We start from the raw sequence: 72,089 nt of genomic DNA on the forward strand, positions 1-72,089 counted from the left end.
TAATATAATTTGTTATCCGAACTTAACAGTACCCATTATTTATGTTGATAAAAAAAAAGTAAAGAAACAAAAAAATAATAACAATACTTGAGATAGGATCTTAAACATATAAGTTTTTAACTTCGACAAAAGATCTAAATCCCATCGACTTTCAAAGATTCAAACAAAAAGACAGGTTTTTTCTTAACACGATAATTAAAATATAACTCGATCGTATTGGATGAAACTTAGGAGAAAACGACTAAAATCAAATTCAACATCGACTATGTGCTTGTGTGTGTGTGTGAACAGGGAGATGTAGGCACCATAGCGAGCCAGAAGCTGATTAAATACAGTACAATGGCTTTCTGAGGTGCCTCTGTTTTACAATTCATGTAACTTCCTCCAAAATCCCGAAGGAAGAGGGCGTTCCGAGATGGTTGGTGTCATAAGCAGAGCCACCACGGAGATCGCCTTCTGGAGGAAGATGTAGTTAGGGTTTGAGTGTTGCGATCCTCTTTATACTATAGCATGAACTGCGAAGATTATTAGATCCTCGTTATATCTATTGGGCCCGATAGAGACTTTGTATTAAGTATAGGCCCAATTACAAAAATCATTACATAATTTTGTTAAGGTAATTTAGTAAAAAAATTAAGTTAACCTTTGGAAAAAACTTTAATGTTAAAATAGGGATAATGGTTTGAGACCGTAACATATTTTAGCTTTTGGTTATATTTGGTTATTATATTATTTTTTGTGATTTAATAACCCTTAAACTTATTGAAACGTGTACATTATACCGGTATGACCGGTAATAGTGAGTTTTGTCGGTTTCCGAAGTTGTTTCCGGCGAAACATGAGTTTGTCGGTCATCTTCTCTGATCAAATTGATTTTCTAGCTATTTTCCGACAAGGACCAATAATTTTTTGGTCACTCATAAAAAACCACCAAAAATGGAGTTCAAACCCAAAAAAATCCACAAAAACGTAAATATGTGAGTTTTTTTAAGAACTGGATCTGCAGAAGAAAAAAAAAGAAGAAAAAAAAAATAGGAACGATTTTTCAGTTCATCTTCGTATTCATCAGCTTCGAGTTCATCTTCATCTGCCAAACCATATTGGCCGAATACCAACCATATTAGTCGAATGTAGAACCATATTTGTCCGTACCTAAAATATGGTTGGTATTCCACAACTGTCTTTTACTGTTTTACACGGACTTCGAAATGGATTGATATTGTTACTGTTTATCATTTTTATTAGTAATTTATTAGTGCAATTTCATATTGCACCTCACATTAAGAAAGAGAATTATAATGACTTTGTTGTACCTAACCCGTAATTTAATCAAGACTAGTTGTGAGACCCGTATGTTATACGGGTTGGATAAAACAAAAAAAAAATTAAATATGAAAGTTTAAAAAAAATAATATATTTAAATTTCAAATTTAAAATTTGAATTTAAAAGGAAATATATTAAATACTATATGAGTTGTAATATTGTAATTTATTGGTTATTTTCAATTAAGGCAATTATTAATTAAAGTGTAAATATGATGTGTTAATTAAGAAAGATAAAAAAAATGAGAAAATGACAAATGGAAAAATATTTATTCAAAAATACAACAAAATGACAAGTGTCAAAACTCATAAGAGATTGACATGTGGCAAAAAAAAACCTTCATTTATTAAGGAGGATTTCGTTAAATTTAGATATCTTTTTGGCATTAATAGTATCTATTATAAGTTCAATCTAACCATGAGTCTATGATCTTGAAGAATCATATATTAGTTCGCACCGTTGCTAAACGGATCGCTGCTTCCCAAGAAGAAAATGACCAAGGCCGGCCCAATATTTTGTGGGCCTTGTACATTTTTTAAATTTTACGACATAATAATTCTAGTAAATTATGTAAAAACCATAAGAATATGTTTATTTTTTTTCATAACAGAATATAATATTATAAAAAGTTTTTATTTCTATATAAAATACAGAAAAACATACTTCTACTACCATAATTATAAACACCCTACACGAGATATTCTACGACTCGTCATCTCAGTTAGACTTGATAGCAAATGATGCAAAAAAAGAGCCACAAGAACAATTTGTTTTTTTAGGAATTTTCACAGATTATTTCATAAACTTTATTAAATTTCAAAAACATTGGAAAAAATAATTATAAACATCCTATTTATAATAGACTATAGTAATCCTATAAGGAAATAATTATCTCTAATTTAGGAGATGATTCCTACTAGTAAAGATAATAATGGAATGGATTTTAACCTAAATAGTTAGCATAAATATAAAAATCAACTTTAAAATAATATTTGTTTCTTAAAATAAAACTCATTAATACGATCCCTACGTTAGATAACACAATAATTCATTTGATAACTAGGTGTGAGAACCATGTATTACATGAGTTTATTTTAAAAAAATTAAATATGAAATTTTAACAATTTGAAAAGTTTGAATTTTTAAGAAAAATAAGAAAAAATTTGAATTATTAAAATTAATGAGGCTTTAATGTATTGAATACATTACCTATATAAACACTTTCTAATAAATATCTTACATATATATTACCTTACATATTAAATGTGGAATTTTAATTTAATAAAATGTAAAATATAATAAAATGACAAGTGGAAAATAGAAAATTCAAAAATTCTAGAAAATGCCATGTGTCCAAATGAAGGAGAAGAGGACATGTGACAAAAAGTTCTTTATTTATTAGGGAGGATGATTCATCCATACCGACGCATCAATTGTCGTTGGATTTTTAGTGATGAATTTGTCCGTCGTTATTGTTCTCAAAACAAATTTCCTTTCTATCTTCACTTTTATACGAAAAATGCTTTATGAATAATATATATGCATTCAAGTCAAATTTAACGGGCATTTGATCTTTAACTCTCTACTGCTAACCACTGGTTATTTGGAAAGTATATATATGTAACCAAAGTTTTTTTAGTTGTATATACATTGAGGTTTGATTTGCATATATACCACAATCTGAAATGCTAATGGATGTGGATTTTTTTTTTTTTTTTTTTTTTTTTGTAGCATAAATCATTCAGCCAGATTTCGTGAATATCCACCACACCAACATGTAACAACTACCAACTTGTTACAATAGGCGCATTTATGGTGATTACTGAACCTGCATATTTCATGCAAATCTATGTACGACTACATGTAATGTAATTCTTGAAAAAAAAATAAAAATTACTTTTTTGAGAATTATAAAAAAATATGTCTGTAAAATTATAGTAAAAATCTTCTTAAAAAGCTTTTCACGAGCATGATCAATTGGATGGGTGGTTATCTTGTGTCCACTGACAAGAAGCATGGGGGCCCATGGATAAGATCATATTTGGTTTTATTTCTAGGAGGGTTTGGTTCACGGGTGCCATCTGGTGCTACTCCATTAATGGACATTTATCTTGTTATGGACCAAATTTGAACATTATAAGATGAAAAAGTCCAAGTAAAGAAACCCGTGCAGGATATGTAGTGATCATGTTTATTTGAGTCGAGTAATGAAGTTGACTCATCGAAGACATGGAACCAAAATTGATGGGTCATTGGGTATGTTCAGACGCTACACTGAGTGTGGTGTCGGTAGTACCTGGCTCCATTTATGGTTATGGACACGAGTGCTATAAGAAAATAAGCATGCTAGGTTGCAACTTACAAGAAAGTGACAAATTCAACATTATTTCTCCCCACTCTATCGGATAACTTATCCCTTTCATAGATGATTATTTCGTGAATTACTTTGGAAAATTTTGTTTAGATTTTACCAAGCTTGTAAAAGTCGCGAGGAGGCATCGAGTAGGTGACTAGCGACCAGAGATTCGTCGGCCTATACTGAGATGAGTTGATGATTAATCAAAGACTCTAAATTGTAAATTTGTTAAATTTTTTAAAACTTAAATATTACTAATATCATAACAAAGTTGATAAATACCACTAATATCATGTGAAAATATGTTAATATGATTAATACAACACTAAGCATTCCTCAAACAATTTCCATTTAGATAAAACTTCCTTAAAATGTTAAAATTCAACCGCTTCTACATTTTCATTTATTGTTTAAGCAACGATTAATTGATAAACGTCTTCTAATCGGCAAAGTAACGCCTATGAATTAATCAGAGACTGGTTTGAATTTTTACAACAATGAGTTTTCTTCACTTGGAATGTCTAATAAGAGGGGCAAACCTCAATGGTTGATTCGGTTTATGTTATTTTATCATCTATGTTGTTCTTCATGTTCAACAATTTTATAAAATCCTAGAATTCACACAGATGGTAGAATTATTTACATTGATAGTAATCTTATGTGTGTGTGTGCATATATATATATATATATATATATATATATATATATATATATATATATATATATATATATATATATATATATTGTAACACTCGACTTATCAGGTAAAACTCTTAACCACTTATCACATTTACTTCTTGACTTGGACACGAGTACGCTGGGCGTACTCCTATGCATGCATGAGGCGGGGAGTCCCCCTAGTACGTTGGGCGTACCCATATGTACGCAGGGCGTACGTGAGTCATGGGCAAACCCTAATTTTTAGGGTTTGCACCCGCACATTAAGCTCTCCGAACCTTTCACCTTACTAGCCTCCATTGTCTCTTGAGCCATATCTCGAAACCCTAATCCATTTTCCAAAGAGATTGAGCTTGTGTGTGTGTTTTGTGTGTGTGTGTGTGTGCTATGCTTAGTGAAGAAGAAGAAGACTTGTGGAGAAGCATTGGACAAGAAGGAGCTTGGAGATCTGTCACACCCCTAAACCAGACGGCGAAAACGTCTAGGTGGAGGACTTCATTTGTAGTATCACAACACATGCATCATAGTAATCAAAGTACAAACAACCATTGCATTTAAAAGTAAAAGTATTTACAATGTGTTCGATCACTGTATATTGACACCAAAATAGTTATAGCAAGATATATAAGATATGACTCAAAATGGCTTCATCTTCTCGAAAAGCTCGGGGAGTATCTGTTTATTATTTCCCTGAGAATACAAGTAATTTGAAAAGAGAGTATCAACATAAGGTTGAGTGAGTGCATAAATATTTATGTTTAAAAGTCTGTTTTCTGTTATTTGAATACGTAAACTGTTCCAGAAAATCCTATATTTTCTGCTATCTATGAAAAGCAGTTTTAATCTCATAAAACTGTTCTATTTGTAAACCATTGTTCTGTATTTGTATCATGTAAAAGTGAGTGTGCCTGGCTTCACCAGTTGTTATTGTAAACTGTATTGTAAACTGTATTTATGTAAACTAGTACTTTGAAAATGTATTCATGTTTAGTTAATTATACACTACCATATTGTTATTATCTTTTTTAATGAGTTATTATAACCATGCTATGACTAGATGGCCTGAAAAAACGCTTTGAAGGCGTTTAAACTGTTGATACCAATTGTCACTCTTGGGCATGTATGCCCGACTATAGCTAGCAGCCTAAGTGCGAGGTTGTCAATTCCCAATATAGATCTATACACACTTGTTTCGATCCCTGACTGGAGATTCTGGTTATAATATCAGGACTTTAACTATGTTTTTTAAATGAATAAACAACCTGAAAATGTTGTGTCATAAAAAAACATATAAACATTACGTGTATAATAATAACCCAATCATTCTGAAATAAATGATTGATAATATTTTTCTTGTTTAGTATACTCTAATTGTACTTGAAAGTTGTATACCCTTGCTTATTTTAGAATCAAACTCTTGTTCTTGTATAATAGTATAAACGACCCATGTTCATGTAAAATAGTGTACTCTAATATATTTGACTCGTAAGTTAGTATTCTTGAATCATAAATTATACCTATTATAATTTATATGTAGTTTATGTATTAACTGTTCATGAATGCAATCCCTTGCTCGACATGTTACAAAAGGTATTTGAAACTAAATGAAATAATCTTTATATTTATACAAGATATATAACTAAAATTGAAACGACAATCAGACAAATAACTAATACCCTAAATCCATATCCAAACAAGGAAAAGTAAATAAAATGAGTTATCAGTCCTAAGCCTTTTAAATCTTATATATATATATATATATATATATATATATATATATATATATATATATATATATATATATATATATATATATGATTTTTGGGGAACAATATTAGTTTATAAAAGTGTTTAATATTTTTCAAATACTTTTGATGACTTGATGTCATTTTATCACAATTTGAAATCATTTGTTTGTAACACAAAATCCTTGTGTTAGACTTGTATTTCCCCCTTAAAACTGTAAAACCTATGAAAATACGGGGGTATGGACTCACTCAATATGTTGTGAATTGGGTAGCACTTTGTTGCTAGAAAAGAAGGATTTATTGTTGGAATTATACTCCGTTTTCGACGTTCTTTATATCCACGCGCAGGTGAAATTATACTCAATGACTTTCGTTTAGACTTCGTCGGCTAATTTTGACTTTATTTTTAATAGTATTATTTTTAACATACCGGAACAGAAAAATCCGTTAAAAATTCATAACTTCTTTATCCCAAGTCCATTTTCATCTGTCTTTTTACCGTTGTACTACTATTGAGGAGACCTTCGATTCTCATTTAGGTTATATCGGCTAAAAATCATTCGATCTTTATTTCGAGTTTTTAGCTGTATATTGTTATACTGAATTTTAGAAATATCATAACTTCCTCATACGAAGTCAGATTTTTATGCTCTTTTTATGAAAGTTATCGGTTTAACGTATTCTACAACTTTCATTTAGACTGAAAACTCACTTTTTACACTGAACAGTGTTTTGCCGGTTTTGTCGTGGATCTTCGATTGGTCATAACTTCTTCGTTATTTATCGGATTTTAGCGTTCTTTATATTTTTGGAAACCTTGTTACAATCTCTACCACTTTGTTTATTCCAGTCAAGATTATTTAATACTTCAGTTTTGAGGGTCAATTATGTAGATGTACATAGTATACAAAAATATCTCTTTATTATTTTAAAAAGAATTACAAATTGATCTATACTATTACATAGATTTGAAATAATGGTTTGTTATAAGATCTAAAGGTTATCCACCATTTCTAGCTTATTGGAGGTATGAAGCTCCTACCTTGATGATTCCATGTGTTAGATTTAGTTTAAGACTTATTTTTATCGTATAATGGTCCTTTAGGTGGTTCTTGAGAGTATAAGCTACTCCAGAAGGTTATAATGATATATCTTAGTGCCTTTCATGTCCCTTGAGCATAAAAATGGTGTTTTGATGATTTAAGCCCAACTATGCAAGGGTTGAGGGTTGTTAAATGAAGATGGGGTTTTAAAACCCAAGATTTGACATTTCTAAGCCATATAAAAGCATAAAGTTTACATCCTTATGGTATAATACGTTTCAATACATTTAGATCTAAAATTAGACGTTAGGTCTTAACTGATTAAGACCTTAAAAAGAGGAATTGACTAACTAGGACGTACGCTGAGCGTATGCAAATGTACGCTGAGTGTATGCATCTGGGGTCCCGATCTGGTGAAGCGTCCGAGTACGTCGGGCGTACTGATGGTATATTGAGCGTACTCACGAAGGGGGTTTTTGGGCTTTTAGTTTCGGGCCATCTTCGGCTTTGGGGTTTTGGACCCTTGTTGGACCACAAGTTTTCTGAGTTTGGACTTTATGAATCAGGGCCCATATTGGACTTGGAATACCTTTTGGACTTTTGGGCTAGTTTGGATTTGGGTCTTGGTATGTTAGGCCCAATAAGGGAAAGGTAAAACAACCTTTATCCCTTAAAGCTGGGATTTAGGGTTTGGACTCTCGGGTTGGGTAATTGACATAATTTCTAATTATGGTTTTATTACTTGTGATTTAGTGAGGATTTCGCGAGTCAGCAACTCGAGTATGATTTGATATCTTCCGAGTTTCCATCACTATATCCATGGGGCGAAGGCTCCAATCCCAATCCACTTGACTATGTTTGTATTATGATGATTCTCTTCGTGACAATTACCTGTTATGTCTGTATATGTTTGATGTCTTTGTGACTCTTATTATTATGATTATATGTGTTAGCTGTAGGGGTGAAATAGACCCGATACCGGTTGAAAGAGACCGAAGGGGTTAAAATATACCCAATACCGGTTGAAAGAGACCGAAGGGTTTGAAATATACCCAATACCGGTTTAAAGAGATTGAAGGGGTTGAAACATACCCGGTACCGGTTGAAAGAGACCGAAGGGATTGAAAAAGACCCAATATTGCTTTGACTATTATGTATGTATGGTATGGGGTCTTTTAGGGGAGCTAATTAAGCTTCTTGCTTTAGTTTTCAGTTTATGTTTCAGGTACTCTCAGCTCAAAAGGGAAGGGCATGACTTGATCACACCACATCTACCCATGTTTTCCGCATTTACTTGATTTTGGGATTTATACTCTGATATTATTTTCGTTATGATACACTTTTGGTTGTTTTGGTCATGACTATTGAATGTTTGAAATGAAAGAAATTTTGGGATGTTATAAGTTGGTATCAAAGCCTTGGTTTGAGGGATTGGGGCATACTCTTGGTTGTGCCTGAACTCAAATTGAGAATTTGGTAGATTTTCCATACAAAGAAACATTTTTTAAATAAGGGATTTTAATAAAATAAAGGGGTGTGATGCGTGCAACCATCCGAGCTCAAGTAAGTCTTCCTAAAATACTCATACATGTTATATGTTTTACACTATGATTTGAGAATTGCATGCTAGATTAAGGCTAAGGATCTGCTCTGGATTGCATGATAGAATGATAGGATAGATGCCTTTATGTGTCTATTATATGAGTTTACAGATTCACATGCTAGTATGAGATCATTTTTCTGATAGGATGGTCTGTTTAGGTTATGTTCAGATTTGAACTGCTTGATGCTTGAATTTTGCATGCTTTGTGCTTTTAGGAATTTTTATTAGTACCAGCCAAGTAGTGGATGAATGCGTTTGGTTACATATTATTGAGCTTAGATAATTTTAGATGGATAGTTTAACTCTATTATGCAGATCTTGTTTGAGTCCAACCGTTGTAGTGTGGGACCTTTCATTCAAAGAATTATTTAGTGCCGATAGTATGTAATTGTATTCGTTTGGTAGTTAGATGGTATTGGTGGGAGTTCCTTTTGCAACTGATAGCATAAAGTAGTGAGGAAAGGAACTTTAGGAAGTTCCTGGAATATGTATTGGCATGTAGTACGCCTTTTATTATGAGAGGAGTATTAGATAGAAGACAATGACTTGGAAGATTCGAGTTAGTCGTTGGGGAGGGTATATATAGGTGTGGAAGGTAGTATTGGGCCCATACTACTAGAAGTACAAGATTTATACCCAAGACAAGGAAGACCATGATGAATCCAGGAAACTTGAGAATGTGAACCTTATCATGTGTATACTGATTGTTTATGTGTTATGTTTTTGTATGGTGATGACACGCAATGGAGCAGGGGGTTCACGATATGGATCTAGTTCGGGCATGAACACCAAACAAATTGATGAGGGATTACATGAGCTCATTGTGTTAGAGGTTACTAGAGGCATCCTTGATGCGACCTGGTGATGTTTGGGCTGATCAAGGAGGGTATCATCGAGCTAATGGAGGATCGACTTCGGATCTTAAGGGCCAATTTGGCTACTAGCTAGTCTGGGGACCACACTCTCTCCTTCAAGGATTTTAGGGGATGTGGGGCACTAGAATTCCTTGGGTTGAAGGACCATATTGCCGCCAGGCATTGGCTAGCACATATTGATTGTGCCCAGATGACGATCTTCTGCCCCGAGGGGTCGAGGGTGAGGTTCACTATAGGACATCTGAGGGAGTGAGCTCGGGATTAGTGGGAGAAGGTTGAATACAATCTGGGAGCCCCAGCCATTGAGGCCATGTCATGTTTAGATTTTGTGACCCGTTTTCAAGTAGAGTTTGCACCAGCTATTAAGTTGCAACAGTTAGCGAAGGAGTTTCTAGATATGCGACACATGACTGAGACCATGTTAGAGATCCATGCCAAGTTTATAGAGAGAGACCTTTTGGTACCTCAGTACGCCGTAGATGAGGAGATGCGGAAGAATCAATACCATGACATGTTGAGCTCAGATATTCGGGAGTTTGTCAGTTTTTCCGCCTGCCTGACACTGGATGACATGATATCCAAGGATCGGGAACGAGATATTGATTTAGAGCACAAAGGGAAGAGGAAGGCAGAGCATGGGCAGACAACTGGTGTTTCGGTGAAGAAACCCAAGGGTTTCTATTCTAGATCAAGGGACTGAAAGGGTTGGGGCCACTGTTGCAAGTGTGGCAAAACACATGACGGGTGGTTCGGGCTGGTATAAGTGCGGAAAGATGGGGCATTTTGATAGGGATTGTATTGCTACTACTACCACCACCCAAACATCAGATTTTATTTTCTTCTATTGCAATTAGAGGTGCCACAAGAAGGCCAATTGCCCGAGTTATGTATCCGGAGGACCATTAGCATCACCTTCCCCGGTGAATCTGAGGATCACTGATGGCTGCCAGGGAAAGATGGAGGCGCCAGTTGTTCAGAGCAGGGCATTTTAGCTAACAGTCGAGGAGGCTCGTGCAACACTCGATGTGTTCACTGGTATCTATTTTCTCCTTATCTTCTTATTTATGGTATTTGTCCTGCTTATATGTTTGTGTTATTGCTTAGGGTCGTTCCTTGTGAACGGTATTCCTATGTTGGTCTTGTTCGATTTGGGGGCTACCTGTTCTTTGGTATCCCTTGCGCTTAGCAGGAGGTTCGACGATGTCCCTAGAGAGTTGGATTATCCACTAGAGATTGGGATTACGAATGACCATCTGATGCGAGTGTTGAGGGTTCACCGGGGATGCACTTTGGAGTTATTCAGTGAGCGGTACCCAATTAATTTTGTTCCAATTTCCCTACACGAGAGCTAAGTCATTGTAGGGATGGATTGGTTGAGCCCCAATGGGGCGATGATTGATTGCGGGCTTCAGTTGGTACATGTTCGGAACCCAAGTGGCAGAGAAATGGTGATCCACGTTGAGGGTGCTCAGCATATGCCAACTCTATGTTCGGAAACCAGAGTTAGAAGTTGTCGTCAACATGGATGTTTCAGGTTTGTGACCTATATTACAGATACTTGGGTGAAGGGTGAGATGACCATAGATGATGTACCGATTGTTCGGGAGTACCTAGATGTGTTCCCGGAGAACTTGTCTGGGGTGCCTCCAGAGAGATAAGCGGAGTTTCGGATTAACTTGATTCCAGGTGCGGCCCTGATAGCCCAGGCACCTTATCGATTAGCACCTCTAGAGATGAAGGAGTTGTCTACGCTGTTGCAGTAGCGGCTAGACAAGGGATTTAATCGGTAGAGTAGTTCACCATAGGGAGCGCCGATTTTATTTCTGAAGAAAAAGGAGGGGACATATCGGATGTGCATTGACTACCGGGAGTTGAACAAGCTATCGGTGAATAAACGTTACCTGCTTTCGAGGATCGAAGATTTACTTGATCAACTTCAGGGCATATCTTGGTTCTCCAAATTGATTTGTGTTCGGGTTATCACCAGATGAGGGTCAGAGAGGAGGGCATGTAGAAGACGACCTTCCAAACTCGTTATGGTCATTACAAGTTCGTGGTGATGTCTTTCGGGCTCACCAATGCTCCATCCACATTCATGGATCTCATGAATCGCGTATACTGGCCCATGTTGGATCGGTTCGTGATTGTGTTTATTGATGACATCATGGTCTATTCCAAGACTCAGGAGCGACATGAGGAGCATCTGAGGGTGGTATTGGAGAATCTGAGAAGGGAGAGGTTGTATGCAATGTTTGAAGGGTTTTGAGCACTCTAACAACCTTATGGTGCACATGCAACCCTATATGCTTTGGATCTATGTTTTTTCTAATTATACATGCATTTTTCAATTTTCCAAAGCACTCGTCCTAACTAGCATACAATGGAGTATATACAATACACAAATCATCGTTAGATGAATACCTTTTGATGTAGTTGAAGTTCTTGGCCTTTGAAAGCTTGAGCACCTCAAGTGTGATGCCTTTAATGTGCCACAAACACAAATGCAGGAGTAGACTTGAGAGAATAAGCTATTTAGCACAAAATCAATATCAAACTCTAAGAATGATGGTGTAACCGATTTTGTCTCTAGGGGATCCTTTTTATAGTGTAGCAAATGCTAGGGTTAAACTTTGCAAAGACTAATGACTTTTCATATTACTTAGGCTCCTTGGGTTAAACCTCCATGAACTATCAATGGACTACGACATTGGTTTAGCCGATCCTAAATAACCACGAATCATTGGCCCATACTATAAGAATATTTAATTTACTTAATCAGTCCCCGAATACTTAATTAGTCTATTTTGATCACTAAATTAATTCCAAATTAATTCTTGATCAATACTAATTAAAAAATATGACTTCATATTAATACATTATACTTGTAATATATTAATAAATCATAAATAACCTTGTTCTCAAAAGTCCATCCTATTAAATTGCACTGATGAAGGCAACCCAAAAGGACCATGTTACTATCGGGTCAAGTACATACCAATTATAGTTATGGACTTAGAAACCTTATCCAAAAAAGTTCTCCAAGTGTGAGTTCTGGTTGCATAAGGTGCAGTTTCTGGGGCACTTTTTCAACCAGAGTGGTATCCTTGTTGATCCGGCCAAGGTCGAGGCGGTGATGAGGTGGGAGGTTTCGAGATCTCCATCTGAGATTTGCAGTTTCCTTGGATTGATAGGATACTATCTGAGATTCTTTCAGGATTTCTCCAAGATAGCAGTTCCCTTGACTCGATTGAAGAAGAAGACTGTCACGTTTTGTTGGGGGCCTGAGCTACAGGCAACCTTTGAGACTCTGAGACAGAGATTATGTGAGGCGCCGATTCTGAACTTATCGGAGGGTGTTGAGGACTTTGTTGTATATTTTGATGCGTCGGTCACGGGCTTAGGAGAAGTTCTAATGCAGCGGGGTCATGTGATCGCTTATGCCTTGAGGCAGTTCAAGCCTCATGAGGTGAATTATCCAACGCACAATTTGAAGTTGAGGGTTGTGGTGTTTTCTCTCAAGATTTTGTGACATTACCTCTATGGGGTCTGTTGTACTATTTACATGGATCACAAGAGCCTAAGGTATTTAATGGATCAGCCGAATATGAAAATGAGGCAGCGTAGGTGGTTGGACGTGGTAAAGGATTATGATTGTGAGCTTCTTTATCACCTAGGGAAGGCCAATGTGGTGGCCGATGCTCTCTGCAGTAAGGAAGTCGTGGCTCCGATCAACGACTTATGTTTGAGGATGACAATGATTACCCCACTATTAGAGCAGATTTGAGAGGCTCAAGTTAAGGACATGAAGGAAGAGCATCAAAAGAGTGAGCGCATAGTGGGGCAGGTGGTTTCCTTCGATTATGATAGTCGGGGGTTATTAACATTTCATTAGAGGGTGTGGGTTCCATATTGGGGTGATGCGCAACAGGTTTTGATGGAAGAGGCACATAAGTCTATATCTCTATTTATCCTGGAGCGACTAAAATGTATAGAGATCTCCGACTTACTTATTGGTGGCCATGTATGAAGCGCGATGTGGCATGGTATGTGGAGAGGTGCTTGACTTGCAGGAAAGTCAAGACCGAGCGTGAACGACCTCACGACAAAATGGAGCCATTGGATATTCCCTTTTGGAAATAGGAAGAGTCGAAGAGATTACGATGGATTTTATCACCAAATTGCCTCAGAAGGCACGTAGAGTGGATTCGATATGGGTCATCATGAATCGATTAACCAGAGTGCGCATTTTATCCTGATTCAGGAGAGTATCTATGCGGAGAAGTTGGCAGACATCTACATTCAAGAGGTTGTGGCATGTCATGGGGTGCCAGTTTCTGTGGTCTCTGATAGGGATGTCCGATTCACTTCCAGGTTCTGAAAGCAATTCCACAAGGAGTTAGCTACTCGTCTACACTTCAGCATAACGTTTCACCTGCAGGAGGATGGTTTGTGTTAGGTCATAAATTGTGTTTTATACTTTGCTTTTCATAAGCTATTAGAGTTCTCGATCTTGGACCAAAAGCACCATGTTTTGGTGTTGTTTGGACCGAAATCACATGTGATTTCGATTAGGCTTAATATTGTTTTAGTTAGGTTTTGGGATGGGCGTTTGTTATTAGGTCTAGGTATAAATAGTGTTATTTAGGCCTTGTAAAGGGTGAGACACATTTTTGTGAGTGCCATATGCTAGGGACATGATTTACAGAGAGAAACAAGAGAGAACCAAGTGTAATTGTGAATCTTGTGTACCCAAGTATTCATCAATAATAGTGTGCATTGAAGATTAATCATCTTGTTCTTATTCCATATTACATCTTGCATCATTCACTAGATTGAGATTCCGCACCATCATAGTGAAATCAATTGATACATAGCGTTTTGGGGACTTACAATTGGTATCAGAGCTTAGACCGGTATCAATCGAATTGGCAAGATGTTAAGAATTTCTTGGATTTTTTCTTGGATTTCCAGGCGTTTTTGAATTGTTTTGGACAAAATTTTGGCTGTTTGTTCTTCGTGTTCTTCATATTTTTGGAGTTTTGATCGAGTTTGGCATTAAAGATTTGAAAATTTTGTGTTTTTGGCAAGTTTTGGGTGTTTTTGGTCGAAATTTGCGAGATTTCGGCGACACTCCTCGGTCTTCGGTCAAACCCTAGAGGTTCTCGGCAGCCGGCAAGGGTTCTCGGTCAGCAGCGAGGGTTCTCAGTCTGTAGTTTTCGGTTCACATGTTTTTGGTTCAGTTCTCGTTCTGCGATCTCGGTTCAGCGATCTCGCATATTCGGTCTACTGTTCTCGGTGCGAGCCTTCTCGGTTTGGTTGAGAGGCCTCGCAATTTCGGTCCAAAAATTTATTTTTCGGTCAAAAAGTCACATGTTTGGTCCAAAACCTTCGTTTTCGCTCTATAAATTTTTGTACTTGGTCAAGGTTATTTTTTTTGGACAAAAAGTTTGACTTTTGACTTTCAAATTCAACTTTGACTTTCAAGTTTGACTTTCAACTTTGACTTTGAAGTTTTCAAGTTTGAGCTTCAAGTTTGACTTTCGAGGTTTCAAGTCAAAGGGCATTTTTCTTGGTTTAACAATCAGTTCTATTTTTGGTAAATTATTCTTTTTGGTGAATAATGAGTTCTTTAATCACCAAAGTGAAAACTCATGTTCTTAGACCTGTAAAGCTAAAATTAACATTATCGTGATCAACATGAATTATTAATTAGGGACATTAAGGATTTTAAATATGAAGGATACACTCTTAGAAAGGCCCAAAAACCATTAAAAAAATTTACAGGCCCAAACAAAATATTTAAAAAGAATTAAGGAAGAATACAACATTAGATGTGAACATTATGATTATGCTCAAGTAAAGATTGCCAGTCTAACTGCTGAGCTTAAGACATTGAAAAATAAATTTGAAAATCTAGACTTTAATTTTAAAAAGTTTGATGTGTCAAGTAAGAAAGTTGAGACTATGATTGAGAAACAATTAAAATTTAAAGTTAATCAAAATAAAGGTCTAGAGTATCATAGTGTTCCACCTCCCTTCAATGATAACTATACCCTGCCCTTTGAAACCAATGAGGAAGAAATTGAAATGGAAGCATACCTATAATATGGTAAACCTACTGTACTTGAGACAGTAAATGATGATAATGTGAATGATTCTGATGCTTCTGCTTCATGTGCAGGTAAAGTAGTGGAAAATGAGAATAAGGTGAACAAAAATAATTATAGTTTTGTTAATTCTGTTGATTGTCTAACCAATGTCTATTTGAACTCTGAATTCATTGCTTCTAATTATGTTACTTCTAATAAACCTGTTGTTCATAAATACATGCCACCATAGCAAGCAAAACAGACTGCTTGATGTAAGTGTGCTTGTGGGAACAATCAGAGATAAGTGATGGGCACGCTATCAGGGAAAGGCAGAAAAAACTTCCATGTGAAGAAACCGACATGTTTCCACTGTGGAACACCTCGACACATTGCCAGAAATTGTCCAAATCGTGCGCATGTTCCCTACTACAAACAAGGTTGGGAGAAAATGGCAAGAGGGAGATGTTCCAAAAGAAACCCTTCGAGGTCATGATCACACAATGGTGACTGGAATGCTAAGAAGGGAAAAATCAAGCTCCCAAGGACAAGAAGGAAATGTTTGACAAAAAAGCCAAATTTAAGAGATGGTTCAGTTAGACCAAGATCGGTTAGGTCGAAGTCATCCTGATGGTCGGTTTCAAGTTCTAAAGCAAGTGCTGAGGCATCCATCCGATCAAACAAGAAATGGATTAAACCCAACTACAGATGGGTACCAAAGGTTTACACTCCAAAATCATCTAAGGATTCTAACTTTTCTTCATCTTATGTGTGTGGAAAACAGGATATAACATGGGAGAGAGTACCTTGTGTAGATGATAAAGGCCATCCTAGTTTCAAAATGGATTGGGTTCCAAAAAGCAACCAATCCCGCACTATGTGTCAGAGCAGCTATGGAGGAATATCATCAAACTTCGGTTTCTTGATAGTGGCTGTTCCAGGCACAACATGAGACATCTCTCAACTGCACATTATTCAGAACTTTAATTGAGGGTATGTATCTGTTGTGAGAAGGAAGAAAGGAAAGGATCACAAATGGGGATCACACTTAACGATGAGAAGAATTTTTGAACTTGTTAACTTCATTTTAGAATTGAAACACAGCTGAGGCTGAACACGTTGCTGCATATGCATGTTGTTCTCAGATCATCTGGATGCAACTTCATTTGTTAAATTATGGTTTGAGTTTCCTTCTCGATACTTCTAATTTTTTCTTAAAATGACTCGTTTTGAAGACAATTTTTAAAATTTATGACTTTATTTTATTTTTTTCTTCCCCATGCATAAATACAGTGGGAGAAATCAAAAATACAAAAAAAATTATAAAATCAAAAATACAAAAATATGTTTTCTTTCGTAAGTATTCGTGGGAAGTGATATGAAGTTTAGTGTTAAAAGGCAATATGAAATGCGTGTAATTCACTAAAGCTAAATTGTTTAGACATTATGTTCAATGTGCTGGTAGGCACGAAGGATTCAAAATTAAAGGACTAGACACAACTGACAATGAAAGGACTAGCCAATGTTAACTCATCTGGACTTAGATAGCTAGATTTGGACTGACCACATGACGCTTGGATAGACTGAGAAGTGAGATAAATAAGGGATCCTGCGAGATACATTAAAGTTAATTATCTAGAACTATGGCTCAACACTTCTTCGACGTACAAACTTATGCCCTTAATTCTGGTGCTGATAGGATGACTGGGGGATTTTGATAAAGTAGGTCGGTGTGAAATTGTTTTTTCTTTCTTATCTTCTTTGTCAGTAATATGTTGCCCCCTTTGTGTGATCGGAAGATCCGACCTGGGACGCAACAAATGCATCTCTATCTCTATGCATCTTTTTATGTATCCATGTCAGTCCTATGCTGTCCCCTCTACGTGATCGAAAGATCCGACCTGGGACACAACATATGCACCTTTCTATCCCTCTATATTTGTTAGCTATATGTTGTCCCCTCTGCATGATTGGAAGTGATCCGACCTGGGGCACAACATATGCATCTCTATATCTATCTTCTCTCTCAAATAATTGAGCACTCACCTAAAGTAAAGAATTCTTTGGAATTCCTTGATTACTAGGACATGTCGTGAATGGGGAACACATTCTAGTGAAATTAAAATTGAATTAACTAAAGGTTGACTGTAGATCTCGTTGTTGAATTTAAGTGGACAACAATATCCCCAGTCGTCGTTAGCTAAATGGTCTATTTAGGAATATAGGTGCAATGTCTTGTCACTTATGATCTGTCCACCTTTCAAATATCCTTTGTGTTTAAGTGGACCACAGTATTGGTAATTGACCAGAGCTAAACATGCAAGTGTGTGCTGATAAACGATATTGAATTGCTTGACAACTTTGATCCCAAAAAGTTTTAAATTTAGCTATTATTTTTGTTTTTGTTAAATTTGTTCATAATTTTCTTTTATGCAAAAATTTAGGGGGAGAATTAATAAAAAATTGAAAAAACCAAACAAAAATCTAAAATTAAAAAAAAAATTCAAAAATATGTTTATTTCACTTTTTATTTCTTTTTCAGAAAAATCAAAAATCCAAAATATTGTTTTTGAGCGTACTTTAATTTTGTATTTTTATTCTTAGTTGCTTTATTTGTGTGCTAAGTTTATTTTTATTTTGTTTTTATCTCAAAAGTTTCTTTTGTCTTGAAACATGAATTCAAAAGAAGCGGAGACTCAAGGAGACTGTATCGAAATTTTCTGAGTAAGGAGAAGAAACTTGGAAAGGAATTGATGGACGATTCAAATGTGAATGATAGACTCTTCTATATTGAGACATATACCAGTCTTAATAGGAGTCTTCGCATCAAATGTTAATGATCAAAGGTCATTTTCACCATGACTAATGTGAAACACCCAACCATTCTTCACCCATATCTAAACTTTCTCCACTAAATCAATTCCACGTACCGGTACCCCTTGAGGTTCGAGTATAAAACAACTCGGCTGATGGTTACCAAAAATATATGTGCTTATGATCTTGGAAGTCATTGTCACCATGATTCTAAGTGAAACCTAAAATCCAAAATCTGTCCATTTCTGAAATGACGGTGAACATTTCAATGTTTTAGATATTTTCACCCACGAAATTGATAGATAATGGTTCATACCTAGTGTGACACTGTACAAAATGTCAGTTAGGCGGTTTCTTTCTAAGAACTATTGTATTTAAGGAATTGGAAGTCTGAAACTGTACAAATTGTCAAATTGGTCTTGTCAGCTTTCTTTACCTAAGAACTGTCATGACATCAGGGCGATTCACCCAACAGGAAAACAAATATCGTTGAACGTCTCGCCAAGGGCCAAGTTAACTTGTTAACTTGAAAAAATGCATTGAGGTCTTTGATCTAGGATATGTAGGGGCTAACATCAAAATAGCCACGAGTAGTTCTCCGATACTCAACAAATCGTAGTGTGTTGCTCCGTGTTCACATAGATACTGCGAGTAATCTCCATCTGAGCCAAGGCTGGGTCCTTGAACAAATGTGGTGAGAAGGGATTTTATGATACTGTGATCCACATGGACTTTTTAGTCATGGTTACTTTTCAAGACGCATCGGTGATTGTTGAGGAACACTCATTCGAAGGAACTGGAAGTGAATATTATTTTTCAACACTCAATCTTTCAACCCCAGAAATAAGGTGAAGCTATACTTGAAGATTACATGACAAGTTTCATTGAAGCCTCCTCAACTAATTTGCTTCTATTTATGAACCTGCTAAAGTGATCTAGAAGAATCGGTCTCTTTTTTATTTTCTCTGAAGTTTTTCAAAGCTGAAAGTGCTGAATTTCATGAACCTTTATGTAACGCCTACAGATCTGGGCTAGTCAATTTAGAGACAATGTGCGTCAAAAATGAGTTTTTAATGGAAGATTATTTAGAAGGATTAATCTTAACCAAGTGCTATAATATGTCTCAAGGGTTCCGTACATATAAAGAACTCCGAAATCCGAGTTATAACGAAGAAGTTATGGCCCGTCGAAGTTTTACGTCAAAACCGGCACGACACCGGGAGACGTAAATAGTGAATTTTTGATAAAGTAATTTTTAGCCTTAGCGATCTAAACAAAAGTTATAGTATACGTTAAACCGAGAACATACAAAAAAAATGCCCAAATCTGACTTCGTATGAGGAAGTTATGAATTTTCTAAGATTTGGCCTAGCAGTGCATAGCCCGAAACTCGAATTTTAGATCGAGCAGTTTTTGGCCTATGCGACCTAAATGAGAATTGAAGATCCCATTAATAGGAACTAAACGGTAAAAAGATAGACGAAAACAGAGTCCGTATGTAGAAGTTATGAATTTTATGCAAACATTTAACAGTATAATCACCTCGTACAGTTAAATTTAAGATCGGTTGAGAATTAGCCGATGGAGTTAAAATGAAAGTCGTAGATCTTTTTTTTTTTTTACCTACGCATGGATATAACGAACTTAAAAAATCGAGCTCGTATGTGAAAGTTACGGATTTTAGAAGTCGGAAGTGTGATGTGCGAAAATGGGTGACGTGACATAATCTTAGCCATTGCTTTCTCCCCAAGTCTTGCCACCAGATGCTGACATGTGGCACCAAGTTCAGCCATATTTCACCCTATAAGTAGAACCTCTCCCACCCTCATTTTCTTCACACATTTCTCATTCTTTCTTCTCTTTACTCTCTCTCTAGAACCTCTCTCTAGCCCCGAAACCCCCTGAAAAGCCTAGGGAACCTCCCTAGCACGAGGCAGAAGCCCCGGAGTGTTCAACGGCTCCGAGAAGAAGAGATTTTCGGCTCGGGAACGCTGCTCCAAGCAAAGCCTGGTTTTCTATAAAACCCGCTGTAAGTGAGCTACGCCTACGCTATTTTTAATATAGCTTTTATTTAATTATAGTAACGTTATTAGAAACTTATAATAAGTACTTGGACTATTATTATGGGTTATATAAGTATTGTTTAACGCTTATATAATAGCAATAATAGCTAGACTATTAATTAGTCTCGGCGAATAATAGACTAAACTTTAGTGGTAATAATACTAGGTTTCGTCGAAGGAAATTATTTTTAAGAAGCGAAGCGCTGTCTGAGTTCAGAATCACCACCTTTTTCAAGCGAGTGCGTAGTTACTTTCATCTTACACATAGATATGAAGTATTTTATATAAACTACGTGCTATGTGTGCATATTATCTATATAATTGCTATCTATGCTGGATGAACTATTTTATACAATTTTTATATGATTTAAACTGTATATGTGTTTATATCTACATAATATGTTGGGTAGGTGAAATATGAGTTGGATGATGAGTTGAGAGGTGATATAGACCATGAGGTAAGGGTGAGAGGTGGACGATGTGATCCACAGATACGACCGCAGCTTCATCTGTGACACACTTCCGAAGCTGAGGCACATGGAAGGTGTTGTGAATGTGGCTAAGCTCATCCGACATATCCAAGCGATAGGCCACCTTGCCTACCTGGGCCGTAATCCTGAATGGTCCAATGTATCAAGGTTCCAACTTGCCTCTCTTTCGAAACCTGATGACTACCTTCCATGGCGACACTTTTAGTAACTCGAAGTCCCCCACCTGGAACTCAAGATCCGATCGCCGCCGGTCAGCATAGCTTTTCTGATGGCTTTGTGCGACTCGTAGTCGGTCGCACACCTACTCAATCAACCCGGTAGTCTTGAGCACTACCTCAGTGCTCCTCATGACTCGGTGCCCAACACCACCCTAATAGGCCGGGGTCTTGCACCTTCGACCATACAACATCTCAAATGGATCTCGGTCGATACCGACATGGTAACTGTTATTGTATGAAAACTCTGCCAACGGGAGGTATGTATCCCAACTACCCCCAAAATCCAACACGCATGCCCGTAGCATATCCTGAAGTGTTTGGATCGTCCTCTCACTCTGGCCATCCGTCTGGGGGTGGTACGACGTGCTAAAATGCAACTGAGTGCCCAGTTCCTCGTGGAACTTCTTCCAGAATCTAGATGTAAATCAGACATCTCTGTCAGAGACTACCGACACTGGCACCACGTGTCTAGCCACTATCTCTCGTACATAAATATCCTCCAACTTCTCAACGAATATACTTTCAGCGATCAGAATAAAGTGGGCACTCATCGTCAACCTATCCACAATCATCCATATGGCGTCCACACCCCTCGCTGTCCTCGGTAGCTTCTTGATGAAGTCCATAGTGACCTTTTCCCACTTCCACATGGGAATGGGTAGCAGCTGAACATTTCCATGAGGTCGCAGATGCTCGGTGTTGACCTACCGGTAGGTCAAGCACCGCTCCACGAACCAAGCGATCTCCCGCTTCATGCAGGGCCACCAGTAACTCAACCTCAAGTCTCTATACTGTTTTGTAGCTCCTGGTTGTATAGAGAAGTTGGACTTGTGTACCTCCTCCATTATTTTTTTCCTCACCCCTCCCGATACCGGAATCCATACCCGACCACACTGAGTCAAGAGTCCTTGACCATTCCGGACAAATAGGGGAATTTGTCCCCGTATCCACTGTAATTTCCAATTTTCTTTCTTCAAGCCCTACACTTGAGCCTCCTTGATCATATATATCAATGGAGAGATCATTTTCATCTTCAAACAAACGTTCCCAATCGGGGAACTTGCAGTCATAATCTTTCAGCAAGTCCAACCACCTCCTTTGTCACATGTTGAGGTTCTGTTGGTCCATCATGTACTTAAACTCTTATGATTGGTAAAAATCATGCACCATACTCCATACAAGTAGTGCTTTCAAATATTGAGGGCAAACACCATTGCCCCTAGTTCTAGGTCGTGAGTGGGGTAATTCACTTCATGAGGCTTCAACTGCCTCGAGGCGTAAGCTATCGCATGCCCCTTCTGCATTAGTATCACGCCTAATCCCGAGGTTGATGCATCACAATACACTACCAAATCATCCACTCCCTCATGTAGTACAAGAATCGGAGCCTCACATAATCTCTGTCTTTGGGTCTCAAAAGTCAACTGCTGATCCGGGCCCCACCGAAATGTCACATTCTTCTTGGTCAAGCGGGTCAAAGGCATGGCGATCTTTGAGAAATCCATGATGAATCTCCGATATTACCGCGCTAAGCCCAAGCAGCTACAAATCTCTGATGCATTCTTCGGTACTTCCCACTGCATCACAACCTCAACCTTGGTTGGATCAACCGAAATGCCCTCCTGATTAATGATGTGCCCCTGAAACTGTACCTCTCGCAGCCAAAAATCACACTTGGAAAATTTTGCATAAACCTTCTCCTCCCTCAGAGTCTCCAATACATCCCTCAGATGCTGCTCATGCTGCTCCTTGGTCTGAGAATAGACCAAGATGTCATCAATAAAAACGATCACCGACCAATCCAACATCGGTCTGTACACTCTATTCATGAGATCCATGAATGTTGTTGGGGAATTGGTGAGCCCAAATGGCATCACCACAAACTCATAGTGTCCATACCGAGTCCTGAAGGTTGTCTTCGATATATCCTCATCCGGAATCCTCATCTGATGGTACCCTGATTGAAGATCAATCTTGGAAAACCAAGATGCACCCTATAGCTAATCGAGCAAGTCATCTATCCTCGGTAACGGACAACGGTTTTTCAATGTTAGCTTGTTCAGCTCTCGATAATCAATTCACATCCTGTCTGATCCATCCTTCTTTTTCACGGATAGGATCAGAGCTCCCCACGGGGAACTGCTCGAACGGATAAACCCTCGGTCTAGAAGCTCCTGAAGCTGCGTAGATAGCTCTTGCATCTCGGGCGGTGCTAGCCAGTACGGTGCCTTCGCTATCGGAGCGACACACGACACCAAATTAATGCGGGACTCCACTTGCCTCTCTGCAGACACTCCCAGTAACTCCTCAAGAAAAATATCCCGAAATTCCTATACAACTGGAACGCTGCCCACATCTGTAGTGGTCTCAAACCTCGTATCGAAGATATAATCCAAGCATCCCAAACAACCCTGATGAATTAATCTTCTGGCCCTCGCAGCTAAACAGAGGGTCGGCCCCCGCAAGACCCTTTCCCCTTGAATAACCAGTTCTCCCCCACTTGGGATTCGAACCCTCACCAACTGGCGCTCGCAGTCAATCAAGGACCCATTGGCCCCCCAACCAGTTCATCCCGACAATCACCTTCAGCCCTCGCAACAGTATCGATAATAGATCAACACGAAACCTCTCCCCAAGAACATTCAAGACACATTCCTGATACACCCTCGCCACACTCACGGTGCGGTCGTCCCCCATCTCTACCTTAAGCGGGGAATCGAAAGTTCCCAACGCATCCCGAAACTTCTTGCCAAGCATAAGAGATACAAACGATCGGGTAGCTCCCGAATAGAACAAAACGTGAGCAGAGGTACCATTAACCAAAAAGGTCCCTATATTTAAGCACAACAACACATACATAAGAAATGCAAATAAATACGATGTAAGAGAATATAATACGTACCAGCTACAACGTCTGGCGCTACCCAAGCCTCCTCGGTAGTCAACTGAAATGCATGACTCTTCACCGCTGGAGCATCCCCTTAGTAGGGTGGCCATTTATGATCCTCAGTGTGTCGGGTGTAGGAACCGCCACTACTCCTCCCCCTCCCTACAACTTTGGGCAGTCGGCTTGCTTATGGCCAATCTGGTTGCAGTGAAAACAAATCAATCCTTCTTGGGGCAGTCCCTGCTCAAGTGACTCGGATGGCCACACACATAACATCCCAAGCCCGTTATCCGACAGGCCCCACTATGTGGTCTACCTCACTTGCCACACCGGTCACGACCATGCTGGCCCCTACTGGATGAATCCGAGATCTTAGGCTTCTTATCCTGACCTACTACCGTCTGCGCCTGCTCAGGCTTCTACTTGGTGTAGAAATCCAGCTCCATCTCCCGTTCACGGGCCTTCTCTACCATCTCATTCAGGGTTTTGCACCATGTGAAGCTCACAAACTCCCAGATATCATCCCTCAGCATGGAGTGATACCTCGTCCTCCTCATGCCCTTATCGGTAGCATACTGTGGAATCAACAATGCTCGTTCCCAAAACTTGGCGGTGATCTCCACCGCAGTCTTGGTGGTCTGCTGAAGGTCGTGAAACTCCCTCACAAGCCATTGCACCTCGATCGGTGGTGCAAACTCCAAATCAAACCGCCTAACAAACTTAGCCCATGTCATCTCAGCCACACCAACAGCTACCATCTGGCTAGTCACCTCTCCCCACCAATCCCGGGTTTTGTCTCTCAGCATACATGAAGCAAAACCCACCTTTGCCGCATCTGGGCAAGAACTTGTGCATTGGGGGTTCTCTATATCCGCCACTCAGCGTCGACTGACAATGGGGCCCTGGACCCCGAAGAACTCTGTCGCCCTACATGCCTTGAACTCCCAGAATAAGGAAGTTCAGGCCCCGGCCTGACCCGCAACAATCTTGGGTTTGAATTCCCTGAGCCTCTCCTCCATGATCTCCATCATACCCTCCTTGAACGTCCCAAAGATAACTGGGGTAGTGTCAAGGATGCCCCTCATAACCTCTGCTGCAATGAGCTCACACAACCTCTCGTCAATGGGCTCAGTAGTGTCACCTGACCCAGACCCAGATCTTGACCCCGATCCTGATCCTCCTGCTCTAAACCATGTCACCACCATACTGCTCTGCAATACCATAAAACATAATGATCAGGATCTCCATAGGGGGGGGGGATCCTCCCACACTGGTCCTCTTTAGAGCTTCCAGATCTAACCTTGGTTTAGGTACCAGCCCTGTACTTTCAGTAGTACGGGCCTGATACTACCTTCCACACCTACCTGTACCATCCCCAAGGCTCTACCTAATAACTCTAATTTGTCCCAAAGCAAATCATGTCTCACAGACTATGCATAGCTGAATTCCTAGGCTATCCTAAGATTTCCTCCATCCATATCAAAACAAAACTCAATCATACTAGGTTGCCTTTATGCATGCAAATTATACACTGAAAAGTATCAAATAGACTTTCGAATAAGAGATTATACCCTAGGACCACAACTAAATAAGGAACAGGAAATAAGGCTAAATCAATCATTCTAAGGCTATAAGCTCCTAACCATATACAATTTTTTTAAAGCATACACATAGCAAGATTCATACGATTATGATAACTCACATGTCAATATAACATGGCTAACATACTGTGGAATCACATACTTGGCTCGTCCGATCGCGCGGATTGCACTCTCCTTTTTCTCATTCTAAAAAGTTTTTAACTTTTATTGTTGAAAACATTTTTTTACCATTTCCTTAGTTTGAGTCCTGACACGCCCAAGAGTGTGCCCAAATCTCTCAAACAAGGCTCTGATACCAACTTGTAACGACCCAAAATTTTCAAATAAAATTTTCATTTGAATTAGCCAAACATTTCTATAAAATGAGAAGTTACATTAACCATTGATTTCAAAATTCATAATATTAACATTTTATTCAAAACATCAGAGTATCCCATCTAAACAAATGTTGGAGACTACACGTCGCGCCGTCAAGCCTTGCCCTTGCCCTTAGGCTCAAATGTACCTGAAACAAATCAACAAACTATAAGTTAATGCTTAGTGAGTTCCCCAGATCATACCACACACATAATCCACATAAACACAAAATCATATCAGCTATAAAAGCTACATATACCACATAACCCATGCATACAACAAAAAAAGATGTCGTGGGCTCCTCCCAAAGTCTTACTCCAGGATGCCATGGGCTCCCCCACATCGTCTTACACCTAAGTGCCATGGGCTCCTCCCATGGTATTTAACTAGAAAGCCATGGGCTCCCCCACATGGTCTTACATCCAGGTGTCATGGGCTCCCCCATGGTCTTTACTTGAATAGCCTTGGGCTCCTCCACATGGTCTTACATCCAAGTGTCATGGGCTCCTCCCATGGTCTTCCATGCAAGTAACACATATAGATAGCACAAAACTAACATAACTAACTATCATACCACATATCTCTACAATCAACAAGTATGCCACATATCACAAAATGGGACGGCCTTGGTGCCTTCGACCCATTGGTATGGTGAGGAGACTCACCTCTCAAATGCTGAACCTGTTGGAATAGTGTCTAAGGATGCAACTATATTAGGCAAGTATTTGACCCGGTTGTGCATGGTCCTTTTGGGTTGCCTTCACCATAGCAATTTGACAGGATGATTTATTATGAGAGAAGGAATATTATTAATATATTATGAGAATAATATAAGGAATAATAATATTGTTATTTGATTAATATAAGTCATAAATTAATTAGGAATTGATTTGGTGACTTAAAGAGATTAATTGAATAAAGGGGCATAAACTGTCAATTGTATGATAGTTGTACTTTGGGCTATAATCCCTTAATGATAAAGGGGGACGGTTTTGAGGACTTTGGATAGGCCTTGAAATCGTCCAAGGCTTATCATATAGGGTATTGGATTGCTTAGGGCCTAAGTTATCCAATTAGGGTTTAAGGGTGAAACCCTAGGAGCCTTACAAGTATAAATAGACCCTAAGGGTTAAGGAAATCGGCACCTATGCTCTAGAAGAAACCCTGGCCGATTTTGATCCCCTCTCCTCTCTCTCAAATCATCCTCTTGCTAGTTGGTGTTTGTAAGCCTTTAGAGGAGTGACAATTATGACTCTAAAGCTCCAAGGACAAGAAGATCAAGCAAGTGATTCAGGGTAATCTTCTAGTCTCTGATTTCTTATGTTATTATACTCTATTAGTCATTAGAAATCTTGGATTCAATGTATGTTCAATTAGAGAAACCTAGATCCAAGCATTAGGGTTTGCATGTGCACATAGGAATGTTCATATGGCTAAAACCCATCAGTGGTATCAGAGCCTAGATTGGTTTGTATTGAATTGATGCTTTGGTTGCTTGTTTGATGCCTGAAAATTCAAATTTTGTATTTCTGCCTGGTGAACTCGGCAAGTCCCATAGTGGACTCGGTGAGTAGGCTCGACTCGGCGAGTCCGAGCGTCAGAAAGAGCTATCTTCGGGATTTCTTGCTGTTTATCTTGTGGATACTTACCTTAATCATGCTAGGTCAATATAAATCCGATTTTATGATAGATATGAGTATATTCTTGACCTAATTGAAGATATTTATCAATTAATTAAATATTAATTTCCTTATATGATAATTGATTAATTATTTTAATTAAATTGGTAAATTGTTTTGCAAGAAATTATTAAATAAATCAAATATGGATAATTATGTGATTAAATGTTAATTTAGATTATTTTTTATTTGATCCCCTATGTTTTGAAAAGTTTAAAAACTTGTCCTCAAGTTTTGAAATTTATGTTTTGTGATTAAAAGTTTAATTTAGACAATTTAAATTTCAAACCCTAGAATTTTACAAGTAGGCTTCATTCACGAAGCCGGTCTATAAGGTGGGTATAAGGTTGCTGCCTATAAAATGGCGCTTAATAGGTGTACACTCACACCCACCGCTTGCTTGATCGGTGGAGGGTCGTTAGCCGAACGGGTAGGATAGGGAAATATACACCTCCTCATTAAAAGTATAATATGAAATACAAAGTAACTACATGTTTTCAAAAAATTCCCAATCTTAGTTACTTTAGCAAAAGTGAATTGATGCAATCCCATGAAATTACACTTTGCACCCTTGCTAAGAAGTTAGTGGAGCGTGTGTGGTTTACCGGAACACTAATTGGTTCTAAGAAAAGGTGGCAAAGGGTGATTCATTGTTTATCATTGTTCTATGGAGCGTGTGTGGTTTACCGGCACATCGAATAGGTGATTGTTACAATGAAGGCACCATGTGAATTTGCATGGTAATTCACACCCACTTTGTGATCCTCGGTATCCCAGTCACAAACGAGAGGGGCATATCGAGATTTAAACATGCCATTGAAAAGTTTCAATGAATCTCATCCAAACCTAGGAATTCTCAATACATTTAGAACTTAAAGTTATGTTTTCATGGTGGAGAATTAGTGAATCGTCATTCACTTACCTTCAAATTGTTTGCATGTTAGATTACGGCATCCCTTTTCTAATATGTAAATATTGTTGTTGGATCCTAGCCCTAATTTTTCTTATTGGGTGATAATTAGGGATTCAAATTCTAATCTATCTTTGTCCTTTCTATTTGTAGATGTCGAACACGAACAACGCTGCTGCAAGCTCGTTCACATTGATGAGCCTTTGCCAAAAGATGACTTTCGATGGGACGAACTTTAGCAAATGGATAAGATACATTCACACAATTGCTCGCTACGAGGACAAGGAGTACGTCCTCGATGAAAAGCTCGAGAAGATCAACCCAAAAATCGCTACTCCGGCTGAAATGACTGCTTTTGAGACTCATGAACATGATGCAACGAAGGTTCATTGCATCATGATAGCCACAATGAACGCCGACTTCCAAAAGTCCTATGAGGAAATGTATCCGTACGAAATGCACCAAGACTTGTTGGAGAGATACCACCAAAACGCGAGGCAGGAGCGTTACGAGATTTTCAGTAACATGATCTCCGCCAAAATGGGTCATGGAGAATCTCTAACCGTGCACCTGCAAAAGATGCAAAGGTATGTCGATCGTATTCGCAAGTTGAATGTTGACTTTGGGGAAGACTTGGCGATCGACATGGTGCTTCACTCTTTGTCTCCGTGTTACAATCAATTTAGGATGAACTACCACATGAACAAAGAAGTGGTCACCCTAAGTAAGCTCCAAGGTCTCCTTAGGGTTGCTGAAAGCAACCTCAAGGACAAGTCTGTTCCACCCTCTCCCAATCCACCCGCTACTCCTGTTTTGGCCATTGGGTAAGGAAGAGGCAAGAAGAGGAAGGCTCCGTCTAAGAGCCACCGCAAGGGAAAGTCCCGAGATGGTTCCTCTTCTAGTGGGACCAAAGTTGACCCCGCTAAGCCTAACCCAAACCCAAAGGAGGCAGAGTGCCATCACTGCCACAAAATAGGGCATTGGAAGAGAAGCTGCCCAGACTACCTGCAAGCCATCATGGAAGGAAAGATCAAGCCGTCTTTCGCAGGTATATACACAATTAAATCTAATGATTCATCTCATGCTATTTCTTGGGTCCTTGATATCGGTTGTGGTTACCACATTTGTTCTGAATTGCAGGGACTAAGAAGAAATAGGGATGTGGAGCATGGAAGAATAAATCTAATCATGGGGAACAGAAGATCGTCGCCTATGACCAAGATTGGAGTGTATTCTTTAGTGCTTAGGAATGGTTTATGTTTAGATTTGAACAATTGTTGCTATTCGCCAGAAATGTCAAGAAACATCATTTCATTTCATGGTTTGTTTAAACAAGGATTTAGATTTTCTTTTAATAATGAGAATGGTTCTGTTTGTGCTTATCTAAATGGTATCTTATATTTTGAAGCAATACCATGTAATGGAATTTATGAAACTGTTATGATTGTAGATAACCTAGGAAATGATGTTTTATGCATGGATTCTTCCAATGGTATGGATAAAGCATCCGTGTGGCATTTTCGTCTTGGACATGTCAACAAGAAGCGCATAGCCCAACTCCAAAAGGATGGAGTGTTGGAGTCATTTGACCTTAGGGAAGATGACACATGCGAGTCTTGTTTGCTTGGAAAGATGACTAAGTCACCCTTCACTAGTACATGTGAAAGGGGTGAGGGTCTATTGGACCTTATACATACCGATGTATGTGGATCGTTTAGATCAACCACAAAGGATGGGAACCGCTTCTATGTGACTTTTACCGATGACTATAGTAGATATGGGTATATCTAATTAATCAAGCAAAAGTCAAAAACGTTTGAAAAATTCAAAGAGTTCAAGAATGAAGTGCAGAATCAATTGGGCAGGAAAATCAAGATGCTTCGATCCGATCGAGGAGGAGAGTACCTAAGTCTTGAATTCCATGACTATCTCAAGGAGTGTGGAATAGTTTCACAATTGACGCCTCCTAGGACACCGCAATTGAATGGTGTGGCAGAAAGGCGTAATCGAACCTCGTTAGACATGGTCCGCTCTATGATGAGTCATGCTTCACTACCTATCTCATTCTGGGGGTATGCCTTAGAGACTGCCGCCCATATCCTTAACCGAGTCCCTACTAAGAAGGTTGCCAAAACACCTCATGAGATGTGGACAGGGAAAGCTCCCTCGTTAGCACATATCAAGGTTTCGGGTTGCGAGGCTTTCGTTAGACGAGATACTCACGACAAGCTCGAACCTCGTAGTGAGCGATGTATTTTCATCGGCTAACCGCAGAAATCCTTTGGATATCTCTTCTATAGACTGAAGGACAATGTTGTCTTTGTTGTGAGGAGAGGAGTTTTCCGAGAGCGAGAACTCATAAGCCAAGGAGACAGTGGGAGGCAAATTGAGCTTGAAGAGATTCAAGAGTCGATAGATGAAGGAACCTTTACCACTGGCACTCAACCCGGGGAGGAAACTCCGGTTGAACCGATTGACGAGTCCTTACCTCTTAGACGTTCCGAAAGAGCTAGAGTTCAACACCAGTTTTATGGTTTTCATATTACTAGTGAAGGGGACACGTATATTAGTGATGGTACACTAATAATTCTAAATGAACCTAATAGCTATAAGGAAGACATGGCAGGCTCGGAGTCTGCAAAATGGAAAGAGGCAATGGACAGCGAGATCCAGTCCATGTATGACAACCAAGTTTGGAATTTGGTTGATAATGTGCCCGGACGTAAGACCGTTGGGTGCAAATGGATCTTCAAGAAGAAGACCGACGTGGATGGAAACGTACACACATATAAGGCGCGATTGGTTACGAAGGCCTTTACTCAAACTCCCGGAGTTGACTATGATGAGACCTTCTCACCAGTTGCGAAGATAAAGTCTATTAGAGTGATGCTAGCTATTGCCGCATTTCATGATTATGAGATTTGGCAAATGGATGTCAAAACCGCTTTCCTTAATGGGAAGTTGGCTGAGGATGTTTACATGGCTCAGCCAGAGGGTTTTGTCGATCCGAAGCATCCAAATAGAGTGTGTAAGCTTGAGAAGTCCATTTATGGACTTAAGCAAGCGTCTCGCAGATGGAATCTTTGCTTCGATGAGAAAGTCAAAGAGTTTGGATTTGTACGAAGCGAAGATGAATCATGTGTATATGTCAAAGCCAGTGGGAGTATAGTAAGCTTCCTTGTTTTGTATGTCGACGACATACTACTCATAGGAAACGACGTCCCGACTCTGCAGGAGGTTAAGTCCTGGCTCGGGAAGTGCTTCACTATGAAGGACCTCGGAGAGGCTTCCTATATTCTGGGAATAAGGATAGTGAGAGAACGAAGTAAGAGACTAATAGGACTTAGTCAAAACACTTACTTAGATAAAGTACTGAAACGTTTTAGTATGGAAAACTCAAAGAAGGGAGAATTACCAATACAAAGTAATGCAAAGTTGAGTAAGACTCAAAGTCTGACTACCGAAGCTGAAACCCATCAGAACCGATAGGCTAAGATCAGATATTTCCCCACACACTACTATTCCTCAACTGCCTATAATCAACATGTAATTAACTTGTCATAATCCCAATAAATATCCTCAAATTCAACCCTTGTCCACCCTGGTCTCAAGGTCAACAATCAAGGTCAACAGTCCATGTTGACCTCAACTCGCCGAGTGCATCCAACAACTCATCAAGTTCCTCCCGATTTCATTCCACTAAATCCAAAGCTAACTCGCTGAGTCACCTTTGTGACATGTCGAGTTCATCAAATTTCCAGAAAGCCTAAAGTCCATTTTGACCAAAACTGTAACATCCAAAATTTAAAACAAATTTAAACTTTTAAAAACATGTCAAGTTCATCAAAATATTACAACTTTGTTTTCAAAACATTGTTTATCAGAGTCTTGTCCCCAAAAATAACATAATAGAAGGAGCTGTATGATCACGCCTTGGCCTTGCCGCGATCCCCTGATGTACTTGAAACAATAAACTGAAACTGTAAGCCTGAAAGCTTAGCGACTTACCCCAAAATACCGATATATACATACAGTCCACATAGCAATATCAACATTAGCATATCATATCAATCAAAACAGAACAGCATGCACTGGGTCCACAACTTTGCAAGCTGGACCACCCCTGGGCCCTCAGTACGAGTCTGGAATGCCTACCGGGACCTTAGCTCGTATCTGGAATGCCGTCAAGCCCTCAATACGAGTCTGGAATGCCTATCGGGCCCTCAGCTCGTATCTGGAATGCTCCCGAGTCCTCAGTATGAGTCTGGAATGCCTATCGGGCCCTCAGCTCATATCTGGAATACTCGCGGGTTTGTTGGCTACCGCACGGAGCAGTACAACCTCAACCCACCCCACACAACATGTCGACATGTAACAGATAAATGCACATACAGGTAATCAATCAGTATCACAGGCAGTTCGACAGATCTACCCGACTAGCATATCAACTGGCATACATTACTAACTCAACTCAACATATCAACAACTACTAGGATATCAAATCCAATGGTCCGGCCTTGGTGCCTTAGACCCCATAGTATAGTGAGGAAAACTCACCTTGTAGATGTCAGCTCAGTAAATAATCACAACTCTCCGATCACTTGTCAAAGACTCCACCACCTATTACCATTATACGATTATGCTCATCAGTCTCTATCCTCATAGAGTACTCTGATATGTGCATATTTAGTTCATATTAAGTATAGATTTTTATTCATTTATTAGCTAAATTATTGCATTTTATGGACAAAAGGTACTTAAAAGTGTTTGAATTATATTTTCAGTCCAAAAATGAAGCTCGGAAGCAGAAGGAAGCAGGAGAAGCGATTGAGAGATCAAGAATGGAACAAAGAAGAAAAACACCAAAAATAACACCTACTCGGCGAGTAGGGTCGACTACTCGGCGAGTCCGATCGAAGAACCGAGAAGATAATGACTCGGGATTCCAAAGACTTATCACAATACAGGGACTGAGAGATGGACTCGACGAGTCGCCACCTGACTCGACGAGTCGATTCGTATATATAAAGATAATTCTTCAGAACGATGAGAGAGAATTCTGGAATGGTTCAGAAGAGTTTAGCTGCGATTGAGAAGGCAGAAAAACCCTAGAAGACGACGAGAGAAGCTAGAATTCAATCCCAAAGAATAATTGAGGCAAAATTTTATCATTCCACTTATTCTCTTGTTTTATCATTATGGTTAAACAATTTGACTCTGTTTGTTTGTTGTTATTTACTTCAATTATGAGCTAAAACCTTTAGACTTCTGTTTGGGGATACAAAGTTGACAATATGGTTTGATTGATTGGTAGGATTAATTCTAAGTTGGTGAATTTTTGTTATTTTAGCTTGCTAAAGAACCTTGTGTGTGAATAATAATTAATTTTCTGTTAATAGGAAGATAATTGATTAGCATGAACATCTATTGATTATTAACCTCATATGCTATGTGATCACTACGCCATATGTCTAGGATTAATGAATATGAAACTAGAATTAATAAGAAAATTGAGTAAATTCATGTGCAAGCTTGTAAGATGACCATCAAACAAGAAGTTAAATAAAAGAATAAATTAATTAACTATTGCAAGTCTAACTTAACCCGAATAATTAATCTAGTAAATCTAATTAAATTAGACAACTGGCCACTGTTTAAGTTAGTTTATTTGCTAAGGATTAGTGTAGTGAATGCGAATCTAATCACTTGAATCGGTAACCAACGAAAGAATTAATCCATTGCACCATTACCTTGAAATCAACCATAGAATCAACTAAGTTGAACTAAACAGAAGTTCCCTTCCATTTATTGAATCTAGTTAGTATTTTGTTTTCTAGTTTTCAAGTAAGTAATAGTTAGTAAGTTTCTAGTCTTGTAAAACTAGATAAAACCCCTACTTATTAATTAACTTAGATAAAATTAGTTTTTAATTTTAATTTGCCGTTCCCTGTGATCGATACCCTACTAATTTAACTATACCACAATTGATAGGTTCACTGCCTTTTGTGTGTTATTTGATAATTAAAAGTAGGTTTATAACTAACTGAGTTTGCACACATCAAGTTTTTGGCGCCGTTGTCGGGGAACGGTTCTAAAAATTAACATTAAATTCTAATTTAATCGATCCTTTGTGTGGGATTTATCTCACACAAAGTTATTTAAGAAGCAATTTAGTAAGTAGAATTAGTTTTAATAAAAGTCCGTTTTTAGAATAACTAGGAAATTTTTATTTTTTTTTGCCTTGAACTCGCCGAGTGCACTCGTTCCAACTTGGCAAGTACGTTGTTGTTTCAGTTTTAATATTTTATTTTATTTTTGTTCCTTTTATGCGTTTTTCTATTTTGTTTACAGTTGTTTCATGACCCGAGGATCTGATACACCTCTAGCCCCCCCTCTTGAAGACTTGGAATCCGCACTAAGGAAGAGCAAAGGCAAAGCCGTTGGAGAATCCGCTTCTTCAAAGAACTCGCCACTCAAAAACCTCAAGTCCGTTTTCGGCAAGAAGAGGAGCAGCAAATCCGGAGCATCCAGTGCCTCTTTGACTATTGAAGACCCAATTCGAGAAGATATCGAATACGAGACCGAGGAAGAAGAAGAACCCACATTCGAGCACGACTCCGATTTAGTCATCATTATGGCTAATATCGATGAAGTCCCCATGGGGGAATGGAAGAAGAGGATGCGCGATGACACCGGCCTGGGACTTGTGCAGCCCGCAATTTCCGCAACCGCCACTTTCGAACTAAAAGGCCATATTCTCGCTCAACTCAAGGAGATTCCTTTTTATGGGAAGGATCACGAAGACGCCTACAAGCACTTGGACGAAGTGAATGATGTGGCCGACTACTTCAATGTACCGAATGTCCCACGCGAGACCCAACTTCTTCGCATGCTCCCAGTCACGTTCAAAGGAGCTGCAAAGGATTGGCTAAAGTCACTTCCTCCCGGATCAGTCACCACATGGGCCAAGATGAAAGAGGAGTTCATAGATCACTTTTGTCCACCCTCCAAAATAGCCAAGCTAAAGAAAGCAATTGCCAACTTCGAGCAACAGCCCGGAGAATCTCTTTATGAAGCATGGGAAAGGTACAAGAGTTTGCTTAGAAATTGCCCACATCACGACCTTAATAGCCAACAAGAGGTCTCCATTTTCTACGATGGAGTCAATGTCACCACAAGGCAATTGCTAGATTCTCAAGGTCCGCTCACGAAGAAGGCGCCCCCGGTAATCAAAGAGCTAATTGAAGAATTCTCTAAGAACTCTAGAGAATACCACAATCCAAGAAACGAAGTAAGTCGGGGAGTGGTGAACGCGGCAAATGATAGCATAGCGGCGGTGATAGCTAAGCTTGATAGTCTTGATAGAAGAATGACAAAAATGGATCAAACAATCCATGCTATGAGGGTGGGATGTGAAAATTGTAGAGGGCCCCATCTCACCAAGGAGTGTGATTTGGATGAGAATGGAAATAAGAAAGCTCAAGTCTTCTATTCAAGTGGCGATCGATACGACGAAATTTGGCGAAAACCTAAGAATGAATGGCTCCCATACGAAGAGTATAAGAAGGCTAAGGAGGAAAAATACAAGCAGAAGGAGAGGGGACTATATCAAAGAGAAGAACCGGTAGAAAAGAAAGCTGATTTGGAAGAAATGTTCACTAGATTCATAGCCGCGTCCGAAAAGGGACACAATGATCACGATGTTGCAATACATGAGACCAGAGACATGCTAAGGAATCAGCAGGCATCCATTCTCAACATTTAGAAACAGCTGGGACAGCTTGCACACCAAGTGAACGAAAGAAGACCGGGTCAACTTCCAGGTAATACCGAAACCAATCCGAGAATGGAGAATGTGAGTGCAGTGACCTCCAGTAAAGCAGAAATTTTCACAGATGCACAGAGGATCTCCAAGAGGAAGACAGAAAGGGCAGAAGAGTCGACTCCAGCAAAACCCGATCTAACTCGCCGAGTCCCTCTAATGGACTCGACGAGTCCGTGCGTGAATGATAAAACTGTCAGTCCTTTAAAGCCATATAATCCTCCTTTGCCATACCCAATTAAAGCCATGCCTGCAGAAAAAGTTGAAGCATATAGAACCTTCATGAAGCATGTTAAAGCCTTACAAGTTAATGGGCCATTTGTGGAAACGATGCTCCAGACACCCAAATACTTCAAATTGCTAAAAGGTCTTTTTACTGCTAGGAAAGATTTGGCTGAAGTCGCGGAGATACTATTGAGTGAGCTGCCCGAAAAGAAAGGCGATCCGGGGAATATTATAATTCCGTGCCAGTTTGGCAATGAAGTTGTCACCCAAGCATTGACCGACTCGGGTGCAAGCATCAATCTGATGCCTTTCTCTTTCTTTAAGAGGTTCAATTTACCAGAGCCAAAACCGGTAAATATGAAGATCCATTTGGCAGACAAGACAATAATTCATCCACAAGGCGTTTGTGAGGATCTCCTTATTAAAGTAGACAAGTTTATACTTCCGGTAGACTTTGTGGTGGTTGACATGGAAGAAGACCCCAAAATTCCAATCATTTTGGGTAGATCATTTTTAAACACCGCATGTGCCTTAATTGATGTATGCGAGTCTACATTAACATTGAGGGTGGGTGATGAGTCCGTAATATTTAAAGCTTTACCAAAAGCCAAGCAAGAAGAGGAAAGAAAAGAAAACATCTCATTTATCCATTTGGATGATGAGATATTACAAAAAGAACTTGAACTTTTGCAAAAAGAAGATCCATCCAAGTTTCTGCTACATTCTGGAGAGGATGGAGATGTTAACAAGGACTTGGAGGAGTTAGAAAAGCTACTGGAAGAAGCCGACTCAGAAAACACCCAAGAAATGGTGGAATACGATCAGAATCGCCAAGTCACTTTACTGGACTCGACGAGTCCAGTCGAGTTTGATAATAACTTGGACGATTTGGATCTGCTGGTTGCAAGTCCTCTGTATAATCTGGATTTGGAAAATTTTCCTCATTCTTTAGGAGAACAAAAAGAAAAAGAAGACATGGATACGGAAGTTCAACATGCCTATATAGCATGTCTTAATGCAATTACAATTGAAGATAGGGTGAGCACAGAGAAAGAAGAGGAGGCAAAAGAAAGGAGGGTGGAAGCTGATCAACCATTCATTACCAAACCTAGAGCACACACCTTCATAAAATACGAAGTAATTCAGTTTGAAGGAAAAGAAGTGCAAAAGAAGGTGAAAACGAATGGGGTGAAGAAGAAAAAGAGGAGAATGGAAGCCCAAGCAGCTGAGAATGATGTTATGAAAAAGAAGAGAGAGGAACAAAACGGGCTTACAAATAGAAGATTCACGCTTACAAAACGAAGTACAAACCACAAAAGACTAGGCGTGCATTCCCGATGCTGGAAGATGACGAGACGTAGACGGGAAGGAGTCCAGCTAACGACACCTTAAAAAGAAGCGCTTGGCGGGAGGCAACCCGTTGTTTAGAGTTTGCTTTCTTTTACCTTTTTGAGTTTTGTTTGAAATTTTTCGTTTTTTTTGGAATTTTAATCTTCCAAATCATCGGACATGTCTGCTTGAGAGTGCGTATGGACTAAGTGTGGGGTGAAATAAATTTTCTTTTCTTAATAAATAACAAGAATTTTTAAATTTTTTTTGAATTGTTTGCAAGAGACTTGCCGAGTTTGCCCATGACTCGACGAGTACATATAGATTTCAGAAAAAAATGGTATCGTGACCAGACTCGCCGAGTCTGACCCCGACTCGACGAGTCGGTATTATTTATCGAAAAAAAATATTGAAATTACTTTTACAACCGGTAACTAGGGTTTTAACCCTAATATCAGTTTCTTTTTCACACACACTTGCCGTGCGCCTCTCCCCCAATTTTCTCTCAAGCATTCAAGTGTTCCTCTTCCATTATTCTTCAATTTTTTCAGGTTTCATCACAAAAGGTAACGAATTTTTTCCTCTTTTCTGTTAAAAGTATGCTTCTAAGACTATCTATGATGGAAATTACATAGAAAAAAAACCAATTTTGAAAAATATTAAATTTCTAGGGTTTCGATTTTTCATGAATTATGATGTTTTGCATGTTTATTCTTGCCTAAATACCTTATATACATGTGTCTAGACAAAACCCTTGAAGAAATTTTGAGATTTCCTGGTCCAATTTAGACCGACCCGCCGACTGACTCGTGCAGTTCTTGCGACTCGCCGAGTCGTACATGGACTCGACGAGTCGAGTCGGGAAACATGTGCATGACGTTTTTTTCAATTATACTCTATGTTTCTGGGTTTTGTATCTTTGTTTTGCAGAGAGAATGTTCAGCAGGGGGCAAAGTTCTGGGGGACACCAAGGTGGCTTTCCTTGGTTGAATTTCCCACAAATTGAGTCCGCTTCAACAATGCGGAAGTGGAAGAAGAAGTTAGCCGACATAAAGAAGAAGGAAATATACGTGTCCAATAGGATAGATTGGGATTGGTTGCAGGGAGTACGCTGTGAAGAGGAGTTAGCTCCGTATCTTTTAAAGGAGTTTACCCACGAAGGAGAAACAATGATTTGTGATGGGTGGAGCCGTGTCTTTCGAATTCAAGAGCCGGTGTATTTGGAGCTATGCCTAGAGTTCTTCTCCACAGTATCTTTCACGGGGGGAGTGGATTGTTATCACCCAACAAGTTTTAGTTTCTGTCTTGGGGGTGAATTTCATCAATGTTCCGTGCTCGACCTTGCCCGTCGATTGGGAATTTATGACCAGCCCTTGGTCTCAACAGATATCTTTCGGGCCTTTATGGAGCAATCCCACATGGTGTTTCTCGATGGATTTATGAGCTTGGGGTGGTGGAACACGATTGGCAACAAAGTTTATATTCCAAAATCGGCACAAGAGGGGAACATCCGATCACCTACGCACCGCCTTATTCATCGTCTGATTTCATCCACTATTAACAAAAGGAAGGATGATGACAAGGTTTCTAACCTTGATGTCTTCTATTTATGGAGCATTATCACACCCGACATTTTTTGCAATATTCCATGGTGTTTGGCTTCATATCTATCGGAGGGTGCGGTCAAGGATCGCGAAACTTCTCGAATCAATGGTGGTATGTTTGTCACCCGGCTAGCCAACTCGTTTGGGTTGATGACTCGTGGTGCATGGAACTTTATGACGATGATTCCTACGCCTCCATTCAATCCAATTCTTTTCCGGCGGGCCAAGATTATTGAAGACTACGGTGGTGGTCATTATGCTATCCCGCATGATGATCTGGTTGTTGGTCCCGAAGCACCGGGAAGGAGGGTTCGTTCGAGGAGGGAGCGGGATGTGGAGGAAGAGCCGCCGGTGATTCCGGTTGATAATGAAGAGGTACCAATGGATTGGTACAATGTGGAGATGAGGCGGCTACAAGATCAAATGGCACGGGGCATCAATTTTAGCAACCAATCACATATTCGGCTTTTCGATCACTTCAACATACCGCATATTAATGGCGGTAACTTTCCTTACATTCCATCGTGGGACGAGGTTATTAGTGCAAGAAGGAGTGGTGCGGGAGGAAGTGGAACAGCAACGGATCATGACGAGGAGGAGGATTGATTTCTTTGCATTTTTTATTGAACAATTTTCATTTTTTTATGTTTTTGTTTTTTTTTATTTGGTTTGTTTGAATGTGTTAAGACTTTTTACTGTTTTGTTTAATGTGTGTTTGCCTTGATTATTTTTCAGAATTGAATTAGGAATGCTTGCATAGGAGAGTTAAAGTTCTAGAGTCAAAAGGGTTATAAGAGTGATAGAGAGTCAAGAAAGGGAAGCATTAGAGTCAAAGTATCGAGTCCGGTCCTTAAGGACATGAGCGAGTGAGTCCAGAAGTGAGGAAAAAGTTTTGAAGATTTATTGGAGGCTAGAACAAATGCAGAATTCCAATTTTTTTTCGTCCAGCAGACTACTCGACGAGTGCACTAAACTGACTCGACGAGTCGCCTAGTATTCTCACACATATGAAGATGTCCGTGCTTATACTCGACGAGTCACATATATGACTCGACGAGTCATTCCTTTTTAACCGAAGGGGACTGCTGATTTGATGCTGATAAGAGTACCACTTGACCATTTATTCTTCCTATATTGATTCCTGAAGATCTTACACTGTTTTTCCGTGTATTTGGAGCGAGCCACACGAGATTTCGACACCCAAGACATGGATGAGATGTTCCCATGTCTAAAGTCAATTGAAGTTGGAGCTAAAATGAAAGTGACCAACCTACCGACTGCTATCCCAGGGGAGTTTGTTCCAATTCCCTCTTTATTCTCTTTTTATGTTTTTATCATGCATAATATGCAATGAGGGCATTGCATAAAATAAGTGTGGGGTAGGGGGTTGGTTACATATTAGAAAATTTAGAATCTTAATTTAGGTTAATTTTAAAAATTTGTTGCATACTAAAAATATTACTTAGGATTTAATTTAGAAAATTTTGGTAAAAGTAAAATTAGGATTCCATGTTAGAATTGTGTTGATAATTGTATGAAGACCCAAATGTTTAGTTGTGCCTATATACGTTCTAGTGCATTTGTGGCTTCCTTATTCCAGTGAAATCATGGGACAAAAACACGACCCTACTCAGCCTGAGGGATGCAATATGTTTAGCAGCCTAAACTTGAAATGTATCCAGGAAAATTATTATCATTAGCCAACAAAGGTTGAGATTTAGCGCCCCTGCTTAAGCATGTAGGTTTTGAGTGAAAAAAAAAGTGAGGTACATGTAAAAAAAGAGAATTACAAGAAAAGTCGTAAGAATTTTGGAGCATCAAAGTCAAAAATGAAATTAGAAGATCAAAATTCCAAGAAATCCAAAAAGTTGAAGATACCAAAAATCAAACAATAAAGGTGGTGAATTCAAAGAGATCAAAGATCAAATTATCAAGGAAGTGAAGAATTCAAAAGAGCTCTATAGTGGTATCGAAAAGTGTAATTCTAGATTATGTATGCTTGGGTTGCTCAATTAAAAACACCTTGAGGGTAAGAGGTTTTCTGCGGATGGATTCGGAGGGTTGCATAAAATGAGCATAGTTCGGGGTGAGTGAGCGAATGTTTATGACGATTGTGAGTATTTGGAGTATGGGAGGTCCTTAGGAAAAATTTTAGACACAAATGTATGCGTTGCGGTGTTGGCATAATGGCTGGGTTAGATTGGAGTTGTCATATGTGATTCTAATGTTTTAAAATTTAGTTTTGCTTGGGGGCAAGCAAAAGTCAAGTGTGGGGTATTTTGATATGTGCATATTTAGTTCATATTAAGTATAGATTTTTATTCATTTCCTAGCTAAATTATTGCATTTTATGGACAAAAGGTACTTAAAAGTGTTTGAATTATATTTTCAGTCCAAAAATGAAGCTCGGAAGCAGGAGAAGCGGTTGAGAGATCAAGAATGGAACAAAGAAGAAAAACACCAAAAATAACACCTACTCGGCGAGTAAGGTCGACTACTCGACGAGTCCGAGACTTATCACAATACGGGGACTAAGAGATGGACTCGACGAGTCGATCCGTATATATAAAGATAATTCTTCAGAACGATGAGAGAGAATTCTGGAACGGTTTAGCAAGGCCGGTCCTGAAAAATGAAATATTTTTAAAGGCCCCGGACGTACAAGAAAAAAAGGCCCTTATCTTTATTATAATTTTGTATTTTTAAATAAAAATATATAATCAAAAAAATTGGGCCCTGTACAGCTGCTCACTTTGCCCCTCCTCTAAGCCCCCCATGCGGTTTAGCAGAGTTTAGCTGCGATTGAGAAGGCAGAAAAACCCTAGAAGACGACGAGAGAAGCTAGAATTCAGTCCCGAAGAATAATTGAGGCAAAATTTCATCATTCCACTTATTCTCTTGTTTTATCATTATGGTTAAACAATTTGACTCTTTTTGTTTGCTGTTATTTACTTCAATTATGAGCTAAAACCTTTAGACTTCTATTTGGGGATACAAAGTTGACAATATGGTTTGATTTATTGGTAGGATTAATTCTAAGTTGGTGAATTTTTGTTATTTTAGCTTGCTAAAGAACCTTGTGTGTGAATAATAATTAATTTTCTGTTAATAGGAAGATAATTGATTAGCATGAACATCTATTGATTATTAACCTCATATGCTATGTGATCACTACGCCATATGTCTAGGATTAATGAATATGAAACTAGAATTAATAAGAAAATTGAGTAAATTCATGTGCAAGCTTGTAAGATGACCATCAAACAAGAAGTTAAATAAAAGAATAAATTAATTAACTATTGCAAGTCTAACTTAACCCGAATAATTAATCTAGTAAATCTAATTAAATTAGACAACTGGCCACTGTTTAAGTTAGTTTATTTGCTAAGGATTAGTGTAGTGAATGCGAATCTAATCACTTGAATCGGTAACCAACGAAAGAATTAATCCATTGCACCATTACCTTGAAATCAACCATAGAATCAACTAAGTTGAACTAAACAGAAGTTCCCTTCCATTTATTGAATCTAGTTAGTATTTTGTTTTCTAGTTTTCAAGTAAGTAATAGTTAGTAAGTTTCTAGTCTTGTAAAACTAGATAAAACCCCTACTTATTAATTAACTTAGATAAAATTAGTTTTTAATTTTAATTTGCCGTTCCCTGTGATCGATACCCTACTAATTTAACTATACCACAATTGACAGGTTCACTGCCTTTTGTGTGTTATTTGATAATTAAAAGTACGTTTAAAACTAACTGAGTTTGCACACATCATACTCCATAACCCAACTAGTTAACCCTGAAATGTCCTTAGTCAAGGTCAATAGTCCATGTTGACCTTAACTCGTCGAGTACCCTCGGCTGCTCGCCGAGTTCCTCGAAACTTTTACCTACTCGTCGAGTCACCGGCGTGACTCTTCGAGTTCCCACGATTCTCGATGGAGGCCCTAAAGCCACGCGTCGTGTTTCTCTTCTAGTAACACGTCGACACACACACATTCCTAACTTGGAGGAAGCTCATCTGACTCGCCGAGTTGTTCATGCAACTCGTCAAGTCTAAGGCAACCTTCATCGGACTCGCTGAGTTGTTCTAGCAACTCGTCGAGTTCACGGCTATATTCATACGACTCGCCGAGTTCCTTTAGTCCTTAAGCAATACAGATCCATTTTAAGCCATGCAACGACTCCAAACCACAGATCCAAGCTTCCAGGGTATGCCTTTCACGTAAAGTTGCAAACTTTACGTGTATGCATGGCTAAAAAGGTCCTAAATGTCCAAAACTAAGCTCTTAATGGGTTTCATGCACAAGGAAAGCCTCATTCACGTCCAAGACAGGAACTTTATGGATCTAGAACTTGGGAATGGTCTAGATCTGAAGTTACAATTTCAGATCTAGCTTATGTTTTGCAATATCACCTTACTTACACCTCAAAAACCCTAGATTTCCACTATATGAGATCTAGAAGGGAAAACGGATAAAGGTGTCGACTTGGTACCTTCTATGAGTGCTAGCTGAGGTAGATTTCGGGTTCCACTCCTCCCTTGCTTTTAGCCCTTTGCTTCTCCAAGTTCTTCCTTCCACAAGTTCTCCTTTCAAGCTTTCAAGGCACTAATGGCACAAACTACTCGGTTAGGGTTTTCCTTTGAGTTCTATCTGACTGTAAGGAGGGCAAATGGGGCTTGAGCCTCCTTTGAGTTCCTCCTTCCGCTGCTACTCAACGAGTAGGGCAACCAACTCGTCGAGTAAGGCCAAACCAAGAAACTACAATTGGACAATACCTGAGAATTGGGGCGTTAGAACTCTCCCCCACTTTAACTAGACTTCGTCCTTGAAGTCCGCTGGTATGAACAATGTCGGGTAGTGCTCGTGCATCTCCGCCTCCGGCTCCCATGTCCACTCGGATCCCCTACGATGTTCCCACTGTACCTTTACCAAAGGTATCTCCTTTTTTCGCAGAATCTTCTTCTTTCTTTCCAAAATGGCCACATGCCTTTCCACATAGTTCAGACGCTCATCGATCTAAACATCATCCAATGATACCACAGCCTCCTGGTCCATAATGCACTTTCGCAATTGCGATACGTGGAAAGTATTATGGATCCGACTGAGCTCTTCTGGAATCTCTAGTCTATAAGCCACCTTGCCCTCCCATGCAATGATCCTGAATGGCCCAATGTATCGAGGGCCCAATTTTCCCCATTTCCTGAAACGGATCACACCCTTCCAGGGCGAGACCTTCAGGAGTACCATGTCGCCTATCTGAAACTCCAATTCGGATCGGCGCCTGTCGGCGTAACTTTTCTGCCAACTCTGAGCTGTCTGCAACCTCTGTCTGATCTGCTGAATCTTCTCGGTCGTCTGCAAAACCACCTCCGTCCGGCCCATTACCCTGTGGCCCACCTCACCCCAACAAATCGGGGTGCGACATCTCCGCCCGTACAACAGCTCGAATGGCGGGGCGCCAAGGCTAGAATGATAGCTGTTGTTGTAGGCGAACTCTGCAAGCGGTAGGTGAGAATCCTAGCTCCCACCAAAGTCGATGGCACATTCCTTCAGCATGTCCTCGAGGGTCTGAATAGTCCGCTCGCTCTGGCCGTCTGTCTGAGGGTGGAATGTTGTGTTGAAGTGCAACCGCGTGCCCAACTCCTCGTACAACTTCTGCCAGAAACGGGAGGTAAACCTGACATCCCGATCTGAGACAATGGAAACGGGAATCCCATGGCGAGACACGATCTCATGAACGTACACCTCGGCCAACTTTTCGGCCGAGGAACTCTCCTATATGGGCAAGAAATGGGCACTCTTGGTCAATCGGTCCACGATGACCCAAATGGCGTTGAACCCCTTCGCTGTCCTTGGCAACTTGGTGATAAAGTCCATCGTGACCTGCTCCCACTTCCACATGGGAACCTCCAGGGGCTGCAGCTTGCCATGCGACCCCTGGTGTTTGGCCTTGACCATCCTGCAGGTCAAGCACCTCTCGACGTACCAAGCGATCTCGCGTTTCATACCCGGCCACCAATAGCTCAAGCTCAAATCCCGGTACTTCTTGGTGGCCCCCGGGTGGATGGAGAAGTGAGACTTATGAGCGTCTTCCATAACCATCTGCCTGATCCCGCTAGTCATCGAAACCCAAACCCGACTATATCTGGTCAGTACTCCCCGACTATCATGCAAGAACCTGGTGTTTTCACCCTTGATCCTTTCTCTCTTCAAATTTTACGGTCGCATGCCCTCCATCTGGGCATCCCTAATTAAGCTCACAAGCGAAGGGTCCACAGCTATTTTCATACATATTGCAGGAGTAGAAGACCCCGCTGACTTGAGGCTCAAAGCATCCGTAGCCACATTTGCTTTACAAGGGTGGTAAAGGATCTCGCAATCGTAGTCCTTGACTACATCGAGCCACCTACGCTGCCTCATGTTTAGGTTCGACTGATACATGATGTGTCTCAAGCTCTTCTGATCCGTGTAAATGGTACAGCGGACCCCATAAAGGTAATGTCTCCATATCTTGAGGGCGAACACCACTACCCAACTCCAAATCGTGCGTAGAGTATCGAGTCTCATGCGGTTTCAGCTGCCACAATGCATAGGCTACCGCTCGTCCTCTCTGCATGAGAACCGCCCCTAACCCTGTGATGGAGGCATCACAAAACACCACAAAATCCTCAACTCCCTCCGGAAGTGTCAGGTCTGGCACCTCACACAAACGCTGACGGAGGGTCTCAAACGCTCCTTGCTGTTCGGGACCCCACCGAAAATCCACCCCTTTTCTTGTGAGACGAGTGAAGGCTACTGCAATCTTAGAGAAATCCCGTATAAATCTTTGATAGTATACTGCCAATCCCAAAAAGCTCCTAATATCCGAGGGGGATTTCGGAACCCCCCACTGCATAACCGCCTCGATCTTGGCCGGATCGACCGAGATCCCTTCTTGGTTAACGAGATGTCCAAGGAACTGGACCTCTCATAACCAAAATTCACACTTCGAGAACTTGGCGTACAACTGTTCCCGCCTAGGACCCCCAACAGCTCTCGCAGATGTTCCTCATGCTGCTTTCAGGTCTTGGAATACACTAAGATATCATCTATAAACACTATGACCGAGCGGTCGAGCATCGGTCTGCAGACCCGATTCATCAGGTACATAAATACAGTTGGCGCGTTGGTGAGCCAAAATGGCATCACCACGAACTCGTAATGTCCATAATGAGTTCGGAATGCGGTCTTCTCCACGTCCTCCTCCCTAACCCTGACCTGGTGGTACCCGGACCTCAAATCGATCTTGGAAAACCAAGATGCACCCTGCAGCTGATCAAAGACGTCGTCTATCCTTGGGAGTGAATAACGGTTCTTTACCGTTAGCTTGTTTAACTCCCGGTAATCAATGCACATCCGGTGTGCTCCGTCCTTCTTCCGGACGAAAAGAATCGGTGCTCCCCATGGAGAACTGCTAGGTCGAATGAACTACTTGCCCAGCAGTTCCTGTAGCAGCGATGGCAGTTCCTGCATCTCAGGCGGCACCAATCGGTACGACGCCTTAGCGATAGGAGCCGCACCTGGCACCAGGTCGATTCTGAACTCAACCTGCCTCTTCGGAGGTATCCCTGGAAACTCCTCCGGAAACACATCTACGAACTCCCTGACCACTGGTACATCGGAGACCGAAATCTGGTCCCGAACTCGCGTATCTACCACGTACGCTAGATAACTCATACACCCGTGCTGAATGTACTACCGAGCCCTGGCAGCTGAGCAAAAACCTGAGCCTACTCTGGTGCCCTCACCGTATACAATCAGTTCTGCCCCACTTGGGATTCGAACTACCACTCGTTGACCCTCGCAATGAATCATAGCACCGAACCTACTGAGCCAATCCATACCCACAATCACGCACACCTCCCCATGGGAATCAGAATCAAGTCTATCGGAAAAGACACCCCAAAAATCTCCAAGTCGCATCCTCTATAAACTGAAGAAGCAGAAACCCCGTGTTCGTTAGCAATGGACAATCGCAACGGACACTCTAACTCGCCCATAGGCATACTGAACTCCCCACTAAAAGACTGAGACACGAAAGACCGACTCGCCCCCGAGTCAAATAAGACCAAAGTTGGAAACGAATTCACCAAAAACGAACCTAATTACAGGTACAACAGATAAGCATATAACAGATAAATAAAACAAGGTGAGACTAGAAACATACGAGCAACCACATCTGGTGCTGCTCTGGCCTCCTCCGCCGTAATCTGGAAAGCACGACCCTAAGCCTTCGGAGGCTTTGACCTGTCTGATCTCCCGTCTGTGATCCTCAAAGTAGCTGGTGCTGCAGCCTGCACCGGCTTGGCGGTAAGTAGTGGACAGTTGGCCCTCATGTGGCCCACCTGGTTGTAGTGGTAACATAACCTCAAACCAGGAACTGCGGCAGCCTGGCGACAGTCCTTCGCATAATGTCCCTCCTTGTTGACCACAGATCCATTTTAAGCATGCAATGACTCCAAACCACAGATCCAAGCTTCCAGGGTATGCCTTTCACGTAAAGTTGCAAACTTTACGTGTATGCATGGCGAAAAAGGTCCTAAATGTCCAAAACTAAGCTCTTAATGGGTTTCATGCACAAGGAAAGCCTCATTCACGTCCAAGACAGGAACTTTATGGATCTAGAACTTGGGAATGGTCTAGATCTGAAGTTACAACTTCAGATCTAGCTTATGTTTTGCAATATCACCTTACTTACACCTCAAAAACCCTAGATTTCCACTATATGAGATCTAGAAGGGAAAACGGATAAAGGTGTCGACTTGGTACCTTCTATGAGTGCTAGCTGAGGTAGATTTCGGGTTCCATTCCTCCCTTGCTTCTAGCCCTTTGCTTCTCCAAGTTCTTCCTTCCACAAGTTCTCCTTTCAAGCTTTCAAGGCACTAATGGCACAAAACACTCGGTTAGGGTTTTCCTTTGAGTTCTATCTGACTGTAAGGAGGCCAAATGGGGCTTGAGCCTCCTTAAATAAAGTGTAGAACCCGGGACTTAGGGTTTCTTTTGCCAGCTCCTACTCGCCGAGTCCCACTCGTGGACTCGCCGAGTCAGTCACTTAAGTTGCGATTCAATCCCGCTGCTACTCGACGAGTAGGGCAATCAACTCGTTGAGTAGGGCCAAACCAAGAAACTACAATTGGACAATACCTGAGAATCGGGGCGTTACAACTCTCCCCCACTTGAACTAGACTTCGTCCTTCAAGTCCGCTAGTATGAACAATGTCGAATAGTGCTCGCGCATCTCCGCCTCCAGCTCCCATGTCCACTCGGATCCCCTACGATGTTCCCACTGTACCTTTACCAAAGGTATCTCCTTTTTCCGCAGAATCTTCATCTTTCTTTGCAAAATGGCCACAAGCCTTTCCACATAGTTCAGGCGCTCGTCGATCTGAACATCATCCAATGATACCACAGCCTCCTGGTCTATAATGCACTTTTGCAATTGCAATATGTGGAAGGTATTGTGGATCCGACTGAGCTCTTCCGGAAGCTCTAGTCTATAAGCCACCTTGCCAACCCTTGCAATGATCCTGAATGGCCCAATGTATCTAGGGCCCAATTTTCCCCTTTTCTTGAAACAGATCACACCCTTCCAGGGCGAGACCTTCAGGAGTACCATGTCGCCTATCTGAAACTCCAATTCGGATCGGTGCCTGTCGGCGTAACTTTTCTGCCGACTCTGAGCTGTTTGCAACCTCTGTCTGATATGCTGAATCTTCTCGGTCGTCTGCAAAACCACCTCCGCCCGGCCCATTACCCTGTGGCCCACCTCACCCCAACAAATCGGGGTGCGACATCTCCGCCCGTACAACATCTCGAATGGCGGGGCGCCAAGGCTAGAATGATAGCTGTTGTTGTAGGCGAACTCTGCAAGCGGTAGGTGAGAATCCTAGCTCCCACCAAAGTCGATGGTACATGCCCTCAACATGTCCTCGAGGGTCTGAATAGTCCGCTCGCTCTGGCCGTCTGTCTGAGGATGGAATGTTGTCCTGAAGTGCAACCGCGTGCCCAGCTCCTCGTAAAACTTCTGCCAGAAACGGGAGGTAAACCTGACATCCTGATTTGAGATAATGGAAATAGGAATCCCATGGCGAGACACGATCTCACGAACATACACCTCGGCCAACTTTTCGGCCGAGAAACTCTCCCATATGGCCAAGAAATGGGCACTCTTGGTCAATCGGTCCACGATGACCCAAATGGCGTGTTCCTTTAGTCCCTTGTTAAAGAGATGTCCAAGGAACTGGACCTCTCGTAACCAAAATTCACACTTCGAGAACTTGGCGTACAGCCGTTCCCGCCTCAGGACCCCCAACAGCTCTCGCAGATGTTCCTCATGCTGCTCTCGAGTCTTGGAATACACTAAGATATCATCTATAAACACTATGACCGAGCGGTCGAGCATCGGTCTGTAGACCCGATTCATCAGGTCCATAAATACCGCTGACGCGTTGGTGTGCCCAAACGGCGTCACCACGAACTCGTAATGTCCATAACGAGTTCGGAATGCGGCCTTCTCCACGTCCTCCTCCCTGACCCTGACCTGGTGGTACCCGGACCTCAAATCGATCTTGGAAAATTAAGATGCACCCTGCAGCTGATCAAAGACGTCGTCTATCCTCGGGAGTGGATAACGGTTCTTCACCGTTAGCTTGTTTAACTTCCGGTAATCAATGCACATCCGGTGTGCTCCGTCCTTCTTCCGGACGAAAAGAATCGGTGCTCCCCATGGAGAACTGCTAGGTCGAATGAACTGCTTGCCCAGCAGTTCCTGTAGCTACGATGACAGTTCCTGTATCTCAGGCGGCACCAATCGGTACGACGCCTTAGCGATAGGAGCCGCACCTGGCAGCAGGTCGATTCTGAACTCAACTTGCCTCTCCGGAGGTATCCCTGACAACTCCTCCGGAAACACATCTACGAACTCCCTGACCACTGGTACATCGGAGACCGAAATCTGGTCCCGAACTCACGTATCTACCATGTATGCTAGATAACTCATACACCCGTGCTGAATGTACTGCCGAGCCCTGGCAGCTGAGCAAAAACCTGAGCCTACTCTGGTGCCCTCACCGTATACAATCAGTTCTGTCCCACTTGGGGTTCGAACTACCACTCGCTGACCTTCGCAATCAATCATAGCACCGAACCTACTGAGCCAATCCATACCCACAATCACGCACACCTCCCCATGGGAATCGGAATCAAGTCTATCGGAAAAGACACCCCAAAAATCTCCAAGCCTCATCCTCTATAAACTGAAGAAGCAGAAACCCCGTGTTTGTTAGCAATGGACAATCACATCCTCTATAAACTGAAGAAGCAGAAACCCCGATACACATACAATCCACATAGCAATATCGAACACCACGTAATCAGACAATTCTTTCATGCAATTCCTGAAGATCCCTAGCCTAGTACTAACATGTTGTTCTTATATGTCACATAATCAAATAACTGTATGGTATTTTGGGGTTTGCTTACTGGCTCCGACTGATCGTACATCCTGCATCCTCCTGATTTATTTTGAAAACCGATTTATTAAACCATTTAAAAAAAAACGTTCCTTGATTTGAGACTGGATTCACACGAATGTTCCTGCAATTCACTCAAACCGAGGCTCTGATACCAACTTGCAACATCCAAAATTTCAAACAAATTTAAACTTTTAAAAACATGTCAAGTTCATCAAAATATTACAACTTTGTTTTCAAAACATTGTACGTTCACACCTTGGCCTTGCCGCGATCCCCTAATGTACCTGAAACATTAAGCTGAAACTGTAAGCCCGAAAGCTTAGTGAATACCCCAAAATACCGATACACATACAGTCCACATAGCAATATCAATATTAGCATATCATATCAATCAAAACATAACAGCATGCACTGGGTCCACAGCTTTGCAAGCTGGACTACCCCTGGGCCCTCAATACGAGTCTGGAATGCCTACCGGGCCCTCAGCTCGTATCTGGAATGCCGTCGAGCCCTCAGTGCGAGTATGGAATGCCTACCGGGCCCTCAGCTCATATCTGGAATGCTCCCAAGTCCTTAGTATGAGTCTGGAATGCCTATCGGGCCCTCAGCTCATATCTGGAATACTCGCGGGTTTGTTGGCTACCGCACGGAGCAGTACAACCTCAACCCACCCTACACTACATGTCGACATGTAACAGATAAATGCACATAAAGGTAATCAATCAGTATCACAAAGCAGTCCTACAGATCTACCCGACTAGCATATCAAGTGGCATACATTACTAACTCAACTCAACATATCAACAACTACTAGGATATCAAATCCAATGGGCCAACCTTGGTGCCTTAGACCCCTTAGTATAATAAGGACAACTCACCTTGTAAATGTCAGCTTGGTAAATAATCACAGCTCTCCGATCACTTGTCAAAGACTCCACCACCTATTACCATAATACGATTATGCTCATAAGTCTCTGTCCTCATAGAGTACTCCATAACCCAACTAGTTAACCCCGATCAAGGTCAAAGTCCTTAGTCAAGGTCAACAGTCCATGTTGACCTTAACTCCTCGAGTACCCTCGGCTGCTCGCCGAGTTCCTCGAAACTTTTACCTACTCGTCGACTCACCGGCGTGACTCGTCGAGTTCCCACGATTTTTGATTGAGTCCCTAGAGTCACTCGTCGTGTTTCTCTTCTGGTAACATGTCGATACACATGCATTCCTAACTTAGAGGAAACTCATCCAACTCTCCGAGTTGTTCATGCACCTCGTCGAGTCTAAGGCAACCTTCATCGGACTCGCCGAGTTGTTCTACCAACTCGTCGAGTTCACGGCTATATTCATACGACTCGCCGAGTCGTTCTTGTGACTCACCGAGTTCCTTTAGTCCTTAAGCCATACAGCTCCATTTTAAGCCATGCAACGACTCCAAACCATAGATCCAAGCTTCCAGGGCATACCTTTCACGTAAAGTTGCAAACTTTACGTGTATGCATGGCTAATAAGGTCCTAAATGTCCAAAACTAAGCTCTTAATGGGTTTCATGCACAAGGAAAGCCTCATTCACATCCAAGACAGGAACTTTATGGATCTAGAACTCGGGAATGGTCCAGATCTGAAGTGACAACTTCAGATCTAGCTTATGTTTTGCAATATCACCTTACTTATACCTCAAAAACCCTAGATTTCCATTATATGAGATCTAGAAGGGAAAACGGATAAAGGTGTCGACTTGGTACCTTCTATGAGTGCTAGCGGAGGTAGATTTCGGGTTCCACTCCTCCCTTACTTCTAGCCCTTTGCTTCTCCAAGTTCTTCCTTCCACAAGTTCTCCTTTCAAGCTTTCAAGGCACTAATGGCACAAAATACTCGGTTAGGGTTTTCCTTTGAGTTCTGTGTGACTGTAAGGAGGCCAAATGGGGCTTGAGCCTCCTTAAATAGAGTGCAGAACCCGGGACTTAGGGTTTCTTTTGCAAGCTCCTACTCGCCGAGTCCCACTCGTGGACTCGCCGAGTCAGTCACTTTAGTTGCAATTAAATCCCGCTGCTGCTCGACAAGTAGGGCAATCAACTCGTCGAGTAGGGCCAAACCAAGAAACTACAATTGGACTATACCTGAAATTCGGGGCGTTACAACTCTCCCCCACTTGAACTAGACTTCGTCCTCGAATTCCGCTGGTGTGAACAATGTCGGGTAGTGCTCGCGCATCTCTGCGTCTGGCTCCCACGTCCAGTCGGATCCCCTACGATGTTCCCACTGTACCTTTACCAAAGGTATCTCCTTTTTCCGCAGAATCTTCGTCTTTCTTTCCAAAATGGCCACAGGCCTTTCCACATAGTTCAGGCGCTCGTCGATCTGAACATCATCCAATGATACCAGAGCCTCCTGGTCCGTAATGCACTTTCGCAATTGCGATACGTGGAAAGTACTGTGGATCCAACTGAGCTCTTCCGGAAGCTCTAGTCTATAAGCCACCTTGCCAACCCTTGCAATGATCCTGAATGGCCCAATGTATCAAGGGCCCAATTTTCCCCTTTTCCTAAAACGGATCACACCCTTCCAGGGCGAGACCTTCAGGAGTACCATGTCGCCTATCTGAAATTCCAATTCGGATCGGCGCCTGTCGGCGTAACTTTTCTGCCGACTTTGAGCTGTCTGCAACCTCTGTCTAATCTGCTGAATCTTCTCGGTCATCTGCAAAACCACCTCCGTCTCGCCCATAACCCTGTGGCCCACCTCACCCCAACAAATCGGAGTCCGACATCTCCGCCCGTACAACAGCTCGAATGGCGGGGCGCCAAGCTTAGTGAGTTAACCCAAAATACCGATACACATACAGTCCACATAGCAATATCAACATTAGCATATCATATCAATCAAAACAGAACAGCATGCACTGGGTCCACAGCTTTGCAAGCTGGACTACCCTTGGGCCCTCAGTACGAGTCTGGAATGCCTACCGGGCCCTCAGCTCGTATCTGGAATGCCGTCGAGCCCTCAGTACGAGTCTGGAATGCCTACCGGGCCATCGGCTCGTATCTAGAATGCTCCCGAGTCCTCAGTATGAGTCTGGAATGCCTATCGGGCCCTCAGCTCATATCTGGAATACTCGCGGGTTTGTTGGCTACCGCGCGGAGCAGTACAACCTCAACCCACCCCACACAACATGTCGACATGTAACAGATAAATGCACATACAGGTAATCAATCAATATCACAGGCAGTCCTACAGATCTACCCGACTAGCATATCAACTGGCATACATTACTAACTCAACTCAACATATCAACAACTACTAGGATATCAAATCCAATGGGCCATCCTTGGTGCCTTAGACCCCTTAGTATAGTGAGGACAACTCACCTTGTAGATGTCAGCTCGGTAAATAATCACAACTCTCCGATCACTTGTCAAAGACTTCACCACCTATTACCATTATACGATTATGCTCATAAGTCTCTGTCCTCATAGAGTACTCCATAACCCAACTGGTTAACCCTGAAAAGTCCTTAGTCAAGGTCAATAGTCCATGTTGACCTTAACTCGTCGAGTACCCTCGGCTGCTCCCCAAGTTCCTCGAAACTTTTAGCTACTCGTCGAGTCACCGGCATGACTCATCGAGTTCCCACGATTCTCGATTGAGGCCCTAGAGCCACTCGTCGTGTTTCTCTTCTGGTAACATGTCGACACACATGCATTCCTAACTTGGAGGAAACTCATCCGACTCTCCGAGTTGTTCATGCACCTCGTCGAGTCTAAGGCAACCTTCATCGGACTCGCCGAGTTGTTCTACCAACTCGTCGAGTTCACGGCTATATTCATACGACTCGCCGTGTCGTTCTTGCGACTCGACGAGTTCCTTTAGTCCTTAAGCCATACTGATCCATTTTAAGCCATGCAACGACTCCAAACCACAGATCCAAGCTTCCAGGGCATGCCTTTTACGTAAAGTTGCAAACTTTACATGTATGCATGGCTAAAAAGGTCCTAAATGTCCAAAACTAAGCTCTTAATGGGTTTCATGCACAAGGAAAGCCTCATTCACGTCCGAGACAGGAACTTTATGTATCTAGCACTGGGGAATGGTCCAGATCTGAAGTTACAACTTCAGATCTAGCTTATGTTTTGCAATATCACCTTACTTACACCTCAAAAACCCTAGATTTCCACTATATGAGATCTAGAAGGGAAAACGGATAAAGGTGTCGACTTGGTACCTTCTATGAGTGCTAGCGGAGGTAGAGTTCGGGTTCCACTCCTCCCTTGCTTCTAGCCCTTTGGTTCTCCAAGTTCTTCCTTCCACAAGTTCTCCTTTCAAGCTTTCAAGGCACTAATGGCACAAAATACTCGGTTAGGGTTTTCCTTTGAGTTCTATCTGACTGTAAGGAGGCCAAATGGGGCTTGAGCCTCCTTAAATAGAGTGCAGAACCCGAGACTTAGGGTTTCTTTTGCCAGCTCCTACTCGCTGAGTCCCACTCGTGGACTCGTCGAGTCAGTCACTTAAGTTGCGATTCAATCCCGCTGCTACTCGACGAGTAGGTCAACCAACTCGTCGAGTAGGGCCAAACCAAGAAACTACAAATGGACAATACTTGAGAATCGGGGCGTTACAACTCTCCCCCACTTGAACTAGACTTCTTCCTCGAAGTCCGCTGGTATGAACAATGCCAGGTAGTGCTCGCGCATCTCCGCCTCCGGCTCCCATGTCCACTCGGATCCCCTACGATGTTCCCACTGTACCTTTACCAAAGGTATCTCCTTTTTCCGCAGAATCTTCGTCTTTCTTTCCAAAATGGCCACAGGCCTTTCCACATAGTTCAGGCGCTCTTCGATCTGAACATCATCCAATGATACCACGGCCTCCTGGTCCATAATGCACTTTCGCAATTGCAATATGTGGAAGGTATTGTGGATCCGACTGAGCTCTTCCAGAAGCTCTACTCTATAAGCCACCTTGCCAACCCTTGCAATGATCCTGAATGGCCCAATGTATCAAGGGCCCAATTTTCCCCTTTTCCTGAAATGGATCACACCCTTCCAGGGCGAGACCTTCAGGAGTACCATGTCGCCTATCTGAAACTCCAATTCGGATCGGCGCCTGTCGGCGTAACTTTTCTGCCGACTCTGAGCTGTCTGCAACCTCTGTCTGATCTGCTGAATCTTCTCGGTCGTCTGCAAAACCACCTCCGTCCGGCCCATTACCCTGTGGCCCACCTCACCCCAACAAATCGGGGTGCGACATCTCCGCCCGTACAACATCTCGAATGGCGGGGCGCCAAGGCTAGAATGATAGCTGTTGTTGTAGGCGAACTCTGCAAGCGGTAGGTGAGAATCCTAGCTCCCACCAAAGTCGATGGAACACGCCCTCAGCATGTCCTCGAGAGTCTGAATCGTCCGCTCACTCTGGCCGTCTGTCTGAGGGTGGAATGCTGTGCTGAAGTGCAACCGTGTGCCCAGCTCCTCGTGAAACTTCTACTAGAAACGGGAGGTAAACCTGACATCCCGATCTGAGACAATGGAAACGGGAATCCCATGGCGAGAAACGATCTCACGAACGTACACATCGGCCATCTTTTCGGCCGAGGAACTCTCCCGTATGGCCAAGAAATGGGCACTCTTGGTCAATCGGTCCACGATTACCCAAATGGCGTCGAACCCCTTCGCCGTCCTTGGCAGCTTGGTGATGAATTCCATCGTGACCTGCTCCCACTTCCACATGGGAACCTCCAGGGGCTGCAGCTTGCCATGCGGCCTTTGGTGTTCGGCCTTGACCATCCTGCATGTCAAGCACCTCTCGACGTACCAAGCATCTCGCGTTTCATACCGACCACAAATAGCTCAAGCTCAAATCCTGGTACATCTTGGTGGCCCCTAGTTGGATGGAGAAGTGAGACTTATGAGCCTCTTACATAACCATCTGCCTGATCCCACCAGTCATCGGAACCCAAACCCGATTATATCTGGTCAGTAATCCCCGACTATCCTGCATGAACCTGGTGTTTTCACCTTTGATCCTTTCTCTCTTCAAATTTTCCGGTCGTATGCCCTCCATCTGGGCATCCGTGATTAAGCTCACAAGCGGAGGGTCCACAGCTATTTTCATACATATTGCAGGAGTAGAAGACCTCGCTGACTTACGGCTCAAAGCATCCGCAACCACATTTGCTTTACCAGGGTGGTAAAGGATCTCGCAATCGTAGTCCTTGACTACATCGAGCCACCTGCGCTGCCTCATGTTTAGGTTCGACTGATCCATGATGTGTCTCAAGCTCTTGTGATCCGTGTAAATGGTACAACGGACCCCATAAAGGTAATGTCTCCATATATTGAGGGTGAACACCACTGCCCCCAACTCCAAATCATGCGTAGGGTATCGAGTCTCATGCGGTTTCAGCTGTCGCGATGCATAGGCTACCACGCGTCCTCTCTGCATGAGAACCGCCCCTAACCCTGTGATGGAGGCATCACAGAACACCACAAAATCCTCAACTCCCTCCGGAAGTGTCAGGACTGGCGCCTCACATAAACGCTGACAGAGGGTCTCGAACGCTCCTTGCTGTTCGGGACCCCACCGAAAATCCACCCCTTTTCTTGTGAGACGAGTGAGGGGTACTGCAATCTTAGAGAAATCCCGTATAAATCTCCGATAGTATCCTTCCAATCCCAAAAAGCTCCTAATATCTAAGGGGGATTTCAGAACCTCCCACTGCATAACCGCCTCGATCTTGGCCGGATCGACCAAGATCCCTTCTTGGTTAACGAGATGTCCAAGGAACTGGACCTCTCGTAACCAAAATTCACACTTTGAGAACTTGGCGTACAGCCGTTCCCGCCTCAGGACCCCCAACAGCTCTCGCAGATGTTCCTCATGTTGCTCTCGGGTCTTGGAATACACTAAGATATCATCTATAAACACTATGATCGAGCGGTCGAGCATCGGTCTGCAGACCCGATTCATCAGGTCCATAAATACCGCTGGTGCGTTAGTGAGCCCAAACGGCATCACCACAAACTCATAATGTCCATAACAAGTTCGGAATGCGGTCTTCTCCACGTCCTCCTCCCTGACCCTGACCTGGTGGTACCCGGACCTCAAATCGATCATGGAAAACCAAGATGCACCCTGCAACTGATCAAAAAGGTCGTCTATCCTCAGGAGTGGATAACGGTTCTTCACCGTTAGCGTGTTTAACTCCCGGTAATCAATGCACATCCCGTGTGATCCGTCCTTCTTCCGGACGAAAAGAATCGGTGATCCCCACAGAGAACTGCTAGGTCGAATGAACTGCTTGCCCGACAGTTCCTGTAGCTGCGATGACAGTTCCTGCATCTCAGGCGGCACCAATCGGTACGACGCCTTAGCGATAGGAGCCGCACCTGGCACCAGGTCGATTCTGAACTTAACCTGCCTCTCCGGAGGTATCCCTGGCAACTCCTCCAGAAATACATCTACGAACTCCCTAACCACCGGTACATCGGAGACCGAAATCTGGTCCCGAACTCGCGTATCTACCACGTATGCTAGATAACTCATACACACGTGTTGAATGTACTGCCGAACCCTGGCAGCTGAGCAAAAACCTGAGTCTACTCTGGTGCCCTCACTGTATACAATTAGTTCTGCCCTACTTGGGGTTCGAACTACCACTCGCTGATCCTCGCAATGAATCATAGCACCGAACCTACTGAGCCAATCCATACCCACAATCACGCACACCTCCCCATGGGAATCGGAATCAAGTCTATCGGACAAGACACCCCAAAAATCTCCAAGTCACATCCTCTATAAACTGAAGAAGCAGAAACCCCGTGTTCGTTAGCATTGGACAATCGCAACGGACACTTTAACTCGCCCATAGGCATACTGAACTCCCCACTAAAAGACTGAGACACAAAAGACCGACTCGCCCCCGAGTCAAATAAGACCAAACCAGGCAACGAATTCACCAAAAACGTACCTAATTACAGGCACAACAGATAAGCATATAACAGATAAATAAAAAAAGCCGAGGATAGAAACATACCAGCAACCACATCTGGTGCTGCTCTGGCCTCCTCCGTCGTAAGCTAGAAAGCACGACCCTAAGCCTTCGGAGGCTCTGACCTGTCTGATCTCCCGTCTGTGATCCTCAAAGTAGCCGGTGCTGCAGCCTGCACCGGCTTGGCGGTAAGTATTGGACAGTTGGCCCTCATGTGGCCGACCTGGTTGTAATGGTAACATAACCTCATACCAGGAACTGCGGCAGCCTGGCAACAGTCCTTCGCAGAATGTCCCTCCTTGCCACATTTTTGGCACCCACTAACAGCCCGACATACCCCAGAATGACCCTTGCCACACTTCCCACAAGTGCGGCCCTGTTGACCCCCGGTCCTAGCATCTGCGGTCTTAGGCCGCTTCGGCGCCGGCTGTGATAGTACCGGGGCCGGCCGCTGCTCCCTCAGCTGCAGCTCAATCTCCAACTCCCGCCGCCTAGCGGCCTCCTGTAACTCTAGAAGAGTATCACATCGTTGGGTGGACACGAACTGTCGGATATCAGTTTTGAGCATACTCAGATAACGGGTCATCTGAGACTGCTCGGAGGCAAACTCTGGGCAGAACATCGCCCTCTCGGTGAACATACGGGTGATCTCCGTCACCGACTCTCCATCTTGTCTCAGACTCAGAAACTCCTGTGCTAAACGTTCCCGCTCAACCCTCGGAATGTAACGAGCGCCGAACATATCCCTGAACTGCTCCCAAGTAACAGCAACTCTCTGATCATCAGTATAAGCCCCAGTCGCAAGTCTCCACCAATCCTTGGCTCCGGACCTAAGCAGGTTAAGAGCACACCTGACCTTTTGGTCAGTAGGACACGAGCAGGTGAAGAAACACCCCTCCACATTTGAAATCCATCTCATAGCCTTGATGGGATCCTGTGTCCCATCAAAAGTAGGGGGCTGCATGTTGTCAAAGTTCTGGTATTGAAAACCCCTACCTACTCCTCGCCCTGTCGTAGTTACAGCTGATGCAGCTGCTGCGGCGGCTGTCTCTACGAGGGCTGCGTAACGCTCATCGAAATACTCCACCATGGCGGTCTTAATTGACCCGAACATTTCCGGTAATTCGGCCCGGAACAACGCAACAACCTCGTCATGCAGTATTGCTCGAATCCTGTCATCCATCTCCTCCGACCTCATTTGGCCGATTGTCTCGGGTGATGCCAGCTCCCCCGGTCCGCCCTCTCCTGATCCTGATCCTGATCTTGACCCGGATCCAGTAACCAAGCGCCTAGTCATCACCATTCTGAAACACAACACAAGGCATTAGATAACGTTTACAACAACTAGGGACCAACCCCCAACAAAAACCCTGGGAGTTGTGACTTCCTTGTCACGCGTATGGGTCCTGTGCTTTCAGTAGCACGGGCCCAAACTACCTTCCACACCTACCCATATTTGTTCCAAGTATTACCACAACGCCCTAACAATACATATAATCACATCGAGCACTCAAGTCTGATTCCTAAGGAATACCAGACGACTCGAAATCGGCGGACTTATCCTAACACCTACCCACTCACGAAACTTCCACCAACCCTGCAGCACTAGTGCATGCTAGCCATACATAATGCTGGACCCGATAGACTTTTGAATATTCAATCCTACCCTAAGCTCCCAATCAAACAAGAATAGAACATAAGGCTAAATCAGACATTCTCAGGCTATAATGTCTTAATTATGTACAACTGTGGTGCATACACTAAATCACTAGAGTAATGATGTCAATTTCATGTAAAGGAAACCCTAGGCTAGCAGGCACCACGTAATCAGGCAATTCTTTCATGCAATTCCTGAAGATCCCTAGCCTAGTACTAGCATGTTGTTCTAATATGTCACATAATCAAATAACTGTATGGTATTTTGGGGTTTGCTTACTGGCTCCGACTGATCGTACATCCTGCATCCTCCTGATTTATTTTGAAAACCGATTTATTAAACCATTTTAAAAAAAACGTTCCTTGATTTGAGATTGGATTCACATGAATGTTCCTCCAATTCATTCAAACCGAGGCTCTGATACCAACTTGTAACATCCAAAATTTCAAACAAATTTAAACTTTTAAAAACATGTCAAGTTCATCAAAATATTACAACTTTGTTTTCAAAACATTGTTTATAAGAGTCTTGTCCCCAAAAATAACATAACAGGAGGAGCTGTATGATCACGCCTTGGCCTTGTCACGATCCCCTGATGTACCTGAAACAATAAACTAAAACTGTAAGCCCGAAAGCTTAGTGAGTTACCCCAAAATACCGATACACATACAGTCCACATAGCAATATCAACATTAGCATATCATATCAATCAAAACAGAACAGCATGCACTGCGTCCACAGCTTTGCAAGCTGGACTACCCCTGGGCCCTCAGTACGAGTCTGGAATGCTTACCGGGCCCTCAGCTCGTATCTGGAATGCTGTCGAGCCCTCAGTACGAGTCCGGAATGCCTACCGGGCCCTCAGCTCATATCTGGAATGCTCCCGAGTCCTCAGTATGAGTCTGGAATGCCTATCGGGCCCTCAGCTCATATCTGGAATACTCGCGGGTTTGTTGGCTACCGCACGGAGCAGTACAACCTCAACCCACCCCACACAACATGTCGACATGTAACAGATAAATGCACATACAGGTAATCAATCAGTATCACAGGCAGTCCTACAGATCTACCCGACTAGCATATCAACTGGCATACATTACTAACTCAACTCAACATATCAACAACTACTAGGATATCAAATCCAATGGACCGTCCTTGGTGCCTTAGACCCCTTAGTATAGTGAGGACAACTCACCTTGTAGATGTCAGCTCGGTAAATAATCACAACTCTCCGATCACTTGTCAAAGACTTCACCACCTATTACCATTATACGATTATGCTCATAAGTCTCTGTCCTCATAGAGTACTCCATAACCCAACTGGTTAACCCTGAAAAGTCCTTAGTCAAGGTCAATAGTCCATGTTGACCTTAACTCGTCGAGTACCCTCGGCTGCTCCCCAAGTTCCTCGAAACTTTTAGCTACTCGTCGAGTCACCGGCATGACTCATCGAGTTCCCACGATTCTCGATTGAGGCCCTAGAGCCACTCGTCGTGTTTCTCTTCTGGTAACATGTCGACACACATGCATTCCTAACTTGGAGGAAACTCATCCGACTCTCCGAGTTGTTCATGCACCTCGTCGAGTCTAAGGCAACCTTCATCGGACTCGCCGAGTTGTTCTACCAACTCGTCGAGTTCACGGCTATATTCATACGACTCGCCGTGTCGTTCTTGCGACTCGATGAGTTCCTTTAGTCCTTAAGCCATACTGATCCATTTTAAGCCATGCAACGACTCCAAACCACAGATCCAAGCTTCCAGGGCATGCCTTTTACGTAAAGTTGCAAACTTTACATGTATGCATGGCTAAAAAGGTCCTAAATGTCCAAAACTAAGCTCTTAACGGGTTTCATGCACAAGGAAAGCCTCATTCACGTCCGAGACAGGAACTTTATGGATCTAGAACTTGGGAATGGTCCAAATCTGAAGTTACAACTTCAGATCTAGCTTATGTTTTGCAATATCACCTTACTTACACCTCAAAAACCCTAGATTTCTACTATATGAGATCTAAAAGGGAAAACGGATAAAGGTGTCGACTTGGTACCTTCTATGAGTGCTAGCTGAGGTAGATTTCGGGTTCCACTCCTCCCTTGCTTCTAGCCCTTTGCTTCTCCAAGTTCTTCCTTCCACAAGTTCTCCTTTCAAGCTTTCAAGGCACTAATGGCACAAAATACTCGGTTAGGGTTTTCCTTTGAGTTCTATCTGACTGTAAGGAGGTCAAATAGGGTTTGAGCCTCCTTAAATAAAGTGCAGAACCCGGGACTTAGGGTTTCTTTTGCCAGCTCCTACTCTTCGAGTCCCACTCGTGGACTCGCCGAGTCAGTCACTTAAGTTGCGATTCAATCCCGCTGCTACTCGACGAGTAAGGCAACCAACTCGTCGAGTAGGGCCAAACCAAGAAACTACAATTGGACAATACCTGAGAATCGGGGCGTTACAAAAACCCTAATCCTTCACCGCACTCGATCAGAAACTTACAAACGGGTAAACCCCACGCCGAATCGTCGAGTTAACTAAGGGAATCGACGAGTTCCTTCATTCCCTTTCGTGTTCAACCCTTTCCAGTGGGATCTAAGGTCCCAAACTTCAGATCCAGCCTCCCCTAGTGTAGATACCACGTAAAGTTGCCAACTTTACGTGCATGCAAGACCCTCCAAGGCTATATCATCAAAACTACGCTTCCTACAAGGTTTTGGTGCATGGAAAGGGGCTAAGCTAGATAAAGTAAGCAACTTTATGCCATTGGGGGACCTAGAGAGGTCCATATCTGGAACCATATCCTTGTAATAAGTCTAGATTTGAGTTTGACTCCAACTTGCTCCAAAAAGGCCATTTACTTCCAAGAAAATGGATCTAAACAACTAGAGATCAAGGTCACGACTTTATACCTTAAGATGATGGCCAATACGAAGTAGATGTTGGATCTACTGTTCCTCTCCTTGCTCCTTCCTCTTCAAGCTCTAAAATCCTTCACAAAGGCACAAGTTTCACTCTCTAAGGCTTACACACTATCAAGGAAGCTCAACTAGTCATCTAGGGTTTCTTTCTGGGTTGCAAGGAAGATGAGGGAGGCTACAAATGAGCCATAAACCCTTTAAATAGGGTGGTAACCCTTGAAAATTAGGGTTTCTTTCTACAACGCCTACTCGACGAGTCGGGGACTTCCAACTCGTCGACTAGCATCCAAATACCATGTCCTTATAATAGTCTCTACTTGACGAGTTAGAGGACTCAACTCGCCAATTCTATGCACAAAATCCCTAAAAATTAGATAAATTGATTAATACCTTGAACAAGTGTTACATTATATATGCTAGCGTATTATGTTTATGTGCACATGCTTGTTTGATTGGAGGTTGGGTTGATGCGGTCCTGCTTTGTGCCAAAGGCTAACATACCCAGGGCGGTTCGGATAGGCTACAAACCCAGGAGGGTATGCTAGCTAGACCGAAGGCCCGACGAGCTGTATGGATAGACTGAAGGCCTTGAGAGGCGGTCTAGACATGTCAAAGGCTTTGAGAGCAATCCAGATAGACTGAAGGCCTACGAGGCAGTCCAGTTAGGCCTAAGGCTCATTATGCATGTTGTTTTGTATTTGTTATATGATATGGTTATATTTGTATGGCGTTGGTATGTTGGGGGAATTCACAAAGTTTCGGTCTTACAATTGTTGATTATGTTTCAGGTACTTCTGATGATCGCGGGAAGGCGAAGGCGTGATCATGCACCTCCTTATATTTTCATGATTTGATTATGGGGATACTCTAATCCTTAAACTATTTTGAAAACAAATTGTAATCACTTAATGGTTTTAAATGTTTTAAAAAGTTTTAAATTGGCTTGAATTTTATGGGTGTTACAAGAGCCGCTGCCTCACTTCGATTTCTTTTTTAATCACTGGAACTTACAAGTTACCCTCATTAATTTTGGAAATGTAGGCTTAGAGACAATTTGAATTTAGACACAATCGACTTCTGATAATCTATGTAAGTTCTAGCCTATTATAGTCTCTTTCTTTTTTGAAATTCTCAAAAATCTGATTAGAGGTTTTTAAAAATCAACCTGAATTTGATTTTGAACTTCATTTGCTTTATTTTTTAATCTATTTAGAAATCTCATTTTAATTGATTTTTGTTTGTTTTAATCTCTTTTAACAGTCAACTTGAAAAGTGAAATCGATTTCTATTTTAATATGTTTTTGAATGTATTGAGATTAATTTTTGTTTTCTCTATACTTCAAGAATAAGGATTTGCAGCTTTATTTGGCCATTTTACAACTGCTAAGAGCATCAACTAGTCAGCCTTAGAGGTTTTTTACAATCAACACCACAATCCGCACTACAAATATATATATATATATATATATATATATATATATATATATATATATATATATATATATATATATATATATATATATATATATATATATATTGTTAATTTCTCAGTTGTGATGAGAGAGTTATATAAAAAAAGTCAAAGTTATTAGGTTTCAAGTTTCTCAAATAAGGGATGTTTTAATAAAATTATGTTTATTATGTGATGATATAACTATAAAAGTGAAAAAGAAAGTTTAGTTGATGCTATTGAAATGACCAAATTCTATTTGATATGGTAATTTGGTATGATATTTTATTGAAAAATATAATGACATTAAATTTTTTTCTTATAGAAATGAAGGTTAATACTAAGACTATTGCATTTGATATGAATGTTGAACCTATTTTTCCATAAAAAACGCCAAATTATTAGAAAAAAAATAACGTGATGAAACTAATAATGAAAATGAAGTACAATCACCCGAAGAATCATCTAGAATTACTTCTTACTTAATTGTAAGGTTTTTACCTACATTATTTAGCTTTTCTTTACTATGTTTATGTATTAGGGTGTAGAACATGTTTTGGCATTTTATTTTGTTGTTTTTACCTTAATAGTTGTTAGGTTGTTTGGCCTTTGGGGCTTGTCATTAAGCCTTTTATTTTCCATAGGTGGTAGGTGGGTAGTCTCCAGCCTAAAATTATATTTTTTTAATTAATAAAATTTTCTGAAGATGATACCCTCTTTTACAACAACAACAAAAAAAAAGTTATAAAGGTCCAATTTTTTTACTTTGTCCCGGGCCTCAAATTGTCTTGACCCGACCCTGCCCTCCCCAACTGAAAGAAACAATCCACAAAGTTTTATATCAAAGGGTAAATTTAAACTATAATTTATTTTCATTGGTGTAGTGTATTTAACTATTTCGTAAGGCCATTCATTGTCTGTCACAACCTTGTAACACCGGGAGCTATAATAACTCGTTTTTGACTAAAATTTTATGTAGTTTAAGGTTGAATCTTAATGTAAAGATAACAAATTATTTATTTGAAGGTTGAATATTGATGTAAAGATAACATTTACATAACCTCCGTTTTATATGCATTGACAATTTCAGAGGGTGCAAGTTAATCTTGTCTTGTCATTGAAAACCCTAACTCCACGATATGACAAAATAATGGAAAAAAACAATTTCGCAATGAGGCTTGCACGGAATCCATAATTTCGTAATGGGATCCATTTCATCATATCATACTACAAAACCCAAAATGAATTATGAAACAACATTATCTTTTGCAAAACATGAATTTCGCAATGATCCTATAAATTTGGATCGACAAAACTGGAAGATTTGTGACTATATTAAAAAAATAAAATAAAAAATTATGCTATCTTGTGAAAACCATAAACAATATTGGCTAACCTTTTAAATATTCATATAGTGAATTAAACATGTCATCTAACCGAACTCAACCCATCCTATTTTATAAGCCCTTATTATTATTATTATTATTATTATTATTATTATGAATGTTTCAATCATAATTAATATAAGATTATTACTTGATTGCTTTGTTCGTTCGATATCAACTCTATGTAGGTCGTATAAAGCACAACATAATTAATAAAGTATTATTTATAATCAAAAAAGGGATATTCGTTATATGTGTGTGTTTGTGTATGCCTATGTTTGTTAGTTTGGATATTTAATGATGGGGTGGCGGTGGGGCCTGGAATCAAAATACCATGTCGTAGTTTGGCTTAAAGACAGAAAAAGTGTCCCAAGTAACCCGTGAGCAGATTTTGGATCTTCTTAAATCACCATCCTAATTATTGCATTCTTTTCCGTGTTTCTTGACTGTCAGTAAAAATTTAACGAATCATTATATTTCATTTTTGAATAATAATAACAATAATAATAATAAAAGGGTGTTTGGATAGGGAAAAAAAATACTTATTGTTTATTTCTATCATAAAATCAACTTATTGTGATATGAATAAGCTATATAAACTGATTTTAATAAGCATTCTTCTCCTTGCTTATTATTTATTGTTTATTCTCACCACAAACATTTTTATAAAAACTGCTTATTTCTACCGCAATAACATATTTGAAATTAATGTTAGTTTAATTAACCCTATATTATATTTATCAGTTTTTTTTGAACCGACACATTTTATTAAACCAACTTGACAAGATCCCAAGCCAGGAACAACAATTACAAGGAAAAAAAATTAATTAACATGGAGTATGTTATGTGTCTTTAGATTTGGTTGAGTCCATTGATCATATTTTTGCATGATGTTCGCATTTGATAGACTTATGTGGTTGCATTTTGATTAGGGTGTGTGTGGGGGGGGGGGGGGGGGGGGGTGAGAGGGGGGGGGGGGGGGGAAGATGGGGTTTTCTGCAAATCCCTACTTCTGTCACGGTTTAGTCCTTAGTTATCTTAGAAAATTCAGTTCAGCAAGGCAAATTTGCAGAAGGCCTATAGAAGGCGTTTGATGCAGTGGTGATCTGAGTTTTGGTGGTTATGCAATTTTCATTATTTTTGGGACAAATATTTCTAAAAAATCTATTATTTTTTATGATGTGGTAGATAAAATGTTTTTTTTTCGATTTCTAAAAGATAAAGAAAAACTAAGTTGTGTGTCTCTTGGTTACAAAAAATCAGCCTTACCTTGTATTTTTTTTGTAATAAGTGTTTTCTAGGATTGTACTATTTTTTTGTATATATAATTTTGTTGTTTAAAAGAAAATTAATTCAAACACTATTTGAAAAGAAAGTTGTTTTCTAGTATATTATAAAAATAACGATATTATTTCAATATTGTTAGCTTATAGACTTATCTTTTCGGACAAATGCAAAATACTCCGTTACATTTTATAAATTTCCAATTGTGAAATTTCATAATGTTGCAAAATATTAAACATTTATGCTATAAAAGAATGTAATGATTCATAATTAATAGACAAAAATTCAAGTTAATGTTACCACTTCTGTCAAGGTTCAATCCTTAGTTACCTGGGCAACTTCGTCTCAGTTTGCAAGAGACGAACGGAAGGCGTTTGATGCAGTGGTTATTTGCGTTCTGGTGTTTATGAAATTTTCATAATTCCATTATTTTTGGGATAACTATATCTAGAAAATCCATTATTTATTATTATATGGTAGATGACTTTTTTGGATTTCTAAAAGGTGTAGAAAAACTAAGTTGTTGCGGGTCTCTTGGTTACAACAGCATTGACTTGTATTTTTTTTGGTAATAAGTGTTTTCTGTGACCTTATTAGTCTTTTTTTAATAAAATTTTGCCATTTAAAAAAAATTAATTAACGTGACATTTGAAAAAAGAAAATTGTTTTCTCATTATTTCAATATTGATAGCATATAGACTTATCTCTTTTCGGATAGATGCAAAATATTTTGTTACATTTCGTAAAATTTCGGTTGTTAAATATCATAGTGTTGCAAAATATTAAGCATTTCCGCTATCAAAGTAGGTAATGATTCATAGTTAATATTACATCGACAAAAATTCAAGTTAATATTACATCAATTTCTTTTATATAACTTGTTTTTTTTAAATGTCTGCTAGATCATACAAGAGTCAAATGTAAGAAAGTTGAAGTGTAAACTAATAACAGAGACAAAAAATATGGTTAGCATTTTATTATTGCAAAAAAAAAAAGTTAAAATATAAAATTGTAAAATAAGACAATAAATAGGAAAAAGGTATTGAAAAAAAAAAAGTTAAAATATAAAAAATGTAAAATAAGACTATAAATAAGAAAAAAAAGTTTCAATGTATTGCACACTTGTCCGTTCAATCTCTTAACTTATTTTCGTGCTTTTTGGGGCATAACAGAAGTGCTGTTGTTTTAATCATCGTAACTTATTTTAGCCGGTTTAAAGTGACACATCATTAAATAGGAGTCACATCGGTGTCATTACTATTCATGGAGATAGCTTCATTAATCAATTCACGGAGCATATCTAATATGTCTTTTGACTTCAAATTACAATTAGAAATAACACCGTGGCCATAGAAATCCTTCAAAGAATACCAAATTGACTAAGCAATTTTCATTCCAACATCATCTCGTCTTTGAATCAACCCAATCAACACAAATAACAAACATCTCTTCTTCCAAGTCACTCCATAACGTGGTAATAGCAGGTGTAAGTGACGTTGCTACTAACATTTACATCAAACGACGTCGTCAATGTTATAATTAGTCATTAAACTATTTTGAGTGTTTTAGTTATTATAATATTTTTAAGCTGCTAGACTTGTTTAAAATTTTCATTTTAGTCACTCTACTTTTTTATTACCATTTATAAAAAAACTACTACTTTATTTCTTTTTATCCCAAACTAAATTTGTTACATCAATTATTTTAGAGTAAATTATACAAATGGTCCATTAGATTTAGCATAGGTTGCACATTTAATCATAATAATATTTTTTTAGCTCAGATAGTCTGCATGACTTTTAAAAGACTATATTGCCCTCCTCCACCTCATCATATTTTGTTGCTCGAAGAAAAATTCACAGTCACCGTTGATAATTAGTTTCACTTTCTTCTGCTCGTACTAGCATTCTTTTTGGTCCAACTTATTCACGTTTTCAATTGTTTCATACAAAAAAAGAGCCCTTGTGGTGACGATCCTCCTAATTTGAGCTCCTGGAAAAAAGGTAGCCAGGGCACTAATATGTATACCTTTCGTTAGGATGCTAACATGTAAATACATCATGGCAAAAATAGCCACCTCAATAGGTTAATGAGCTATCATTAGTTACAATAACTAAAATAAAATTTTTAAGTAAATTAAATGATAATTTAAACAAAATATAATGACTAAAACAAAACATCAAGAAAGATTCAATAACTAATTATAATATTGACGACAACGTTTCATGTTGATATCAACAACCATGTCACTTATTACTTGTTGGAGTAACTAGAATGAAAAAAATAAAGGGAAAATGACTTTTCTATAACATCCCGATGTGAGGTACTTCTAAATTTAACTTCTTTAATTCTTTTATATTGTATTTGGTACCAAAGTTTAAGAAGTGGATGCAAAAAGGGCCTTAATGGCATTATTGTAAATTAAGGCCTTCGGAGTATGCCATGTGTACATGGTATACGTTGGGCGTACTTACTAAATGAGGAAACCCTAATTTTTAGGGTTTGACTGGTATTTAAGCATCCTTATGGCCACATTTCCCTTCACCTTATCAGCCTTCAGCCTCTCATTCGTGCTTGTAACACTAGTGCACCTTGAGAAGCCATTTCTAGCCTAAAAGAATGTGTTTGTGTGCTTAAAAGAAGAAGGAAGGAAGCCACACTCATCTTGGAAGAGTGAAGCACTTTGGATCTGCAACTTATTCTTAATTTGCAACGTTTCAAAGGTATAAAACTTGCAACTTTATCTTTCAATCATGTAGATCTAGAAATGGGTGTTTTAATGATGCTTTTTGGTCCTAAATGTCTTATCTTGAGCATGGCATGTTTTTGATAACTTTAGTTGTCCTTTCAGACCCTAGAAGGGGTCCTAAGTCATAAAAATGAAGTCTCAATGGTTAGTTTTGCTCCACGCATCTCGTAGAAGGTCTTAATGGATTAAGACCTTGAGTTAAGCACTTAATGGGCATGTAAAGTAATAAAGTTGGAAACTTTATGACTCTAGAGTGTATTTTATCCATGTATCTGAGATATGGGTGTAAGTGCTTAAGCCATTAAGCACTTAATGAGTTTTGAAGTTTGCGAGAATATGTACTTCGTATGAGGTCAACCACCCCGATGGTGGTCAACAAGCGAGGTTCGAGTACGCTCATCGTAACACCGATGTACGCCCCCACGTACTTACACTGGATTAATCCAGTTGAGTTGACTCGCCTGGGTTGATTCTATTGACTTAGTGGGTTTTACCAGTCGACTTTGACTTTGACCAAGTCTGACTTTGAGGGTATTTTGGGATTTTGATGGAAATCGGTCTTTTGGTGGGAATAGGTGTCGGTTAGAGAGCTGAGATTCAGAGTCGAGACCTCATCAGCTTCTATTCAATTTGTGAAGTGAGTCTTCTGATAGGTTTTGAGCATTCTAAAACTCCTAAGGTGTTCATGCAACCCTAAATACCTTGGATCTATGTTTTCTCTATTATACATGCAAACTTTCATTTTCCAAGGTATTACCCTAACTAGCATACAAAACTTTGATACATGGGTAATAAAACAAGTTATATCACATACCTTTTGTTCTAGCTTGTTGCTTGGAGCTTTAAGAGCCTAGTACCAATAGTATGAATGCCTCAAGTGGAATCACAAATCACAACTAACACTTGGAAACTTGGAAGAGGACTCTCTAGCTCACAAAAATCGGCCTCACTCTTGTAAAGATTCTAGGTGCCAATTTCTTGAACCAAAGGGCTTCTTATATAGTGTGGTTACATTAGGGTTACGCCATATAAACCCTAATGTGCATGACTTTCCACATTCTTCATGATCCATGGGTTTTAACCTCCATGGAGTATCCATGGGACACCACATGGGTTAAGCCCAACATAAGGAATCATGGATCATTAGCACACATTATAGGCAAGAATGATTTACAAAATCAATCCTTATATATTTTATTAGTCTCTTTTGATCACAAAATTAATTCCAAATTAATTCTTGATCAATACTAATTAAATAATATGATTTCATATTAATATATTATAACTTATAATATATTAACAAATCATAAATATCCTCTTCACAAAAGTCCAAATTGTTCTGGTGAAGTGCAACCTAAATGGACCATGCTAAATCGGGTCAAGTACGTACCAAATATAGTTATGGACTTAGACACCTTATCCAACAGTTTCCCACTTGGATAAGTCTAATAA

At 40.8% G+C, this 72,089-nt stretch overlaps 1 non-coding gene across 1 annotated transcript; it reads right to left on the bottom strand.

Annotated features, from left to right (window-relative positions):
- Positions 1-35,751: 35,751 nt before the first annotated feature.
- On the bottom strand, positions 35,752-35,858 carry LOC111888516 (small nucleolar RNA R71). Its single transcript, XR_002849245.1, has one exon. It is a non-coding gene; the product is annotated as a small nucleolar RNA R71 (small nucleolar RNA).
- Positions 35,859-72,089: the final 36,231 nt, after the last annotated feature.

The sequence above is a fragment of the Lactuca sativa genome, chromosome 2 (genome assembly GCF_002870075.4).
Source record: "Lactuca sativa cultivar Salinas chromosome 2, Lsat_Salinas_v11, whole genome shotgun sequence".
NCBI classification, from domain to species: domain Eukaryota; kingdom Viridiplantae; phylum Streptophyta; class Magnoliopsida; order Asterales; family Asteraceae; genus Lactuca; species Lactuca sativa.